Below are 72,089 nucleotides of genomic sequence, written 5' to 3' on the forward strand. Positions count from 1 at the left end.
GTTTTACAGAACACTTTACCTTAGCATCCCAAGACAACTCATTAGTTGCCTCTTCTCCCTACATTTTAAGCAGTTGATGTGTTAAAATAATTGGAAGGATTGAGGGACCTTACAAGCTTCGTGTCCATTTCTAAAAAGGTTATTATGGTATGTTTGGCCGGAAGAGATTTTTCAAATACTGTTATACTCAGAATTTATTTAACTTTTTGTACTTTTGTCTCAAATTTTTTAGACCATCCAAATATAATTTTAAAAAACAAATTCTCTCGATATTCTCAATTTTTTTAAAAATCCCACACCCAAACAAACCATTAAAAAACTTCTCAAGGTTTGTGCTCTTTCTGATGCCGTTTTACTTCAATTGCTTCGGTTATTGCTTACCACGGCCATTTTCTTGGCTTTGTTCAAAGGAGGGAAATGAGAGGAGGTCAGAAGGATTGGCAGTGACTGCCGGTGAGTGAGTTAGATGCTCCGGAAGGCTCTACAAGGGGGAGAGCAGAGAGAACACGTATTTTTATTTTTATTTTATTTTATTTTATTTTATTTTATTTCCAATTGATATCTATCAACTAAATTAGAATGCTTATAATAGGACTAAAACATGTAAATTCATTATTATTATTTTTTTTTTCTTTTTTTCGTGCACAAGAATTATTTTGTAACGTTGACAATGGCCATATTATGGAATATCCTATCGATAAAAATGGTTACGACAATTCCATTTCCTGAAAAGTTAATTACTACTAGGTTAGAAAATGATTTCTAGAGTTAAGAAAAGTAAAGAAATAGATCAAATTTCTTTTTTTAAAAAAGATAAATCATTGTAAAAATTTAATTACATACTGAGATTTTTTAAGAAAGAGAAATTTTCAAAAAGATGACTGACTTAGCTTTTTGCTCAATTCATCGAGACAGTCTTTCACAATACACCTCTTAGAAAAAATAGCTAATTAAGCACTTGATTTTGAATTATTGATCGGCTTGAAGAAGATAAATTTGGTCTGTCTTTAAGAAGAATGAGAATGACAATTCGAAGTTTGATAGCCGTTCAATTATATATTCTATGGTAAACCGCAACTCACATTCCTCACACTATTTATATATGAGAAATGTTAGAACTTTTTTTTTCCTGATATGGCACTTTGTTATTAATAAAGAAAAACTACAGCTTGATTTTTCTCTCATATTTTTATTAAAAAATACATGATAAGGTGTTATGTCAGCATAAAAGAACCCCAGAAGGACACTAGAGAGAACTATAGCATTCCTCATTTATATATAGGTTTATATGTTGGTTTATATCTTAAATGCATCGTTTGTCCCAAATTTCAATATATTCAATGGTAAATCGCAACTCACGCTCGTTAAACAAATTCAAATATTTTACTAAGTTCTTAAATAACTAGAAATGTTCGTATATTGAAAAAATATTATTTAGTAGACTGCAATTGAAATAATCAATCCATGATTCCAACATACCAGTAAATACTCTCTTCAAGGCTCGCTTGCTTGTAATAAGATTAACAGATGTTTCCATTGCTATTTTATAAGTAATTGTCCTACTCATTGAATTAAGTTATGTTTTTTCTTTTCATTATTGTAATTGTTTTTGGTTTCATTGAAAATATATATAAAACTGATAAATACTACTTTCTTTATGACTCTTATGAAAATTAAAGTCTACAATATTATGCACTAATTAGTAATTATCATTTGGGGGATTCTTGATTAGTGTTGAGCTAACTATAATGCAAATGCAAAGGTATATCTATTCGGTTAAAAAGATTAAAAAAAGTTATCGATCGATCTGGATCATGAATATATTGTATTTGTTACATATTTAAATTATATGAAATATATAATTGTAGTTACCTGAGATTATATGCAAATTCAAAGAACATATCTACAAAAAGGACCTTGTCCACCAAAATCATTAATTATATTTTTTAATATTTTTAATTAATTTTTGTTCAACTTTATTTTTTAATTTTTACTCCTCTTAACTAAAATTATGGGTCCGTCATTAACTGAATTCTTATAATAAATTAGTAACTTCACATTCTGGTCTCAATAATAATAATAATAATAAATAAGGTTTTTAAAATTTTGAATTATTTCTAACTCGCTTGGAGCTATTAGTGCTACCATGGAGTCATGTAACCTAGTTGTACTTAAACCGTCAAGGCCAACAAAAACCCTAAAATGATGTAAAAAAAAATCCCATAGTTAAAAAATATTAATTTGTTTCCAAACAAGATTATTGACGAACTAGTTTCTGAAAGCATTCATAATTAGAAAGGACAAACAAAACTCCCTTATAAAAGCAGCAATTTAAAAATGAGAAATACTTTCTTTGGTGAGGTTGTCAGCCTTTCCTTGCCAATTTAATTAGTGTCCTAACCAATTAATTACTTGCTCATAACATTAACTCTGACAAATCAGCTTCTGTTTTGCATACTAATCATCATATTAAATTTGCAATTCAATTAATTGGTTCCTTGTTCTTATTTTTATTTTTATATTTTTTTGGAGAAATGTTATTTCATATTGTAACGCCCCAAGAAATTAATTAATTGATAATTAATATCACGGTTCGTCTTCCAATCTTATTCGAAGAAGAATAAGACCATATGGATTTTTACTTCTCAAAAAAAGAATACTACACAGCTGAAACATAAGATATTCAACCTATCCACAAAGATCTTCATCTCGTGAGTTTTCTCTGCTACTTGCATCACTACATCAAAGATGCCTCCCTTAACCAAAGCATAAAGGAATGCATCAATCAAGTTGTGATCAAATCCGATTCCCTTCTGACACACACGCTGAAGGCGTGAGATATACTTTCCGACACACAGTATAACAAGTCAACAATCGTTCGTGGTGGAGACCGTTTACGTTCCTAGTGGGGGAACCACGATCGTTCTTGGTGGGAACTACGTACGATCGTTCATGAGGGAAGAGTGAACATTCATGACTCTCAGCAAATGTTCAGTTAATGTAGAAAGTCAAAAATGTGTAAACTTCCAATTAAGACCTACTATATCTTATTAATAATCTAGGGCACTACACAAATTTTATGGTATATCTCTTATTTATCTTTTGTTCAAATTAACTATTAGATCTGTAGGCATGTGGGTCCTACAGATCTAATGGTTGATTTGAAAAAATATAAATGAGAGATATACCAAAGATATACTATAGAATGTGAAATAACATTTCTTTTTTTTCCTTTTCCTTTTTGCAATAGGTCATATGCTTCTTTGTAGAGATCAATCAACTTGTTCCCATTAATGGACATCCAGCTTAAACACGTTTTTATAAAATGTATTATGTATTTTGAGAAGTGTTTTGAGTTTTGATTTATTAGTTAATATATTTACAAATAGGGGAATTCAAACTAAATATAGAAAATAAGAATGTATTACACGGCCAAACGTAGTCTTAAGTTCTGGACGTTTATTATAAATATTGAACAGCCAAGATAGTGTCACTTACATCATTCAAATTTACATATTAAAAAAATGTGCTAAAAAATTGAAAGAAAGAAGCGGCCAGCCACCCCATTAACTTTTTGGGGGCGGTTGGCCACCAATTAAGCAGCCAATGAAAGTGGTTGAACTACTCTAAATCGGCCACTAAAGATAGCCAACCATCTTCAAATTAGGCAATGAGGATTGCTAACCACCCCTAAATAGTTCTTGGAAGTGGCCGTCTACCTAAAAATAAATTGTGGTAGTCGATCATCTTAAAGGATCTAATGGCCTGGGGGTGGCCAACCACCCCTAAGCATTTAAGGGTGGTTTGTCCACCCCAAAAACTATTTTGGAATGGCCGGCCGCCTCCTCTGACTTTTTTTAGAGTGACTTACCACCCCAAATGCTTAGGGGGTGGTTGGCCACCCCAAAAACTATTTTGGAATGGCCGGCCGCCTCCTCTGGCTTTTTTTAGAGTGACTTACCACCCCAAAAGTTATTTGGGGTGGTTAGGCCACTTTATCAATTACTTTTAGGATGATTAATCACCTCCAAATAGTTCATAGGGTGGCCAACTACACTATCATAACTATGCATTATAAACAAACGACTAAGTTATAAGGTATTGTAGACTATTAATTATTTTACAACTTTTGACACGTACCATCATATAATTGGAAGATGCCAAAGTTATTTTTTTAAAGAATAATACGCCGTCAATTACATGACAGCATATATCAAAAGTTGTAAAATAGTTATACATGTAGCATTATTCCTCAAACCTTTGCAAAAAAAGAAAAACGAAAAGAAAGAAAAGAAAGCATTACTCCTCAAACAAATCCTAAAACCAATGATAATTATGATACCCAATTCCTACGTGGCTGGGAATTAAACTAATTAACCACATATATATTGACAATCTTTTGAAAGGAATATCTGGATAGCTTGGGATTTAATTTCTTTCCAAAATCTGATATATATGGTCAATTAGAATTAAAGTCTGCCACCAAAAGTGTTAAAGTTGTATAATATAGTAGCAGTAAATAGAAAGATAGTCATAAGCTTTCCATAGTAACAATGAAGAATCAAATTAATATACATAGAAACAATTGGACAAATATCCAATATTAGAAACATTGAGCCCTCTTTCTAGGTGTATGTTCAACTCATCATATACATAATGCATAGCACTTCACTCTCCATTCTCTTCTAATTTTCAAACCAATAAATAACAAAAATTCATCCCTCTTCTGGTGCAAGGTAGCCGATAATGGGGCGGCGAAAAATCGAGATGGAGATGGTGAAGGACAGCAGCTCCAGGCAGGTCACCTTCTCCAAGCGCCGGACCGGCCTTTTCAAGAAAGGAAACGAGCTTGCTACTTTGTGCGGTGCAGAAGTTGCCATGGTTGTCTTTTCCCCAGGAGGCAAGCCGTACTCATTCGGCCATCCAAGTGTTGAGTCAGTTTCAGACAGATTTCGAAATCAGGACCAAAAACCAATTAATGGCGACGTCGGTTCTTCAATGGATGCAAAGGTGGATAAGCTTAATAGGCAACTTATTGACTTGCTTAAGCAGGTCCAAGCTGAAAAGAAGAGGGGAGAGATGCTCGAGAAGGCAATGAAAGCAAAAGGGCAACCAAAATGTAAAGCGCCGATCAAAGAGCTCAGCTTGGAGGAGCTTGAAAAGTTGAAGGGATCACTGGAGGAGCTTCGTGAAAATGTAAAAGCACGAGTCAGTGAGATGGAGGCATCTTCTTCGTTGCTTCTCCTGGCAAAGAAACCTACCAAAGAGGCAGATAATTTAGCCAGTAGTTACTAAAAAAGTTTTGAGTGTTGTATTTGAACCATATTCTATATGATGGTTAATTTGTTGCTTGAACTCCAAATGTGATTAATTCATCCAAAGAAGAAGAAGAAGAAACTTCCAAATGTGTGCTAAAATATGAAAATGGATGTTATTAGTGCTAATATTTGTCTATATCTTTTTTTTGGATGAATAATATTTGTCCATATCTACGCAAAATTAAACTTGAAAGATGTGGTGGTGTTTGATAATCCTTTTAAAGATGTGAGGTTTTTTTTTTTTTTTTTAATTTATTTTTATTTATTTTTGTGTGTGTTTTAGTTAAAAATAAAAAATAAAAAATTGTTTTTACATCTCATAAACGTAAAACAAATTTTTAATTTTTTCTGTGAGAAAAGATTTTTGTTAATGTTTTAACTTGTTTGAATAGAAAGAAAAAAAAGAAGAGAGAGAGAGAGAGAGAGGATACTTAGCAAACAAACCCCACGATATTTTTGAAAATATTTTCCTTTTCCTTTTTTTAAATTTTTTTTTTTTGAGAATGATAACGACAAAAAATTTCTGTTGTTTATATATAGTTTTGGATAGAAATTTCTTACAAACTGATTTGTAGAAAATTGTCTACAACCTAAATATAAAAATGACATGTGTCTTTTAAACATGTGAGAATCACATTTTTTTTAATACTATTAAAAAAGCATGTAAGAAGCATATGCTATTTAAATAACATGTGCTTCTCACATGTCAAGGGACACGTGTTAATCTTATCTGTGGGTTGTAGAAAATTTCCTACAAACCGATTTGTAGGAAATTTCTATCCTATAGCTAGTTTTTATCCTAGGACGTGCATTATAGTTCCTTGCACGTTGTCTAGGCAATGTTATATGACCATAATTATTTGATATTTTTCATGTCGTATTGGAGTCAAATAATTAAGGAGCTAGTATATCTTCTTAGATTTTATAATTCAATAAAGAATTAAATTCCTTCCTTATTAGATTTGTTCTAGTTGTAAAAGTCAACACCTAATTAGTCAATTATGTAAACCGTAATATATTTTTTCTCTATTTAAAGGTGAACTATCAATAAGAAAAGAATGAGTTGATTATTATTTTAGAATACAGTTTAGTTCATTTTAGAAGTCAAGGCTCACTCAAAATAGCCATTGAAAATCACTCATCTTTCGAAATAGCCATTGCCTCTCATAGATTACCCTGGCCTCCTTTTCCATATCTACATGAATAATGATCTACATATTCCGTACATTCTCTCATTTTCCCTTTGTTTTATTGAGATAATGTAACGGTATTTATTCGTTTATTATTATTATTATTATTATTATTATTATATTCAAAACTTGATGAAACTTATCATATCAGTTTAATAAAATGACAATATAATAATTATCATTAAGAGCAGGGTTGGCAAAATGGATTACCGTGTCGATTTTGGGTCGACTTGGTTGGCCAGCCAACCCGAACCCAACATGATCATAAACGGGCCAACCCGTTGACTCGTTTAATATAAACTCTAACCTTATAACTTTGTGTCGGATTCGCGAGTTATGTCAAAAATTGTCACCCCTAATTATGAGTTGCTGATTCTCTTTGTGTCCCCCCGCCCCCCAAAAAAAAAATTTTGTTGATTTTTTGTTCATCGTCATTCTCATTTTTCTAGTTACAATTTTTCTTAAATGCGAGTTAAAAATTCATTTTCATACCAGGCCCAAGCCCAAATTTCCTATAATTATTATATTCTTTATTTGGCTGGTTCTATTTTTATTTTATTTTTTTTTTAAATTCTACCATGATTTCAAGGTTTTTGGGTGTATTATTTAGAAATTCAACAGGAAGAAAAATAAAGAAATTACATTTCTTTATGTTAAGAGGGACTTTTTGGCCAAAATTTCTATCTGATTAGCTTTTCTTTCGGCCATTGTCTACCTCATATCATTTTGGTCATTTTTTTTAGAGTTAAATATTTTATTGGTACCTGAGTTTTGAAAACTTTATTTTTTGATACCTGAGTTTCAATTTTCATCACAAATGGCACCTCAATTTTGGGAAAAGACCGAATTGGTATCTCAGTCAAGTTTTCCATAAAAAAACTAACGGCCCGCCACATCACTGCCACTTAGCACCACTAGGAACACGACACATGTCCCTTGCGACATGTCAGCACCCACATAATTGCCAAATCACAAAAAAAAAAAGAGTTAAGAAAAATTAAAAACTTACAAATTGTTTGGATGATTCAGTAATTATGTGGGTGCTGACATGTCGCAAGGCACATGTGTCGTGTTCCTAATGGTGTTAAGTGGCAATGACATGGCGGGCCGTTAGTTTTTGGACAAAAAACTTAACTGAGGTACCAATCCGGTCTTTTCCCAAAACTCAGGTACCATCTGTGATGCAAATTGAAACTCAGGTGACAAAAAATAAAGTTACCAAAACTCAAGTACCAATAAGACATTTAACCCTTCTTTTTATCATTAAACTATTAAAGTGTTGCAGCAATGCTCTCTCCAAAAGTCACTTTCTAGGACAACTCGTAAGGAGCAGCATGTAACTGTAAGGTTAAAGGTCTCAAATGGTGGAAATAACAACTCCTGCAGGTGAAAATGGAGGAAGAAATTAGGGAAGACAATGAAGAAAATGCACTGGATAATCACTACTACCACTACAGGCTCTTGGGAGAGGCCCAATCTCTCTGAAATTACAGCTATCTCAATATTTTCTTTCTTTTCTTTTCCCCCTCATAGCTCTCTTCCTAAATACCCGCTAAGATGGTATCGAATAAGAATCTATCCTCAGCCAAAACACAGCTGTCCTAACAGAAATTGGAATAACGAAACGGTTTCCAGCATAGGCGAATGCTGTACAGGGTATCAAACGCCTATAACCGAATACATAAAGGAAAACAAATGAAACGACAGCTAAAATAACCAAAACGCAGAGAAGTAAACCAGCTCATTGTTCTTCTAGAAGCTTCTACCCTCTTCTACTACTGAAAATAGAATCCAGCTCTACCATACACGTTATCTATGGGATTCCACCATGGGTGAGTGGCAGCTCCACCCCTACCACCGGTATGCCCATAACAGGCCCCCCCCCCCTTCACAGCACCTTGCTCGAAAGGTGGGGGTATTGCTCCTGGAGATCCCGAAGAAGCTCCCAAGAATCATCTTCCGCCAAAGCTCCTTTCCAACGGACAAGGACTTCGGTAACAACCCGACCATGGCGTATAACCATGCGGCAGGAAAGCAAGGATTCTGGTTCTGGTTTGAGCTCACCATGACCGTCCACCGGAGGCAGAGTTGGCAAAAAAGTGACATGTTGACCAACTTTGAGCTTGAGACAGGAAACGTGAAAGACCGGGTGGATCTGGGCAGAGGGAGGAAGGTCCAACCGATATGCCACCGCACCAATACGTTGGAGGATCTTATAAGGCCCAAAAAATCGAGGGGACAACTTGAGATTCTTCCTCATCGCCACAGACTTTTGCCGGTACGGCTGAAGCCGTAAGTAAACCCAATCCCCCAAATTAAATATCCGTTCCGTGTGTTTCTTATCCGCATACAATTTCATCCGATTTTGGGCTTGCTGGAGGTGCTCCTTAAGGAGGTTAACCATGGAATTGCGATCCTTAAGTTGGGAGTCAACAGCTAAGTTAGCTGAGGTGCCCGGTACATAAGACAGCAGCGAAGGGGGAGCATAACCATAGACAGCTTCGAAAGGAGTGATTTTCGTGGCAGAATGATAATTAGTGTTGTACCACCATTCTGCTAAGGTCAACCAACGACTCCATTCTTTGGGTTTGGAACCGGAATAGCAACGAAGGTATGTCTCCAGACACTTGTTTAAAGCTTCAGTCTGACCATCAGACTGCGGATGATATGCAGAACTGAAAGCAAGGGAGATGCCCTGTAACTGAAACAATTCACGCCAAAACGTACTAGTGAAAATGGGGTCACGGTCAGAGACAATGGCTGGGGCATGCCATGGAGCTTAAAGATATTGGAGAGAAACAATTGAGCAACCGTAGAGGCAGTATAAGGGTGGGCGAGAGGGAGAAAATGTCCGTATTTTGAAAAGCGGTCAACCACAACCAAAATGACAGTAGAACCATGCGAAGGAGGCAAACCTTCTATGAAATCCATAGAGATATCAGCCCAGGGCCTAGAAGGAATGGGCAGAGGCTGAAGAAGCCCTGCCGGGTGGATGGTTTTAGGCTTGTTAACTTGGCAAATGTCACACTCATGGACCAATTTCTTAATATCTTTGCGCATTCCCCTCCAGTAGAAATCCCGCTTAGCCCGATGAACTGTCTTATGAAAACCTGAGTGCCCAGAGGAGGGATTAGCATGGATGTAATCCAAAAGCTGAAATTGGAAGGAAGAACCCTTAACAATCCATAAGCGCCCCTTATATAAAAGAAGACCCTGCTGCAAAGAATAACTAGGAGGAGCCGAGAGGCCATTTTGGAGAACTTCCAATATAGAAGAAGTCTCTGGGTTGTGCTGATATGAAGTCTGTAACTCAGGAATCCATGCTGGAGTGGGAAAAGAAATTAAAGACAGGGAAAAATCGTCAGCCACAAGGGAAACGTCATGCTGTCTAGACAAAGCATCAGCAACCCGATTTTCTTTCCCCCGCTTATATTCAATGACGAAGTCGTAACCCAACAACTTGGAAAGCCAACGTTGTTGAGAAACTGTGCCAACCCGCTGCTCCAATAAAAATTTCAAGGCCTGTTGTTCAGTCTTTACCTTAAAAGGTCAGCCCAATAAATAGGGACGCCACCGTTGGACAGCCATAACCAACGAGAAGAGCTCCTTCTCATAAGTCGAGAGGTGCAAGGCTTGACCTTTCAAGGCTTGGCTGAAATACGCAATGGGGTGGCCGTCCTGCATCAAGACTGCGCCAATTCCAGTGGCACAAGCATCGCATTCGATTGTGAAAGTCCGCGAAAAATCTGGAAGGCACAAGACTGGGGGAGAAGTAACTGCAGCCTTAAGTGTAAGAAAAGCTTCAGTAGCCAGTGGTGACCATAGGAATGAGTTTTTCTTTAGGAGGGTAGTGAGCGGGGCTGCAATTATCCCATACCCGCGGATGAATTTGAGATAGTAGCCCGTAAGCCCCAAAAAACCCCGAAGAGACTTAATAGTAGTTGGTAGAGCCCACTGAGACATTGCCGCTAGTTTTGTAGGATCAGCGCGTACACCATCGGCAGAAATAATGTGGCCAAGATAGTCGATCTCCGGCACCCCAAACCTGCACTTAGAACCCTTAGCAAACAATTGATTAGTTTGAAGGATATGCAAAACAGTGTGTAAATGAGCTAAGTGATCTGCCAAATTTCTACTATACACCAGAATATCGTCGAAGAAGACTAAAACAAACTTCCGGAGACAAGGTCTGAAAATATCATTCATAAGGGCCTGGAACGTGGCAGGGGCATTCGTCAAGCAGAAAGGCATAACAAGAAACTCGTAGTGCCCCTCATGCCTGCGGAAAGCAGTCTTGGGAACATCCGCCGGCTTAACCAGTATTTGATGATACCCCGAACGTAAATCCAGCTTAGAAAAAATAGTAGCCCCGTGAAGTCCGTTCAGCAACTCATCAATCACTGGAATGGGGTATTTGTCCTTAATGGTAACCTGATTTAAGGCTCGGTAATCAACACACAGACGCCAACTACCATCAGGTTTTCGGACTAACAGAACTGGGGAAGAGAAAGGACTTTGGCTGGATTGAATCACGCCCGATTGTAACAAATCCTGCACGATTTTCTCAATTTCAGACTTCTGGAAATACGGGTAACGATAAGGCCGCACACTGACGGGTTGATCTGTAGACATTATAATCTGATGATCATGAGGTCTGGGGGGAGGAAGACCCCTAGGTTCCTAAAAAATGTGAATAAATTGCTGCAAGAGATCAGAAATAGGACCAGGAGGACAGTGGAAAGTGAGCCCCTCATCTGGAGAACAAATCTGCAGAAAGAACCCCTTAGAGGCTATAGCTGAACGAAGGACATGGGACGCGTCCTCCACTGTTAACTCAGAGGGGCTTAAACCCGTGAGGGTAATAGGGCAGGAGTTTAGAGAAAAATGCATGGACATGGCAGTAAAATCCCAAAGAATTGGACCCAACGTCCGTAACCATTCCACACCTAACACCACGTCACACCTTTCCAAGGATAGCAAAAAAAACTCTGAAGTAATAGAGGTGCCCTGCACTCTAATGGTCATCGAAGGGCACCTACCCGAACTAGAGAGGGTATCCCCATTAGCCACCCGAACCTTCAAATTCAAAGGAATGATCTCCCCCAAAGACAACTTAGGAATGGCATGTAAATCAATGAAATTATGAGTGCTCCCCGAGTCAATGAGGATGACTACCCGGTGATTGCGAATCCACCCGACTAATCCCATAGTTTTAGGGGCAACAGAGCCCGAAATGGCATGGAGAGAAATTTCAGGTTCCATAATTTCTTGAATAATCGGCTCAGATGGTGGCTCTACGGGTTCTACTATTTCTATTGCAGGAGTATCATCAGAACATCAGAAAAGTCATGAGCATGCAGCAAGTAAAGCTTAGGGGACTTACAAACATGAGCTTGGTGCCATCGTTCATCACAGTTGTAGCAAAGGCCTTTTTCACTGCGCTCTCGCATTTGTGCCGGAGAAATACGCTGGATGGTGACAACCGGATTAGGGCATGAAGAAGAGCTAGGAGACCCACTCAACTGGCCAGGAGAATTAGTATGGGGGCTCCAAGAAGACTGTCGGCTGAAAGAAGTTGTATTTTGTGGCTTAAATGACTTACGGCCACTGATCAAGTACTCCTCCTGCAGCTTGGCAAGGCCAAAAGCTGCCACCAAATTCTAGGGGGCCAGCATTCGTAAAGGTAACCGAATCTCATCCTTGAGACCACTGAGAAAACAGCTCAGTTTATATTTATCGGAGAGACCCCGAAGTCGGTTTGAAAGGGACTCAAACCAAGCCGTATAGTCCCCCACTGTTAAAGATTGGCGCAATTTGACTAAGGATTCCATTGGGTCATCGTAGGCAGGCCCAAACCGAACCAGCAAAGCCTGCATAAATGCAACCCATGTAGGGAACTGGCCATCCTCATCCGCATCCTGGAACCATACGAGGGCCTCGCCCTCCATATGAAAAGAGGCCATGCGAACACGTTGGTAGAGAGGAGTGTTATAGTAATCAAAAAACTGGTTCACCTTGTACGTCCAGGCCGTCGGATTCTCACCAGCAAAACGAGGGAAATCCAAGCGGACAGGTCAGGGATGCATGTGCCGGTCATCCCAAGGATTATCAACCACATCCTCCTCCTGATACTTTTGGTCGTCGTGGTCATCCCGACGCTCCTGGTCAAAACGGCGACGTTCCTCTCATTCTGGATAGGCATCACGGTGGTCGTGGTCAAAACGGCGGCGGTCCTCCTGATCATCACGCCGTTCTGGGCCTCGATGGAAATGGTCCTGTCGCTCGTGCACCAGATGAGGGGGATGGCCCTTGTCCTGACCGTCAAGAGCCCGTTCCGGAAAAGGACCAGGCTGAGCTTGTAGAACGTTATGAAGGAGGTTAGTGAAATTATCAAGTTTCTGTTCAAGCCGGATATTAAAGGTCTGCTGTTGGGCGTTGACAGTTTGTTGATGGGCATGAAAATCATTGAACTCTTTAACAGAGTCTTGAAGTTGGGCAAGACGGGTACCTTCGGCCATGAGGAACAGAGAGGGAAAAAAAAAAAAATTAAGGGTAGCGAAGATGAAAGGAAAAGGTCGGTAGCTCTGATACCACTTGTAAGGTTAAAGGTCTCAAATGGTGGAAATAACAACTCCCGCAAGTGAAAATGGAGGAAGAAATTAGGGAAGACAATGAAGAAAATGCACTGGATAATCACTACTGGTAGCTACGGGCTCTTGGGAGAGGCCCAATCTCTCTGAAATTACAGCTATCTCAATATTTTCTTTCTTTTCTTTTCCCCCCATAGCTCTCTTCCTAAATACCCGCTGAGATGGTATCGAATAAGAATCTATCCTCAGCCAAAACACAGCTGTCCTAACAGAAATTCGAATAACGAAACGGTTTTCCAGCATAGGCGAATGCTGTACAGGGTATCAAACGCCTATAACCGAATACATAAAGGAAAACAAATGAAACGACAACTAAAATAACCAAAACGCAGAGAAGTAAACCAGCTCATTGTTCTTCTAGAAGCTTCTACCCTTTTCTGCTACTGAAGATAGAATCCAACTCTACCATACACGTTATCTATGGGATTCCACCATGGGTGAGTGGCAACTCCACCCCTACCACCGGTATGCCCATAACAGTAACATAAGATTAAGGCTCAGGTTGTTTGGACGGAAAATGTGTTTTCTAGATTTTTTTTTTGGTGTTTGATATGATTGAAAATTTTGATCAAATCAAAAATATTTTTGGTTAACCAGGAAAACCTTCTTTAATTTTTGTAAAATCGTAAATAATTTTTCAAGTTTTAGCTTTTCCTTCTCGACCAACAGTAACCGACTTCCTTCTCATATGCACTCTCTTGCTCAATCACCACCAAAACTGTTGTTAGAGCCGTTGCCAGAGTTGTTGCTGGAACTTCTGATAGAGTTGTCATTGGAACTGCCGCAAAGTTATTGCAAGAATTGTTGCTGGAGCTGCCATAGGCGTCGTTGCTGCCGCCTATTAGATCACCACTTATCCTAAAAGTTTAAGCTGATAGGAGGAGATGAATTTAATCATTTAGGGCCTGTTTGGTTCGTAGTAGAGGTGGGCACGAGGCGGAGCGGATTTCACCCATTTTGGCCCCCACACTTGCGGGTTTTGCAAACCATGGTCGCAGGGTTTTAAAGTGTAGCCGTAGGGTTTTAAAGTGTAGCCACAAGGTTGCGGGTTGTGCAGGGGCGAGTATTCCTGATTCAGGCCAAAGGTTTCAAATGAAAGGAAAGAAAGATCGAGAGAAACGAAAATACGTACGAGGGTTTTGGCGGGGCGGGCGTTTTGGCGAAGACGGGCTTCGAGCTACATCCTCCAACCGCTCATGCCGTACCCGATCACCCCCGGAACGATGCTGCATATGGTGGCGAAGGAAAGGGAGAAGGGCTTGGATGACCTTTCCGTTTCTCTGTAACTCTTTATGGCTCTCTTTAGAGGGAGTGCGGGGGTGAGGGAGAAAAGGAAACGGAGAGGCTCTTCCTCATAAATCAAAATCAGAGGAAAGGAACAAGATGAAGGGGGTGAGGGAGTGAAGGAGAAAAGGAAGAAGACTAAGGGGGTTAGGCGGCACAGGAATTTTTTAGGTTAACAACTTAAGCGGCTCAGAAAATGACGAAGGGGGCTAGTGATTTTTTTAGGTATTTAAGGGTTGCGGGGCAGGGCGGGGATCTGATGGTTTAAAAATTCTAAACCTGAGACCCACCACGCCTTGCACGGTTTGACAAAAACCAAAACTGTGCCTGTGATTTTCAGTGCAAAATCCGGTCTTATCGGGTCAGATCGGGGCGGGTTCTGCACGCTCGTAGTTCGTGGAATAGACTATTGGAATGGAATGATTATTCCTATGGAATAATCATTTTTTTATTTGGTAGGCATTTATTCCTATGAATAGCTATTTCATAGGAATAACTATTTTCTTATGAAGAAGAATACGCAATGTTTTCCAAAAAAATTACTCATATTAGTTTCTATTTTTCTTTCAAACTGATATAAAAATTAAAAAAAAAAAAAAAAAAAAAAAGAAAAGAAAAGAAAAGAAAAGAAAAGAAAAGTGAAGAGAAGAAAACGTGAACCACCCTTCACCCCATAGCACCTTGGGGTGGTTGCGGCCACTCCGAAGGGCCGTGTGGTCACCCTCGGCTAAGGCAATGGGTGGCTGACCGCCCCCTAAAATTCCTAGGTTAGTTTTTCTCTTTTTTTTTTTCTTTTTTTTTTCTTATTAATAATTTAATTTGAGTTTTAAAAAAATTAATTTTTTCTATTTAATTTGAGTTTTTTTTAAAGGATTATGTGGGTTTTTTATTTGTTATTATTATTATTATTATTTATTTTTTGTAATCTGGGTTCAGTTATAATTTGAACATCTGTGTTCATACCAAACTAAGGAATAAGAATAATTATTCCATTCTACCTTCTACCATTTCAAGAAGTAATGTTAGGAGTCACTCCTTTGTCACTTCAAGAGCGCAAAATAGTGATCGATTTCTATAATTACTCTCATTCTCAGTAGTATAATTTATTTGAAATAGGAGGTAAATGACAGAGTCAAGATTCGAATTAGCTCTGAAATTATGTTAAATCATTATTTATCCCAAAAGCTTAAGCTGATAAGAAAAAATGAATTTAATTATTTAATCAATACTCTTAAATACTACCTTTATCGTTACCTTTACCGTTACAAATTTTTCGTACAAGTCAAATACCAGCAAATATTTTTAGCAAAATCAGTTTTCAACGAAAAAACAGTTTACGTAAAAACAAACCCAACCTAAATTAAAGGAAACAAAACCGTCACTCTCACGCCTCGAAGTGAATTTCAAAAGAAAAATTGTTCCAAGCCACCTTTTTCTTTGGTGCCCTAGTCTGTCAAGAATAAATATGGCTGGATTTACAATTTTTTTTTTCGTTAAAAAAGTTCAAAAAAGTCTTGAAAATATTATTCTTTTACGCTTTTCTGAATTTATGATAATTTTCTTCTGTTCAGTTTTAAATTAATGAGCTGCTTTAGCCTCCACCATCAAAGGAATATTTATTTATTAGGTGGGAGCATCAAATAAAGGGCAAAATAAACATATATATAAAAAGCGTAAACTATAAAGATTATTCTCAGATCTTCAGCCAGCCACTCCTAAAGAAATTTATTTATTAGACCTAGGCTTGGTAATTTTGACACGATCTGCGAATTCGATACGAACACGACACGAATATAGGGTTTGGGTTTAGGCTATAACCCGTTTATGACCTGTTAATGACTCGTTTATGACCCACTAACCTGTTTATGATACGTTTGTGACCCGTTTATGACCTATTAACCCGTTTATAACATATTTATGACGCGATAATTACACTCTTTTTTTTTACCAAATTAGTTAAATGGGTTGACACGGCAACTCAAATTGCCAAGCCTAATTAGACCGACCTAACGTAAAGATTCAAAGTAGTATTTATTCAAGACACCCCGGAGTACCGTCGACTTCCGAACACCATTACTAATTTGTTATTTGAGAATTATTAGAAAAATTTGGGACAATTTTTGAGAACCAGTCATGCATGGTTCATGAAACCAAATTGAAGAGTCATTGAAAAGTGAAAACCCCACGGATAAGTCTAAGGGTGGAACCAAGATATGAAAACCAAATGCCGGTTTGGCAGCCGGCCCTTTACTTTTTCTTGAATTTTTTTTTTAATTAAAAAAAATAATTTTTTAAAAGCTTTATATATTTATAATTTGTTTTTATTAAGAATGATACGTATTGTCATTTTATTGGTATTGACGTGGCACATAATAGAATCCGTCAAATGTTTTATTGGAATTTGATTCTAGGGACTAAATTACTTTTTTTGGCATACTCAGTGACCTCTGAATACACTTTAAAACGATGAAGATCGATTTGTAATTTAAGCCTAACACAATAACTAATTTTACATTTTTGCCTTCAATAAACAATAATTTTCTTTCATATGTGCTCAAGAATCTCGTTTACCTTTAGACACGGAAGTTCTAATCCATGCACCTAATCAATCCACCTTTTCATGTACACATTTTAATTTGTTACAAATTTGAATCGAATATGTGGAAGTTGGTTTCAAAAGTTATTCACTTTTTTCTTTCCTTTCGGCAAGATACCAGATCCATGCAATACTACCACCAAACCGGCCAAGAGTTTCATGCAATTGTCAATTAATTGTGTCATTTGTCACAAATTCCCCCCTGCTCATCATTCACTTTATTTATTTACTTGATCCGGCCACCACCTGCCCAAAAATAAAATTAGAAAAGAAAAAAAGGATGCACAGTTGGCCATAGGGCAAGCCACAATTTGGGATTGAAATGAACATAAATTCTTTGAATTTTTTTATTGATCAAACAAAATCTTTAGGTAGTTGATATGATCCAGGTGAGTAATGCTATGTCACCTTTTATGTTTTTTGTGTCTCTAAAATTGATGTGATTTTGAAAATCGTCATTGGATCAAATTGTGATTTTAAAAGTTATATCAGTTTTAGAGGGATACAAAAAGGACATGGGTGGCATTTAGAATTACCATCCAAGCACACGCTCACTTTTTCATTTTTTTTCTTTATTTATTTATTTTTTTTCCTTCATTCTTGATGAGTGCCAAATATTATGTATTTGGACCCCTTGATTTACATTAGTTAGACCTTTAGCTTTGTTATTTTCTGATGCTTTGGTTAGTTTTTGTGTTTTTATGTTTTGTAGGTCAATAAGTGAGGAATGACAAAATTCATGAGGAATTGCTTGGAAAATTCAGAAGTTCTGAAGAACTCGATCGATTGAACTTAAAATCGATCGATCGAATTTTGCCCGAAGTCGATCGATCGAATATTAATCGATCGATCGAAATTTCCCAGAACTTACTTTTGCATAAGCGCGCCAGAACACCCAATCAGAGCTCCTCCACGACAAAAAGCAGTTCCCTCTTTGATTTTCGCAGCAGAACACGCTGGTTTTGTGACCTTGGTTGTCTCTAGCAAGAGAGGAACCCTAGAGGGGGTTAGAGGAGTCATTTTACATAGGTTTCTAGCCCTAAATTCCTTCTATAAAAGCCATAGTCATACCTCCTTGATGAGGAGTTCAGAGAACAGTAGATAGATTTTGATTTCGTGCATTTTGTAGTGTATTCCAGTAGCTTTTGTTCTTAGACACTTTCTTTTTGTAAAGCTTTCCTTTTATTTCCATAGTTGTTCTTCATTTTCTTGTGGTGTTCTTAGTTATGGAAGGCTAGTAACTTCAACTAAGGTTGAGGATGAAACATTTTCATTGATGACACTCACACTCTTGTTATAATACTTGCACATTTGATGATATATCATATTTGTTATTTAAGTTCCATTCATTTAAATACTTTTTCTTTTGCAATGAATGTGGTTGTTGGTAGATATATAACATTTAATGTGTTTCAACCGATTGATACATTATTTTATCGGTTTGAATGATGATATCCATTGTGATTTGTTCATTGAATGGATACATTGGATGATTTGATTTCAAATGGGTACTCTTTGTGATTTATCTTTGAGTTGGATTCATTTAATGGTTCTAGAGTATGTGGTTGAGAAACTTGAATGACACCCTAAGCTTAATGTGCTTTGGGTGTTCAAGTGGAAACCAAGAGTGTGAGTTGTTGGATTTGGTTTGGTAGATTCCTTAGCCTTAGTTCCTTTTAATTTGCATATTTCATTCCATCTCTTTTATTTAGTCTTTTGCTCTTGAATCAATCCTCAAACCTTTGGAACTCGGTTAAAATGAGGTTGATTAAACAATACACCAACATTTGACCATTTCCCTGTGGATTCGACCTCGCACTTGCACACACTATATTGCAAACGATTCGTGCGCTTGCGAGTACTTATTAAAACACACATCAATTCTGTTGCTAGAAGATATTCCGTAAAGTATGATATTGTTCCCTACTCTTGGTATTAGGGTCCGTTTGGGTTTGTAATTTCAAAAAATGCAATTTAAAAATAGTGATTTTTAAAATGTGTAATTTGAAAAAATAATTTTTAAAAACGCAGTTAAACGTTTGGCAAAATTATAGTTTGGCCTTTAAAATCACAAGTTAGCCTTTAAAATTTCTGCGTTTTCAAAAAAGCACTTCATTGGCGATTTGGAAATGCAGTTTTCTGCATTTTCAAATTTCAATTTTTTAAAAACGCAATTCCCAAACAATTTATTTTCTGAGATTAAATTTAAAATCGCACTTTTTATTTACGAAATCGCAATTTCAAAAGTACCCTTAATGCAACTTCTTAATATTTTGTTTCAATAGATTAGGGCAACAATGCATGTATGCGCTAAAAAAAAAAAAAAAAAAAAAAAAAAAAGGATGGCCAAGGCCTTTTGCTCTTCTTGGCATCTGTAAAAAAAAATTAAAAAAAAAATTTGGGATTTTATGTGTAATTCTAATACTCATAACAAATATTATGCGTGTCAATTCTTGCGCTAATCTTCTCCGTCAAGATATTCGAGAGCCACCAACTCAAGCATATATATATATATATGACAACTCAATGTAGAATAGTTTAAAAAATGTAATAGAAAGATGAGTTCTTATGACAACTCAAAGTAGAATAGTTTACAAATGGAATAGAAAGATGAGTTCTAAATCGATATTTGGACAAGTTCTTAACTATATATTTAAGATTTTACTTAAAGATCTAAACCGTTTTGGATGGTCAAGATTTCAAAATCGATCATAAAAGATTTTGTGATCTAGATTGGGATTTTAATAACTAGGCTATGACGCCATGCACGTAATCATTATGATATTGAATTTAGCCAGCTGATATATATATATATATATATGAGTAATGATTCACTACTATCTAAATATACAACTTTCCACCACCTTGTCTATGTGGCAAGGTGGTCCCCCACTTTAATTTATTTTTAAAAAATAAAAAAACTCAAAAAGTAGTGGGGGACCACCTTGCCACATAGACAAGGTGGTGAAAAGTTGTATATTTAGGTGGCATTAAATCATTATTCTATATATATATATATATATATATATATAGAGAGAGAGAGAGAGAGAGAGAGAGAGAGAGGCGACTTCAAAAGTCTCATTAGAAGGTGGTTGAGTTTAATATTTACCCAAAAAAAAAAAAAAAAAAAACTAAGTAACTCTAACAAAGTTAAATTTATGCTCAAAGTACTCAAACTTTAATAATAATAATAATAATAAAATATGACTAAAAGACTCAATGAAGAGATGAAATAGCCAGAGGGTTGTAATGAACAAATGACTTGTCAATTTCTCAGAGGTCAGACATAGCATATGATGTATTCAATTACGTGACAATTGCAACCAAGCAAGCTAACTCGTCTCCTTCTATATATCTTGACTCAAAAACGTACATAAACAAACAATAAGCAAATTGACTTGTTGGTTTAAATTTTAATTATTTGAAGAAGTCACCTATATATATATATATATATCTTTTCTTTTTCCTGAGCATCATCCACATCAATTTCAATTACATCTAATTCATCCCAATAATCCCATCATTTTACAATGCAGTAGTTATCCACAATCTATGCTGTGCAATATTTATCTTGTACATGTTGATAAGCCTCCCATTATTTGGAAGTGGCGACGTCCTCAAATTAATAGGTCAAAAATTGAAAACGAATAAACACTAGTCTTAAAAATATTAGTTATAAAATTAATAGGTCAAAAATATTATAGGCCATTTGTGTTCGAACGTCGAGTTTGAATCATGTCAAAACAAGAGTTTAAAACTATATATGTCAGGTTAATCCGACTAATTTAATTAAATGAGTTAGATCCCTTAAACTCCAACTCACTAATTTTGTGTTGGGTTCGTAAGTCATGTAAAAAAGTGTTAACCCTACTCCTGTCGCTTGTTGATTTCAAGTCATTTTGAGATATGAATATTAAATTTTTTAGTGTCGACATAAAATACTTTTAGGACGATTCTATTAGCGGTGACAAAATACTCATTAGCGTGCCTACTCTCCTCCTGTGTGCCGGTTTCGAGTCATATCAAGATATAAGAGTATAACACCTCATTAAGTCAAATTAAATCCGATCCATTTAATTTAACTTTAAACCAATCAAACTTCCCTATTTTTCTTTTTCCTTTTCCTTTTTCTTTTTAGACGCTCTGGCACAACTCATAGATATACTATTTCACGTTTACACTGACACCATACCTTTATTGACTTCCAGCAAACGAAACGCGGAGCCGTACACCGAATCGTATTCGTCAAGAAAACCGAAACCTTCCCACAATATAAACAAAACCCAGAAGAGTAAGAGGAAGAGGAAGAAGAAGAAGAAGGGCAGGGGAGAGAGGTGAGAGGATTTTTGTGAGATGGGGTTCAAGAAGAATCGGTGGATGTTCTTCAAGAGGCTGAGGAGGGAGACGTGGAGGTGGAACTTCCTCGGGTCTGCGTTCAAGTGGAGGAGGATGAATCTGTTACAGATGTCTTTTTTAGACGACGTGATTTTCAGGATTTTGTCCGTGTTTGAGGCTATTGTGCTCGTTGCCACGCTGTGTTTCTTCTATCTCTGTTGCGGCTGCCATTTTTGAGTCCTCTGTTTCTCTGCCTACATATGTATCTTTGCTCTTTTTTTACATCTCTAGCTATTTTGATTTCAACTGGTGGCGGGGGAAAGAAGAGAGGGGGGATTTGTGTGCTGGATTTGTAGCTGTTTGGTGGTTTTGTGGGGGTCTCTCTCTCTCTCTCTCTCTCTCTCTCTCTCTGGTTTTGAATGTTCTTGGGGGGTTTCAGTGATGGGGCTAGCTAGTTTGGTATTGACACCTGGTAGTACCCAAGAATTATGCTGATGTATACATGTTTATGTACAAATTAAATGCTGGGTAAAAAAAAAAAAAACCAGTTGAAATTGTGACTCATGCATAATGCGTTGTTCATGATTTTTTTTTTTTTTTTTTTTTTTTTTTTTTTTTTTTTCTCATTTTGTTAGTTATTAGTAAGAAAAATAATTTTTTTTGGTAATATAATTTGAGAAATTTTAGACCTCTTTATTTTAGAATAGTTTTGTAACGACTCACTTCTAATGACGTAATATATTTCGCTTTTGATTCTCTCGAATCAAATTTTTTAAGAGGTCACGAATTTCAGTACTACTCTCGCAGAAGCATGCTTAACTACAGAATTCTGATAGATTTATAGTCATCATGACTTTAAAATGCGTTGTTATTTCAAGAAGAATACGTTTATACAAATAAATACATTCTCATTTCCAAACGATGTGAGACATCACAAGATTTGCTGAACTTTAAACTTCGCACACAGCTGCAATATAGTTGAGTAATTAACTTTTTATATATTTTATTAATCAAGTCTCTACATGATAGTACGTGGTAGAGATGAAATGAAATACAAGGTAGCTGATAAATAAAACTACTAAATTACTAAAATTTTAATAAAATAATATATGTCTTATTTTGTATTAAATAGAATTTTTTTACAGCAAGACTTCTTCTGCAGCAACCCTTCCACCTGCCGCTGCCAGGCTATTTCCTTCTAGCTCTAGGCATGAATTCCAAGTTTCCATTAAGGTTTCTTTTTAATGAAAAAAATAAAAAAAAAAATTATTTAATTGCAATTGTACACTCAAATTTTAAAAAATATTAATTTTTTTTCAATTTCAACTTTCTTATCCAAATTCAACATTAAATAAAATAGTTGAAGAGTAAAAATCCCTTATTCTTTTAAGATGTTTATAAAATTACAAAAATCCTTTGATTTAATAAGTAAAAGCTACTTTAAAAGAATCAAGTCTGAACCGTCGTGGGTCAAACATGACCCACCACCAGGTCTTTGTGACCCACCGGGGGTCACAAACAGGGTTACATTTTTTCAATTTGTTTTTTAGAAGGAAGGGATATTTTAGAAATTTCATTTTTATTTTAAGATTTAACGTTGAATTTGGACTGGCCGATTGAAATTGAAAAAATTTGAATGATTAAATATATTAGATTGACATTTTTTAAAATTTAAAATATAATCATAAATATTAGGCTCGACAATTTTGACACGATCCGCGAATTCGACACGAACACGACACGAATATATAGGGTTTGAGTTTAGGCTATAACCCGTTTATGACCTGTCAACTCATTTATGACACGTTTATGACCTGTTAATGACCCGTTTATGACCCACCAACCTGTTTATGACACGTTTATGACCCTTTTATAACATATTTATGACGTGATAATTACATATTTTTTACCAAATTAGTTAAATGGGTTGACACGCTAACCTGATGGGTTGACACGTCAACCAAATGGATTGACACGGCAACCCGAATTGCCAAACCTAATAAATATTGATGAAAAATCAGATGTAATAACTAGTAAGTGAACTTTTTCATAATTTTAATTTAAGTAGAAAAGGCATTGCAGTTTGCTACCATGTTATGCTCAAATTGGAGCTTTCTAGATTTGAATTAGTGTGATGGTCTCCTGCTTAGCTTGTCGTATCGTGCACAGATCAACTGCCCATTGTTATTATGTTTCTGTCAAATTTGTTTTGGATGTTGACCGAAGGCCTTTTATTAAACTATCATTAATTATCCCCTTTACCATGCCATTTGTCATTAAATAACTACGGGCACATCTTATGGAGTTGTTCATCGGTCAGAAATGTTTGGAGTATGTGTGGCAGAAGACTAGCTACAAAAATACAGTGTAAAGAATGAGAAATTTATTCATATTGTAGCAGAGCTGCTAGATAAGTTGGATGACGAAGAGTTTTCTATTTTGCCTGGAGTGGCTATTTTTGGGGATCTTTAACCATCCTAATTATATTGTTAGGAAAGCATTAGAATCCATCGAGGATTTTAAAACTTGCAATGATAGGCCACAGGCTAAATATGAGGTTTTTTCATCTATTTAAAAGTGGAAAGCGCCCGTAATGAGTCCTATAAAGATTAACTAGGATGCAGCGGTAGATAATAAGGCTGGAGGTAAGATGGGCACTAGGGTGATTGTGAGAGATCATGAGGGTGAGGTGTTGGCATCTTTGTTAACCCCTCGTCAATATATCATTGATCTGCTACGACTGAAGCTACGACGGCTTTGAGGGTGGCAATTTTTGCCAGGTAGTCAGTAATATCAACAGGTGAAACTAGAAGATGATATAATCTAAATTGTGAAGGCTCTGAATAAAGATTGAAAGAATTGGTGCAAGTATGGTCTATTGATTGAAGGTCCTCTTTGTATTCTTGACATTGTAACTACTAAATGAAGTAATATTTAAATTCTACATCTATGAAATGTTTGAGTGATTTTTTTTTTTAAAAAAAAAAAAACCTGATTCATGTCTTGGGATAATTTTTTAAAGGGATAAAAAATAATTATTTAAAAGTACATATACCTCCCTAAATTATTACTTCATTGTTAATGTCTCTCCTAAACTATTAAAAGTTCTCAATGTCCCTCAAGGCTAGCAAAAAGCTTATAATAATCCTAAAGTTTTTTCAATAACTTTTTAATTTATTTTTTAAAGAAAAATTAAAAACTATAAAAAGAAAAACTAAAAACCAAAAAATGAAAAGAAAACAAAAACAAACAAACAATGAAACAAAGAATGGGTTGTTTGAAAACCATCCTTAGGTGTTGGGGTTCGGGTTTGAAATAAATATAAAGAGCATCATTGAATATTTTTTTTTTAAAAAATAAATTAAGTAGTTTAAAGAGTATCATTTCTTTTTTTTTTAAATTAAGCAATTAAGAATTACCTTGTAGGTAGGAACTGGGGGTAGCATCGGTTGCAACTGGGTACGTAGAACCTACAGTTTATTGCGGACGTTGACCACAAACTTGATGAATGATAAATTAAATAGAGATCTACGTTTTGTGATTTGCATAGTTCTACTGATAGATCTCGATGATGTATATCCAACTATTCTAATAAATTATCTTCAAAAAATTTCAAAAATATTAATAAAAACTAGTCCTGCGATCGAGAATAATTGGTTATCACATGAAGTGTGATTAGAAAGAGATACGATCGATTATTGTGGATCATGTGTGTATCCCATATGATTAATCTTTGTTAATGATTTGATAAGAAGTAGATAAAAATAGTTGTTTAGAATAATTATATACTATAGGGTGTATGACTAAAAATATTTATTAACGTATGGAATTAATACCAGTAGAATCATAATTAAATAAGTGTAATGGTGCGTTTGATTCTGCAATTTCGTAGGCTAAACACGTGTTTTTAAACAAAATCGCTGAAAATGTCCGATTTCAAGTTTTCACACAACAAGTGGTACATTTTTAAAAGTTCATAATTTTAAATGTTGAATCGTATTTTTTAAATTATGAAGAATTTTACTTATAACTTTTGAATTTTCATTCATTTTGAAAGAATGTACCTAAACTTTAAAACATTTCAATTTATGGTATTTATTTTTTAAAAAGTTTCAATCTCAGTCATCTGTTAAAATTTTTCGTTAAATTTTATCAAAATTATCAAAATACACCTTCGTTTTTTTTTTTTTTTTTTTTTTTTTTTTTTTTTTTAAAAAAAAAAAATTATAAAAAGTTTCAAAGATTTAGGCATGGATATTTTTGCAAATTTAATTAAATTCTAACCAACACCTAAATCCTAGCAATTTTTTTTTTCTAAAAAAAATGAGGGGTATTTTGAGAATTTTAACAAGATTTAACGAAAAATTCTAACAAAGGACTGAGATTGAAACTTTCTAAAAAATAAATACTCTAAATTGAGACGTTTTAAAGTTTATGTATCTTCTTTCAAAATGAATGAAAATTCAAAGATCATAAGTAAAATTCTTCCTTAAAATTATTATCGAATTGCGTTGCTAACAAAATCTCAGTTATGTGCTTTTTGTCCTAAATCTTAAATAGATGTTCATTTTTCATTACATTTTTTTTTGTTGACATGTCCACACAAAGAAGGGGGAGGGGGAAGAAGGATTTGAACTAGTGACCTCCGCTTCATAAGGCGTGGTCTCTGATCGACCAATTAAGTTACACATTTTTTTTTTTTTTTTGAATAAGATTAAACTACCCATTGGGGGTTCATTTCTCATTACTGATTGGTAATGTAATAAGACATTAATTACCAATCCATCCACACCTTCGAGGACTGTCTATCATTTTTAGCTTTTCATTGTTGGGTAATGCTTTTTGAGAAGGTTTGATTATTTAAGCATTCTTTAATCATATTACATTCGTAAGATTATATGTTAATTGTAAAGATTTTATAATCATATATAGTTTATATAAATTATGTATTAAATGATAAATTTTGAATCTTTTAATTAAGAATAAAATAAACATTTTTAAAGGAGAAAGTATGGTAGCCATGTGTGGTTTCACACGTGATCGGCTATTGCAAGGCCCCTAGAAAATTTATGTAGTTCCTTTCTCCACGTCAAACAACGCATTAAAAATTAATAATAGGTACCAGATTTCTGATTTTTTATTGTATTTTAATATCATCACTGTGTTACACATGGAAGAAAAAAAAAAATTAAAAAAAAGGAAAAACAATTCTTTATAATATGCATCCACCTTATATATATATATATATATATATATATATATATATATATATATATATATATATATATATATATATATGCCTAACAAGGTTTTTTTTTTTTTTTTTTCCTAAGAAAAAAAAGGTTACAAGAGATGGTATTTTCCGCTCTTGATCTGAGAAGAAGAGAAAGTGGAAGACCTAAACAAATGGGTGGTTTTAATTTTCCAACATCAAATTTAAAACAGAAATAATAGTGCAACAAATACAAACAAAAAGTAAAAAATTGGTCAAAAATATGATCTAGCTCTATTAGTAAGAGTAGCATAAAGCGGTGAAAACATCCAAATATAATGCATAAGTAGGGCATGACAAAAGTCAGGATTCCAAAAGTCTTACCTAGCTCCACCAATAAGAGCCATATACATGATGTCTAAAGCATTAATTAGTTGCAAAAAATTGTGAAAACTACTACTATAAGTGATGTGGTCGAGAGATCAGATCACACAAAGATTGCATTGACTGAAAATTTTCTTTGGTCCATAATAAACATGATTTTTTTATTTTATTTTATTTTATTTTATTTTTTATTTTTTTAAGTGTAGGACATAATTTTATTGGTGTTATGTGAAAAATAAGTGAACTGTTAAAAACTTATCGAAAATTTTATTTCTCAGATGATCAAAACTCAAATATTAATTGTTGAGACTAAACATTTGGGTCCTTATTTATTACAAGGTCAAAGATAACAAAAAAAAAAAAAAAATCTAACAAAAATGAAAAATCTTTTATCGTATTTACAGAAAATAGTCTCTGTTGTACATTTTATTATTATTATTATTAGAAAAAGTACAAATATCCCCTTAAATTATTATTCAATTGGTAATGTCTCCATAAATTATCAATTGTGTCAATGTTCCACCTCAAACTACCAAAACATTTAATGATTTTATGAAGGGTATTTTTGTCATTAGGAGGGACATTGACATTTTTCGGTAGTTTAGGGGGAGAGATTGACACAATTGATAGTTTGAGGGGACATTGACAATGAGGTGGTAATTTGAGGAGGTTATGTGTATTTTTTTTTTTTTTTTTAAAAAAAATTATCATTATTTTATTGAACAATAATAAAAGAAAGTACAAAGATGGAAGGGGGAGGAGAATCTTTGCTACTTTTGAATATGAAATATGATCTTTTACCACCTTAATATACAACTCTTGACCACATTGCCTATGTGGCAAGGTGGTCCTCTAGCTAGCTTTAAGGTTTTTTTTCCTAAAAATAAAAATAAAAATAAAAGTAAAAGATGTCACGTTGGCAAATGTGATATATTATAAAAGAATAGAAACAGGATCCATCAAAAGAGTTGATGGAAGCGACTAGCGAGTCAACCGAGCCATTGGCATTTAGCAATAAGGGCAAATGATATTTGTGTATATATATTTTTTTTATACATTTTATATGCATACTCATATTTAGTGGGAACTATGTATGTGAGATACATGCAAATGATATTTGTACATATTTTTGTTTACACATTTTGTACACACTCATATTTGGTGTAAAATCCACGTATGTAAGATCCATCCACTACAAAAATACTCACAATTGGACGCGTGTCTATAGTACCGGTTACTGTAGACACGCGTCCAATTTGACACGTGTCTTGTGAGACACGTGTCTAATTGTACCGTAGTCACAAATTGACACGTGTATTATTACACGTGTCAAACTGTTATTTTTTGCCAAATATATATTAAAAAAAAAAATTGTGTTGTGTTAATTTTTTTTTTTTTTTTTTTTTTAAAAAAAACTCCTTATCTTATTAATCATACAAATCTGTGAAAATACGGTGTACATAACTTATACACATAAAATTAGGTTTGAAAGCTATATGCTATATGTAAATTCTATAGTTGGAATTTATACTTTTTAGGTTCCTTATTTATATGTATATAGTATACTAATAAGTACGTAAACCCTAACCTAATTTACATATTGTACTATATGCATAATTAAACAAATTTGGTGCTACATATCTAATTAAACCAAATAGTTCAAATTAGGGTTTAGTTTTGTACACCATCTACGTTTAGAAACAAAAAAAAAAATAAATAAATAAAACATAACAAAGTTAAAAAACCTATAATTAATACTATATATATAGATATGCATGCATGTAAACGGTTTAGAAACTATATACAGTAACCTTGCTATTTATGGCTATATATAGTAAATGCAATTATTTTAAGAGTTCTGCGCTACATAATGAATTAAATACTTATAGTTTAGTCCCTTATATAGTACATACATTTAGGGTTTATGGCTATATATAGTACATACACTTAGGGTTAGGGTTTATAGCTATATATAGTATATACACTTAGGGCTAGGGTTTATACCTATATATAGTATATATACTTAGAATTATAGTTTATCGATATATATAGTATATACACTTAGGGTTAGGGTTTTAGGGTTTATAGGTATATATAATATATACACTTAGGGCTATGGGTTATAATTTAATTGATTTTACATTTCATGAATAATAATGTCAATATATTTTCACGTGCCATTATTGTACACTTTTAAATATATATATATATTAAATCATGAGCAGTTCAAAATTAGATTGTTCCGATATATATAGTATATACACTTAAACTGCGGATTTATAGCTATATATAGTATACATACTTAGGGTTAGGGTTTATCGCTATATATATATAGTATATACACTTAGGGTTAGGGTTTATAGCTATATATAGTATACATACTTAGGGTTAGGGTTTATCGCTATATATATATAGTATATACACTTAGGGTTAGGGTTTATAGCTATATATAGTATATATACTTAGGGTTAAGGTTTATCGCTATATATAGTATATACACTTAGGGTTTTATGGTGTATAGGTATATATAATATATACACTTAAAGCTATGGGTTATAATTTAATTGATTTTACATTTTATGAATAATAATGTCAATATATTTTTCATGTGTTATTATTGTACACTTTTAAATATATATATTAAATCACGAGCAGTTCAAAATTAGATTATTCCGATATATATAGTACATATACTTATGATTATGATTTATAGCTATGTATATAGTACATGTATTTAGGGTTAGGGTTTATCGCTATATATAGTATATACACTTAGGGTTAGGGTTTTAGGGTTTATAGGTATATATAATATATACACTTAAAGCTATGAGTTATAATTTAATTGATTTTGCATTTTATGAATAATAATGTCAATATATTTTTCATGTGTTATTATTGTACACTTTTAAATATATATATTAAATCATGAGCAGTTCAAAATTAGATTGTTCCGATATATATAGTACATATACTTAGGATTATGATTTATAACTATATATATATAGTACATGTACTTAGGGTTATGGTTTATAACTATATATATATATATATATATATATATATATATATATATATATATATATATATATATATATATATATATATATATATATATATATATAGTATATACTTTTGGACAGAGGATTAGGGTTAGGGTTTATGACTATATACAGTACGTACCCTTAGGATTATAGTTTATAGCTATATATAGTCTATGCACTTAGGGTTAGAGTTTAATTTTATGGTTAGGTTTTAGTTTTTATTTTTTATTTAGGGTTTAATATAGTACATATACTTAGTGTTAGAGTTTAATGTTAGGGTTAGGGTTTAGTTTTAAATTATAGTTTACGGTTTAGTTTTAGCGCATAAGGTTTAGCTATATGTACGGTACATACATTTAGGGCTGCATGGGTTTGTATTTTATTTTATTTTATTTTTTATGTGGTTAAATTATATAAATACATATATATAATTTTTTTTTAAAATAAATACAATTGGGGACGTGTATTTAAATACACGTTCCGGATTGGACACGTGTACTCAGTACACGTGCCCAATCCTTTGGCCAGGACAGCTGCGCGGGAGTTCTCCCGCGCGCCACCTGGCCAAACGCCGGCTTCTATATGTGTGTATATATATATATATATATATATATCGGAAATGGGTAGCTTCAAGAGGAAGCTACCCATTTCTAATCACTACTATTCTCTCTCCCTCTCTCTCTCTCTCTCTCTCTCTCTCTCTCTCTCTCTCTCTCTCCCCCTCTCCGTCACAGCCGCACCGGACAGCTCCCGGCCACCGCGCATCCGCCCTTCCCGCCGGTGAGACGCCCTCTCTCCACCTCTCCTCTGCTTGGTTCTCGGTCTCTCTCTCTCTAATATCTCGCTCCATCTCTCCCTCTCTCTCTACCTTTCTCTCTCTATCTCTCTCTTCCTCTTTATCTCTTTCTCTCTCTGTCTACCTCTCTCTCTCTCTATCTCTCTCTTCCTCTCTATCTCTTTCTCTCTCTCTCTCTCTCTCTCTCTACCTCTCTCTCTCTCTTTCTCTCTCTGTGTATCTCTCCCTATCTCTCTCTGCCTCTCTCTCAGTATACTCTCTCTCTCCCTCTCTCGCTCTCTCCCTATCTCTCTCTTCTCTCTCTCTGTATCTCTCTCTCTCTCTCTCTCTCTCTCTCTCTCTCTCTCTCTCCCTATCTCTCTCTGCCTCTATCTCTCTCTGTCTCCCTCTCTCTCTATATCTCTACGTCTCTGTCTCTCTCTCTCTCTCTGTGTAATAATGTTAAGTTTGTTTTTTGTAATTTTGTGTTTTTTATTTTTGCTGATAGTATTAATTTGTTCCTCCCAAAAAATGCAGGTACAAAAAATACAACAATCAGTAGTATATTACGTCATAGAGTACAGGATTGTGAGTAATTTTCAAAATTTGTTTCCTACATTTTTTTGCTATAATAAATTTCATATATTTCACTGTATTTGTTTATATATTTTTCTTAATTGTTTATCATTGTAGTATTACTATATATTGTTATGTCATTTTTTTGATTTTTCTGTGGTTGGTTATTATGCATGGAAAATATGCATGCGTACAGTTGTATGTTTTTTGGTGATATATTTTACCATTTACAAATTTGTGTTGTTATTATCATTTTCGGCAATTATTATATTTTGGTTTTTGGGAATTCTATAAAACCGAAATCTGGCAAAATGACTCAACAAAATGATCCTTATATAGAAAATCACTTTTTAAAAATAAAATTATGGAATTGTTTAAACTAAAATTGAAACAAGTATATCGTACTATTCCTTTTTGGTATTTTCCTAAAAAAATAATTTGAGAAACATAAAATGACCCAAAATATTTAATTTATGACCAAAAACCCTTAAAAAAAAAAAAAAACCAAGCTCCTTAACCCTAAACCACTAAAAAAAAACAAACACCCTAACCATAAACCCTAAATCCTAAACCCTTTACGAAAAGCAAAACCCTAACCCTAAAGCCCAAACCCTATAACAAAACAAAAACTCTAACCCTAACCCTAAACCATTTTTTTTAAAAAAATACCCTAACACCCTAACCCTAAACACTAAATTCATAACCGTAAACCCTAAGCCCTAACCCTAAACACGGAACAATAAACCCTTTTTTTTAAAAAAAGAAACACCCTAAACCCATATTTGTTTTTGTTTTTTTAAAAAAGAACCTTCAACTCTTAAAACAAAACAAAAACCCTAACCCAAAAAAAAACTAAAACCCTCTAAACCCTTAAGAAAAAACTAAAACCCTAACCCTAAACCCTAAACCCTTAAAAAAACAAAAAATTCCTATACTTCCAAAAAAAAAACTAAAACCTTAAACCCTAATCCTAAACCCTTTTTCCAAAAAAAAAAATCCTACACTTTCCAAAAAAAAAAACCCTAACCCTAAACCTTAAACCCTAAACCCTAAACCCTAAAAAAAAAATATCCTACACTTTCTAAAAAAAATACCCTAACCCTAAACCCTAAAAAAAATATCCTACACTTTCTAAAAAAATACCCAAACCCTAAACCCTAAAAAAAAAAATCCTACACTTTCTAAAAAAAAAAACCCTAACCTTAAACCCTAAATCCTAAATCCTAAATCCTAAACCCTAAATCCTAAACCCTAAACCCTTACAAACCCTAAACCCTAAAAAAAAAAAAATCCTACACTTTCTAAAAAAAAAACCCTAACACTAAAAACAAAAACCCCAACCTTAAACCCTAAACCCTAAAAAACTAAAACCCTAACCCTAAACCTTAAACCCTAAACCCTAAACCCTAAAAAAAAAATATCCTACACTTTCTAAAAAAAAACCTAACCCTAAAAAAAAAATCCTATACTTTCTAAAAAAAAAACCCTAACCCTAAACCTTAAACCCTAAATCCTAAACCCTAAACCCTAAACCCTAAACCCTAAATCCTAAACCCTTACAAACCCTAAACCCTAAAAAAAAAATATCCTACACTTTCTAAATAAAAAAACCCTAACACTAAAAACAAAAACCCCAACCTTAAACCCTAAACCCTAAAAAACTAAAACCCTAACCCTAAACCCTAAACCCTAAAAAAAAAATATCCTACACTTTCTAAAAAAAAACCCTAACCCTAAACCTTAAACCCTAAACCCTAAACCCTAAAAAAAAAAATCCTACACTTTCTAAAAAAAAAACCCTAACCCTAAACCTTAAACCTTAAACCCTAAATCCTAAACCCTAAACCCTAAACCCTTACAAACCCTAAACCCTAAAAAAAAAAAATCCTACACTTTCTAAAAAAAAACCCTAACCCTAAACCTTAAACCCTAAACCCTAAACCCTAAAAAAAAAATCCTACACTTTCTAAAAAAAAAAGCCTAACCCTAAACCTTAAACCCTAAACCCTAAACCCTAAACCCTTGCAAACCCTAAACCCTAAAAAAAAAATATACTACACTTTCTAAAAAAAAAAACCCTAACACTAAAAACAAAAACCCCAACCTTAAACCCTAAACCCTAAAAAACTAAAACCCTAAACCCTAAACCCTAAACCCTAATCCTAAATCCTTAAAAATAAATAAATAAATAAATAAATCCTACACTTTCTAAAAAAAATACCCTAAAACCTAACAAACCCTAACACTAAACCCTTTAAAAAAAAAAAAATCTTACAATTTCTAAAAAAAAACTAAAACCCTAAACCCTTTAAAAGGAAAAAAATTGGTACATGCCATGTTGCGTGACATGCACAATTTTTTTACAAGTTTATACTGTAAGACGTATGATTTGTCTTGGTCTCTTAACCCTATACAGAGAAATATGAACAAGTCTTGGATGTCAGCACCTAGGGGTAGGACACGGTATAACGACGGGTGTAGGGCGTTTGTGGCATTTGCAGTTAGTAACTGTACGGCCGTCGATGGCAAAATTTACTGCCCATGCAAGTATTGTCGAAATAATCAGCGTCACACTCCAGATTACGTTCTTGCCCACCTGACTGGAGGTAGGGGGATGAATCCGGGATACAATTTGTGGTATATGCACGGTGAGACTACGACTGGGTCCGCTATTCCTGGTCAGTGTTCGAGTTATCACAGTGGCACAGATACCGCTGCCTGTAGCACTGAACATGGTGAAGTCACAGAACAGGAGGGTGTGGCCGTGGAACAGGATGATGACATGCACGCCATGTTGCGTGACGCCTTCGGCGTGCACGATGTTGCTGAAGCCGTCAGTACGGATCCGCAACAAGTTGACGAAGATACCTCTTGCGGGGATGCATTGAAGTACCAAGAGTTGTTAAAGACCGCCGAGAAGCCCTTTCACCCAGGTACCAAGCATAGTAAATTGAGTGCTACTGTACACATGTACAATTTGAAGTGCGTTGGAGGTATTAGTAACAAGATTTTTTTAGACATTCTCGAATTTATCAATCAGTTGTTGCCTCTTTGTGATGAGACATTGCCAGATAACACGTATGAGGCGAAAAAGTTTCTAAGTGTCATGGGTCTGGGGTATGAGAAGATTCCGGCGTGCCGGAATGACTGTATGTTATTCTGGAAAGACAATAAAGAATTAGATTCATGTACCGTATGTGGAGAATCTAAGTGGAGGGCTGATACACATATAGATGAGGATGGTGAGGTCATATCAGCGAGGAAAAAATGCCCGGTGAAGATCTTGAGGTGGTTTCCACTCATCCCACGGTTACAGAGGTTATTCATGTCTGAGCATACTGCGCCCCATATGAGATGGCATGCAGAAGGCCGCACTAGGGATGGCGTATTGAGGCACCCGGCCGACGATGAGGCATGGAGATCGTTTGACATTTTACATCCAGATTTTATGGCAGAGAGTAGGAACCTCCGACTTGGTTTGACAGCCGATGGATTTAATCCATTTGGGAACATGAGCACATCACACAGCACATGGCTCGTAATGCTTGTGCCGTACAATTTGCCACCTTGGATGTGCATGAAACAGACGTCGTTCATCCTGTCACTGGTTATCCCTGGACCGAGCTCACCAGGTATGGATATTGATGTTTACCTTCAGCCATTGATTGATGAGTTGTTGGAACTGTAGAATGTAGGGGTACGAACATTCGATGCTTCAAAGAAAGAAAATTTTATTATGCGATCCCAGTTGATGTGGACAGTAAACGACTTGCCAGCGTATGCTGATTTATCTGGTTGGCCTAACAGGGGTGCGAAAGCATGCCCTTGCTGTATGCAAACGACACGTTCTAAACGCTTAAAGAACGGATGTAAATTTTGCTATATGGGGCATAGGAGATGGATGCCGCCTGAACATCTGTGGCGGCTGAACAGGAGAACATTTGACGGTACTGAAGAATTTGACAGCGCGCCGATTGTGCCATGCGGAGATGAGGTCCTCCAACAGTTGGACGGAGTTACGTTTGGGGATGAGATCGCGAGTAAGAAGAATAAACGGAAGAAGCGGAAGAAGGGTGCAGGGAGTTCCGATGTTATATGGAAGAAGAAAAGTATCTTTTTCAGATTGCCGTATTGGAAAGACAATTTGCTTCGGCACAATCTTGATGTTATGCACATAGAGAAAAATGTCATGGACAATATACTTGGCACTATTTTGGATATAAAAGGGAAAACGAAGGACAACTTGGCAACTCGGCTAGACTTGCAGGAAATGGGGTTGAGACCTAAGTTGCATCCGTTCAAGGCCGCAAATGGTAAAACGTATATTCCCGCTGCCTGTCACACCATGTCTAGAGAGGATAAAGAAAATTTTCTGAAGGTTCTTCGAAATGTGAGGGTCCCGGACGGATACGCCTCGAACATTTCACGATGTGTTCGGCTCAAGAACCGTACAATTTCCGGGTTGAAGAGCCATGATAGCCACATACTGATGCAACAGCTTCTCCCAATTGCACTGCGTAAGTCATTGCCAGATAAAGTTGTTAGACCTCTTGTGGAGATTTCTGCATTTTTTAGAGGCATATGCTCAACCAAGCTATCACAAGAAGATATGGACCGACTGCAGGGTGATATCTGTATCACTTTGTGCAAGCTAGAACAGATATTCCCTCCAAGGTTTTTTACCAGCATGGTCCACTTGTTCGTGCATCTTGTGCGCGAGTGTAGACTCGGCGGACCCGTGCAATATAGATGGATGTACCCTGCAGAGAGGTAAAATTCGGCGTAATATGTATATATATATTTCGATTTAATTGTAACCCTAATTGACGCCAATTAAATTGTCGTGTATGTGTGTACACCAGGAGTCTTGGGAATTTCAAGTCTAATGTGCGCAATAAAGCGGCTCCTGAGGGGTGCATTGCGGAGGGGTACATAGCGACTGAGCTGGTAACGTTCTGTTCAAGGTATCTGAATAACGCACCAACATTCCACAACAGACCTCAGAGAAATCCTGATGGATCCAAGGGGGCGGGCACGCGTGTTACCCTGAACCGGTTGATAATGCACAAGATTCATCGTTATATTGTGTTCAACTCTGAAGAGTTTCACAATTTGCGGACGTACGTAGTGTTTATATATTTAACAGATTTCGAATAAAAGTATTAATAACAATTACTACATAATTGTATACGCTGAATGTAGGATGCACAAAGACGCGCTTAGGCGATCATGCACTAGAGGTCGCATTACGGAGGCTCTTATTGAAGCACAACATCATGAGCAGTTCTGCGAATGGTACCGTGCATATGTAAGGAAATAGTTGTAATTTTGAAATTGGATAAATTTATGCGGGTTCAATATAATTACCCAATGTGATGTTTAATATTTGTAATTATAACATAGGTCGATGGCCTGGACGATCAACGTAGGGAGGAATTGGGTCACAACTTGGTTATGCGTTATAGAGGGCTGAAGGAGACAGTGGTCAAGTACAACATGTACGTGGTAAATGGGAAATTGTTTCGCATGCTTGCCCATGATGTGGGAAGGAGGACTCAGAACAACGGCGTATGTGTTCCTAACGTTGAAGGCGAAACGTACTACGACCAGTTAACCGATATAGTTGAGGTCGAGTACTATGACAGGACTACGTACGTCTTATTTAAGTGCAATTGGGCAGACCCCACGATGGACAGAGGATTCACAATAGACGAGTATGGCCTAGTGTTTGTCAACTTCAATCACCTCGTCCACAGGGGAGAACTGATTCAGGACGAGCCATACGTGCTTACATCTCAGGTAGATCAAGTATTCTACGTCGAAGATGGAAGGAACCCAAATTGGGTTTGTGCGGTTAGTACCAAACCGCGCAATGTGTACGACGTTGGCCAGGGGGATGTGAGTAATGAGGATGGTACAACCTACCATGAGTGCGTACCGCTCGTACTAGCCACTGATGACCTACCCGATACGAATGATGAATTCGAGTATGACAGGCCCGACATTGATCCGATTGAAGCTCCCGTGATACAATGATTGATGTATTTGTTGTGAGTATAATTAGCTTGAACTCAACACACTTGACTGATATATATATTGTTTGTACAATTCGCTTGAACTTAATACAAATTTTTATTGTTTGAATAAATTTCGTTGTATAATTTGCATATTCATTAAAAATATATATAAAAAAAAAAACATATTCTAATTAATTTGTCTACATTTGTTCGCAGGTATTGATGGACCAGAGACCCCCTCCTCATGCATATCGGGCACCTCGCCCACCCGTGCCCCCCATGACCACGCCCACTGATTCGACGGCATTATATACTGCGGCGTGGCCACACCACCCAGACGGGGCTTATAGACCATTGTTGCCGGGTACGATGGCCGTGCCCACGTCAGATCACGGGCAGACCAGCACAGCTGGACCTTGCAGCTCTCCATTGTCGGAGCTGCCGACATTATCTCAGATAGGGTTCACCCAACCGGGGTAACGCCTATCGATGGTGGGTGCGAGAGGGGATGGGGCCACAGGGTTATGCGCTGTACTTTCCGTATACGTATAGTGTACCGTCGACGTGTAACCCTAATAGTGAGACGCAGAATGGTAGATTTCCACTGTCACAGACCGGGGAGATGCATATGCCGGCTGTGGGGTTGGGACAGATACCGGCACAGGCAGCGATGCAGGGCCAGATTTTGGGGGCAAGACAGATGCCAGCATCGGGGGCGAGTCAGGGCCTGGGGCATGTAGAGAGCCAGATGCCTTTATCTAGTGAGAGCCAGGTGCCACTTTCCGGTGAGAGTCAGATGCCAGATGTGGGGGGGAGCCAGAGTACCCATGAGGAGGTCGTTGCGATGTTGGGTACCGATCAGTTGGCCCCCGGTAGCCCCGGTAGTTCCCATGTATGATTAGACATAATTGAATCTAATTCATTATTTATCGCTTCTAACCAAAAAGGTGCATCTATAGATTTGATTGCTTCATCATAACAAGTTGGGTCATCATCAACAATATAAGCAATAAAATCATTACCGAAATTCTTTTCCTTTCTAGCTCGCTTGCTTCTTCTCAATTCTTGTACATCATCAACAATTTCATTAGAAACAATAGAAGGTTCATACAATAATTTTTCCTTGTTTTTCAAAGGAAATACATGTTCAAAGAAAATAGCATTTTCAGATTCAATTATAATATTGCAATCTAAAATATCACTTTTAATAACTATAAATCTATAACATGAGCTATTGCAAGCATAACCAATAAAAACACAATCACAAGTTCTAGAACCAAGTTTTCTCTTTTTAGACTCAGGTAACATAACTTTTGCCAAACACCCCCACACTTTGAGGTATTCCAAATTAGGCTTACGACTTTCCCAAAGTTCGTAAGGAGTTTTACCAATTTTCTTATGAGGTATTTTATTTTGGATGTAACAAGCGGAAAGAATCGCTTCCCCCCACATATTAGCGGGTAACCCAAAGCTTACAAGCATAGCATTCATCATTTCTTTCAAAGTTCTATTCTTTCTTTCGGCTACTCCATTAGATTCCGGAGAATAAGGAGGTGTAACTTCATGTATTATGCCATTTTGTTCACAAAATTCTTTAAAAGAATTAGACTCATATTCACCACCTCTATCGGTTCTTAGTCTTTTAATTCTTTTATTCTTTTGATTCTCAACTTCAATTTTGTATTTTATGAACATTTCCAATGCTTTATCTTTGGTTCTTAATAAATAAAGTTTAGTAAATCTAGAGTAGTCATCAACAAATATCACATAATATTTTTTACCACCTCTAGTCATTGTGTGCTTTAGATCACCTAAATCACTATGTATTAATTCAAGAAGTTCAGTTTCTCTTGTAATAGATTTACAAGGTTTCTTAATAATTTTGGTCTCAGCACATACTTCACATTTATCCATATTGGTTTCACTTAGTGATTTTATAATTCCAGTTTCTTTCATTTTCTTGATGTAGCCAAGATTTACATGTCCAAGTCTACCATGCCAAATATTAATGGAATCAACCAAGTAAGCACAAGAAGATGAATTTTCATTAATCGTATTAGCTACATTTAATACAAAAAGACCTTGATCTTCATATCCTTTACCAACAAAGACATCATGCTTAGTTAAGGTAACAATACCACCATCAAATAAAACTTTAAGTCCGGCCTTACCAAGCAAGTGTACCGAAATGAGATTGTGTCGAAAATGAGGAACATGTAGAACATCAGAGAGTGACAAGGTTTTACCCGAAGTTAGCTTCAAAAGAGCTTTCCCTTTGCCTACCACTGGAACTGACCTATTATCTCCCACGATCACCCGCTCAGTGTTTTCCTCCATTGGTGTGTAGGATGATAAGTCTTCTTTATTTCCACAAATATGCCTAGTAGCTGCAGAATCTATCACCCACCCTTTTACTTCCGTCGTCATGTGAGCTTCGGATACAACTGCTGCAATAATCTCTTCTACTTCCGTCAAATTTGCCTTATTGTTTGACGTTGATCCTTTGTAGTGGTTGGTAGCCCTTTGTTTACATACAGCTGCATAATGACCTGCTTTACCACAAACAAAACAATTGACCTTTTTCTTTTGTAGTGGTGAATGAATTGTGTTGAATTTCTTTTTATTATTATTCCAATTTTTTCTTTTGGGCTTATGGTCAAATTTCTTGTAGTGTTGTGGAGGCCTATTAGGTCTCTCTTCCACTATATTAGCTTTAGAAATAATTTCCTTAGCTTTGTTTACCTTCTCCAATGACCTATTCCTTTCTTCTATTTTAATATGAACTATGGTTTGTTGAAGACTCATGAAAGTCTTCTTTTGTTTGAAATGGAGTTTATACTCCTTCCAAGAGTCCGGTAATTTTTCAACAAGACATTGGGTCACAAAACTTTCGGGTAGACCATCACCCTCTTTGGCCAATTCGGCCACTATGTTATGAAAATCATGAATTTGAGAAGTAATACTCTTCTCATCAGTCATTTGAAAGTGTAAGAAATTGCTAGCAGCGAATTTCTTGGTGCCCTCATCCTCAATCAAATATCTACCAATTAATTCATCCCATAAATCTTTAGCAATAGTAAAGTTGCAATAGACATCAAACAATTCATTAGATAAAGCATTCAAAATGGTATTCACACATAATTTATTTGCCATCTCCCAATTTCTTAATTCTTCAGATTCCTCCTCTGGTCTAGGCTCGGTTAGAGCACTAGAAATTTTTGTAAAATCGAAAACTGAAAGAACCTTTTGTTGCCAACGTTTAAAATTATTTCCATCAAAAGGTTCAATTTTTGTAGCATCCGGAAGAACTTTAGCAGCAGTAAGAATTTGTGCATCCATATCAACCTTTAAGATTGTTATAAAATTATTTGGATGATGCAAAAATTCTTGTTGACACTAAATAATATTAACTCAAAAATTAACAATAAAATAAAGTAAGTACAAGAAATTAAAATAAAACAAAGAAAGATCTCACAATGCTATAGAATCACGCAAAGAGCGTTGTCCTTAAAGGTTGATTTCGTGCCCCTCGGAGTATTTAACTCGGTGCGACTAGGTCTCTTGACACGCAACCTCCCAGGATTAGACTATAGCGTCTACCTTCGTCAAAGACGCACTTCCAAGTACGAAGGCAAGATGAACAACCCTTTGATGAAAGATGATACAAGACACACAATTGTCTAAAATATAGTTTTAATAAAAAAAAAACTTGGACAGTAGTGTATGAGATTCTGTGCCAAAGAAGTTAGTTATAGCAAATGCTCATTGGATCTCAATTTATAAAATACAGAGAACCAGTTTTTTTTTCTTCTTAATGACCAAGGCAGCAACTTTAAAGGCCAACGGTCAAAAACGTAAGATATTCTAATCAAATGATCAAAACAGCAAGTTAATAATCAAGACAGCAAGTTAATAATTTTCTTTAAGGCTGCGAACGGTAAAAAACGTAAAATGATTTTTTTCATAAAACCACTTAATGTCAAACGGTAAAAAATCTTACGAAAATTATTTTCAAACGGTGAAGAAAGAAAGAAAAAAAATTAAGGAAAATATTTGTAACAATACAACAATTTTGTAGCAGCTGTGATTTGTAATGGTCTGAGTCTAACTTTGCCTGGTGGAAGACACTTTGTCCCTATGCCTCTGACTTATTTATTAGGGAATCTTTGTAACGCTGAACATTAGATCTCTTTGGCCTCTTTTATTGTATATTAGAAGGGATCTTTGAATTAAAAAAAAAAAAAAAAAAAAAAAAAAAAAAAAAATCTGGGTAGCATCGGTTGCAACTGGGTACGTAGAAACTACAGTTATTGCGGGCGTTGACCACAAACTTGATAAATGATAAAATAGAGATCTACGTTTTGTGATTTACATAGTTCTACTCATATATCTCGATGATATCTAATTATTCTAATAATTTTTTTCAAAAAAATTAATAAAAACTAGTCCTGTACGTGAGAATAATTCGTTATCACATGAAGTTTGATTAGAAAGAGATATGATTATTGTGGATCATGTGTGTATCTCATATGATTAATCTTTGTTAATGATTTGATAAGAAGTAGAGATAAAAATAGTTGTTTAGAATAATTATATACCATAGGGTGTATGATTAAAAATATTTATTAATTAACGTATGGAATACCAGTAGAAACATAATTAATTAAATAGGTGTAAGGGTGCGTTTGATTTTGAAATTTTGCAAGCTAAACACTGTTTTTAAACAAAATTGCTGAAAATGTCAAATTTCAAGTTTTCGTACAACAAGAGATACATTTTTAAAAGTGCATAATTTTAAATGTTGAATCATGTCACTACAAAAAAAATTAATTTTCGCCACTTGCAGTTCGCCGCGTGTACGGTCACTGTACACGTGGCGAACTGTTGGCCGCGTGCAAGTAGCCACGTACATACACGCGGCGGACCCAGTTGACACTAACTGTACAATTGGCTGCGTGTATTTTAATACACGTGTCCAAGTGGCCACGTGTATTAAAATACACGCGGCTGACAGTTAGCCGCGTGTATTAAAAGTACACGCGGCTAACAGTTGGCCGCGTGTACTTAAATATTCGTGGCCACTTGGCCACGTGTGCTACAGTACACGCGGCCAACAATTGGCCGCGTGTACTGTAGCACACGCGGCTAAATACTTCAATTTTTTCAAAAAAAGAAAAAAAAAAAAAAAAAGAAAAAAAGAGAAGAAGGCTTCTCTAATTTTTTTTTTTTTTTTCACCGGTATTTTCAATTTGCCGGAACAACCTTTTTTTTTCTTCCCCTTGCCGGCCGGCAACAACAAAACACCAACAAAACTTCTTCTGGCCAAAAAACCACCAACAAAATCCAAAAAAAATTATCTAGTTTATTTTTTTTCCCCTTCCGGAAACATCTTCGAGGCCGGCCGGCCGGCAACAACAAAACTTCAACAAAATCCAAGAAAACGGCAAAAAATCACCAACAAAATTTATCAAGTTTCTTTTTTTTCCCCTTCCGGAAACTTCTTCGAGGCCAGCAACAAAAACACCAAAAAATCATCAACAAAATCACCAACAAAATACCAACAAAACAACCAAAAATCACCAACAAAATCGCCCAGTCGCCGGAAATTAGATTCAAAAAGCCAAAACTTAAAAAATCAAGTTTCTTTTTCCGGCCAGTCCTCCGATCCCTACATCACCGAAACATCAAATGATAAGAAAGAGAGATCCACACAAGAGAGAGAGAGAGAGAGAGAGAGAGAGAGAGAGAGAGAACTCACGGTCAGTTTCTCCGTCCAGTTGAGACCGGAACGCGCGGTGGTCGGATTCGTTGCCCAGTGGTGCTGTGAGAGAGAGAGAGAGAGAGAAACTGAATCGGTGAATCGGAGGACTATTACTGCAATACAAACCGGACTGGAGAGAGAGAGAGAGAGAGAGAGAGAGAGAGAGAGAGAGAGAGAGAGAGAGAGATAAACTGTACCGAAAATTAATTTAAGTTTTAATATTAATAATTTTATTTTTTATTTTTCGAAATGTGTGGCCAGGTGCCGCGCGGGAATTGTCCCGCGCGGAGCACCTGGACCACTGGCGATGTGGCTCAAAGCCACGTCGCCATTTATTAAAAAAATAATAATAATACTGAAAGTGCCGTCCATCGTCGAAGGGAGAAAAAAAAAAAAAAAAAAAAAAAAAAAAAAAAAAAAAAGAAAAAAAGATAGGAAAAGTCAAAGAAGACGGCGGTTGCAGAAGAAAAAAATAAAAGTGGAAAAATTGCAATTGGCAACGTTTTTTTTGATACACGCGGCCAATTGGCCGCGTGTCAAGAATACATGCGGCCAATTGGCCGCGTGTGAAAAATACACGCTGCCAATTGGCCGCGTGTGAAAAATTGGCCGCGTGTAAAAAATAAACGCGGCGTAATAAATACACGCTGCCATCTGGCCGCGTGTAATTTATACACGCGGCCAATTGTTTCTACGCCCCATCTTGCCACGTGGCCAGAGACACACGCTGCCAAATGGCCGCGTGTCTACAATAACGGTTACTGTAGACACGCGGCGATTTACACTGTTTTTTGTAGTGTGTTTTAATTAAAATGAGGGAGAATTTCACTTATAACTCATAAACTTTCACTACAAAAAAAAAGGGGAATTATTGACGGTTTTTTTATAGACGGTTTTAAAAACCGTCTATAAAAAAAAAATTCTGGACGTTTTTTGGTAAAACCGTCGGGAAAAAAAATTCACAGACGGTTTACTAAAACCGTCATTAAAAATACGGACGGTTTTATTAAAACCGTCCGAAATTATAGAATTCCCGACGGTTATTTTAAAACCGTCTATAAATAGTATAGACGGTTTCAAAAAACCGTCTGGAATTTTCTAATTCCGGACGGTTTCAAAAAACCGTCTAAAACCGTTTATAGACGGTTTTTAAATAACCGTCCGGAATTACTAATTCCGGACGGTTTTCTCAAACCGTCCCTAACCCTAGATCTAAATGGGGAAAAAACGCAGGTATAGACGGTACTGCACATACGTTCTCCTAGCCTCCAGCTGAAATTAAAGTTCATCCACTCGATCTCTCCCTCTCAGAGTCTCTCACACCCTCTGCCGCCAGCCCTCTCTCCCTTCTCCGGCCCTCTCTCCCTTCTCCGGTGCTCTCCCTCTGCCGGCGCTCTCTCCGATTTAAAGGTTGGTTTTTTTTCCCTTCAACTTCGTGTTAAAAATCATCCACTCTCTCCCTCTTTGATTTCTGTTGAATGGATTGGGTCCTCTTTGGTTCAAACCGATTGGGTTATGGTTCTAGGTTGTGAATGGCCGATTGGCCCTTTGATGCTCAAGTTTGGTAATTTTTGGGGGTTGGCCGTATGATATATGTGTTGAAATGGATTTATTTTTGTCTTCCTTATTTGCTGGTAATTGGGCCTGATACGACTGGTGTTAAGGATTTACTTTAGGGCGTCCTTTTTCTCAGTGATTGTATAAATCAGATGTGCTGCCACTATGATTTTGTTATATTTCTACATTCAATATTGGTTCTCCAATCTGGCTTTATTGAATTAAAGGTATTGTTCTCCTCTTTGTCTTACCACTTTGAGCACAATCTACACATTGTTTCATTGTACTTGGTGAAAATATAGATGCTCAGTACCTGCAGCAAATGGCTATGAAGACTATTTGGCTTCCCATTTTGAGCTTTCTCTTTGTATGTTTAATATTTTATCTCCAAATCTTAAGCTATAACCATGCGGTACCAGTGGCATTGATTTATTCATTACCCACGAAAACTTGATATCTGAGAAACTTCTTGAAATTTTTAATGACTGGCCTGTATGGTATGGATATAATATTTGTGAAGGACATAATATTGTCTGGCTTGAACTAGCTTCCCATATAATGAGACGACACCCCTAAATATACTTTGGCTAGAATTGGAACAGTTTTAAGGGAAAACAAGTATGTGTGTGTAGTTTAAAGACATTGTAAACAATTAAAGCCAGATGAAAAAAAAACATTTGACTTGATAATGATAGAACTGAGAGGAAGCAGTTAAATCCCTAAGATATGCAGTCGCATTAAAACATAGAGAGTGATTACAATCATGAACACCATTGAAATTTCAAATGCAAAATTCTTTTAGAAAAAGTAACTAACATCTCTTACATAAAAGAAAACCTTAAATCTGATTTACATTACAACTACAGAAACTCATGGAAGGGCCATTGGTTATCTTATTCCCCTCAGAAGCACCATATATATAAATATATATAAATATATATATATATATATATATATATATATATATATATATATATATATATATATATATATATATATATATATATTTATATATATATATATACCTTTTAAGCAGAAAAACTTGGACTTAGAAGAAGCAGCCATTCGTACAACTTTGAGCTAATTAAATGGCGCAATTATATTCTTGGTTGATGGGATTGTTAATTAATTAATAAACTTAACAACAACAACCTAAATAGGAAGCATATATAAAAATTTCATATCTGAAAATTTTTAAGAAAGAGAAAAACTATTTAAAGTAAAACAGCCTTAATTATTATTGGAGATCGTGTGAAACTAAAAAATTTAGAGCAAAAAATATTATTTGATAAGAGAAAATAGATGGGTAATTAGAAAAACAGAAAAAATAAAAGATTTTTTTGTAGTGTTATATCATAATTACCTTTCTTACTGCAACTTTATTTGTAAAACTTTTCATTTTGATATCTACCGTCAAACAACTGAAAAATGTTGCATCGAATTTTTCAAAACATTTGTGCTTGATTTTTTTGTGAAAAAATTGTAGCCTTTTAAGTCACTTAAGTCTCTTAGGGATTTAAGGGACTTTGGGAAAGGCCACTCTATTATTTCTTTTGCAGGATCTACCTTTACACCCACAACTGAAATTATATGCCCCAAACAATCAATTTCTGCACATTCAAATTATTTGGCTAGCTCCTAAGCTTATATATATATATATATATATATATATATTAAGGAGAATTGAATTAGCTAACTTTAATGGAATAAAAATCCTTGCATACTTAGTACTATTCGGTTTTAATTGGAGGGATCGGAACAGTTGTACTAATTTATTTAGTTCCTCTCCCTGTAAAAATTTACATAAATAAAGGTTAAAATATTGTGATAAATAATGAATATCCATGTAGTTTTCTTTTTGTTAGTTTCTTCAATATTTCCAATAGGAGGTGCTCATGAGGATAAAAATATAAAAATAAAACTGAATCATGTTAGAGATCGAGTATATGGATTGAACTTCTCTTACACCAACAATTCTCCATTATGTAAACTAAACATTAGATCGACAAAAAAAGTTTCAACTAATATATTAGAAAGCTGGATTTTTATTTATTTACTTTTTTTCTTTAGCGAATGACAAAAGCAAACAAATAGTACTCTTGCATTATTTTAACTTGAAATTAGTACTCTTGTATGAGTCTTGTGTTTATCTCTTTCCCAATCTATCGTAGGGGTTAATTAGTACTCTTGCATTATCTTAACTTGAAATATTTGGACTATTTTGTGATGTAGTTAGAATTAAATATGGACAAGAGTTGGATGAAGTTGCCGGGAAGTTCGCGAGAGTATATTCGCGGGGTTATGGCGTTTGTGAAATTTGCACGCGAACATTCGAATAGAAAATGGGTCATTGTGTGTCCCTGTAAGAAGTGTCTGTTGGGCAAATCATGGTCCAGTGAAGTTGTATATGCCCATTTAACGTCAGGTGCTGGGATTATTGAGGGTTACACTGAGTGGATAATGCATGGGGAATCACTTGTCCCTCCCGTTGTTAACGAGACGACATATGAAGCTCCTAGGGCGGTTCAAGTGGATAGCATTCCACTACATGGGGGGTCCAGTGGGATGCAAGACATGCTTAATGACGTTTTCGCGATGCACGATGTTCGTGAAGAAGCTGGTGGGTCTCTAGTGGAAGCCAAAGCCGAAGCCGAATCTGTGGATGCTGAAATTGAAGACTCTAACATGGCAGCGAGTAAGTTTGAAGAATTGCTAAAGGATGCCGATACACCACTCCATGAAAACACCAAACATAGCAAATTGGGAGCTATTGTGCGTTTATATAGCATTAAGTGCATGGGCGGTTGGAGCAATACATCATTCTCCATGTTGCTTGAATTCATCAATGAGTTGATGCATCCGGATGCAAGTTTGCCGAAAGACACATACGAGGCAAAAAAGTATTTGAGGGATTTAGGCCTTGAGTATAAGAAGATATCTGCTTGTCGCAACAGTTGTATGTTGTTTTGGAAGGAAAATGAAAAGTTGGACAAATGTACAGTTTGCAATGAGTCTAGGTGGAATGATGACTTAACTAATGATGATGGAACGACCAAAAGTTCGAAAAAAAAAAGCAGTCAAAGTGTTGCGTTGGTTTCCTTTGATACCAAGGTTGCAGCGGTTGTTTATGTCACATCATACATCGCCACATATGAAGTGGCACGCTCAAGGCTGTACGAAAGACGGTGTGTTGAGGCATCCGGCCGATGGAGAAGCATGGAAGGCATTCGATAATCATTACCCAGATTTCGCATCAGACCCGCGAAATGTGAGGTTAGGTTTAGCGTTAGATGGCTTTAATCCGTTCGGGATAATGTCCTCTAGTCACAGTACTTGGCCGGTAATGTTAGTACCCTACAATTTGCCTCCCTGGATGTGCATGAAACAACCGTATTTTATGTTAAGCTTGATTATCCCTGGTCCGAGTGCACCCAGACAGAATATAGATGTGTACCTAACGCCACTTGTAAGTGAGTTGAAGGAACTATGGGAAGTAGGGGTACAAACTTTTGATGTAACCTCAAAAAAATATTTCAGCATGCGTGCGGCCTTGATGTGGACGATAAATGACTTTCCGGCATACGGTGATTTGTCAGGCTGGAGTACACATGGACGGAAAGCATGTCCTTGTTGTAGGCATGAAACGCAATCAACGTGGCTAACGTATGGTAGAAAATTTTGCTTTATGGGGCATAGGCGATGGTTACCTCCAGATCATCCATGGAGAAGAAACAAGAGACGATTCAACGGTGCGCAGGAACTAGGTGGTCCTCCCGAATTCCCGGATGGTGATGAGATCATGAGACAATTAGATGGTGTTGTTAATCGGGCAAAGACCTGACAGAAGCTGCCCCCTGGGGAAGTTGATTGGAAGAGGCGAAGTGTCTTATACGATTTGCCTTATTGGAAAGATCAATTACTACGACATAACATTGATGTGATGCACACCGAAAAAAATGTCGTTGATAACATACTTGGCACGCTATTGGACATGAGTGGTAAAACTAAAGACAACCTCGAAGCACGTCAAGACTTGCGTAAGATGAAATTGAGACAAGAACTTCATCCATTTACTGCAGAAAACGGCAAAACACTTTTCCCCGCAGCTTGTTTCACAATGACAAAAAAAGAGAAGACTGACTTCCTGCAAGTGTTACATGATGTAAGAGTGCCAGATGGATATTCTTCAAATGTGTCACGGTGTGTCAAGCTCAAAGAATGTACTATTGGGGGTTTGAAAAGTCATGACAATCACATAATCATGCAACAAATCATGCCAATTGCACTTCGATGAACCTTATCGGATGATGTTGTGAGGCCTTTAATCGAGCTATGTGGGTTCTTTAGGGACATTTGTTCAAAAACACTACGGGTGGAAGATCTAGATCGTCTAAAGAATCAGATACCCATAATTATGTGCAAATTGGAACGAATATTCCCTCCGGGTTTTTTTACATTCATGGTGCACGTAATTATACATTTAGTACGTGAATGGAAACTGGGTAGACCGGTACACTACAGGTGGATGTATCCCGTTGAGAGGTAATGATAAAATTATGTTCACTAATTATATATTCAATCGAATAACCTATTAATATATATCAAATCTATGTGCTGGTCTCACGATTTAGTTTAAATGTAGGTGCCTTGGGAGATATAAACGTACCGTTCGTAATAAGGCTGCACCAGAAGGGTCTATTGCAGAGGGTTACTTTGCGGACGAATTGTTGACGTTTTGCTCGCGCTATTTAGTAAACGCGCCAACGGTTCACAATAAGGCTCCGAGACACCAAGATGAATCGAGAGGGGCGAGGAATTGGATAAAACTTGATAAGATCACATTTGAGCAAGCACACCGATATATTTTATTCAACTCTGACGATTTCCTCCGATTTCGCACGTGAGTTACATTATTAAATAAGTATTGTACGCATCTAAATACATTCTCGAGTAACCGAATACATGTTTTGTTTAAGTATAGGATGCACATGGAGTCGCTAATGGAATCAAACAATAGGGAATTTACATCACATCAACAATTGGAGAAGCAACAAAGGGACCAATTCTGTAGCTGGTACAAGTCATACGTAAGTAAAATGTTGGTTTGAACTTTTATTTACCTATGAAAGACACATTGAATTATTTTTTAAAATAAGGTGTCCAAATCACAGGTTGATAAGTTGGACAAGGCAGATAGAATAGAATTGGGAGAGAAACTTGTAACTCATGCCAAAGACCCAATGTTCGATGCTATAGAATATAAGCGGTATGTGGTTAATGACGTTTTATACCGTACCTTGGATGTCGATGAAGAAAAAAAAAGTCAAAACAGTGGAGTGTGTGTCACCACTGAAGATGGTCCCACCTACTATGGTAAGCTAACTCGAATAATTGAGGTTACTTACTACGACTTGACGCGGTATGTGCTTTTCAAATGCGATTGGGCCGACATTCAACTGAATAAGGGATACAAAAAGGACGAATATGGATTCGATCTTGTAAATTTCAAGAACCTAATACACACGGGTGCGCGAATCACTGATGATCCGTTCGTACTACCAAATCAAGTATCGCAGGTGTATTATGTCAAGGATCCCAAAAATCCAAATTGGGTTGTTGCTGTAAGGACAAAACCAAGAAATGTGTACGATGTTGGCAGTGGTGAAAGTGAGGATTATGCCGACGTTGACAGTTATCATGAGAACGAGCCTTTCAACATCAACGTGACGGGAGACGTCGGTTTTGATGACATTGATTGTGCACGTACTAATGTACCGGCCATCGTAGCAACATAATAATTGTATGTATAAACATGGTTAAATTATTAAAGAGTATCTGATCATGGTTATATGGTGTTTACAATGATTTACTTATAGTTGTCCCACTTTTAATTTTTAAAAAAACTCGTTTCTGTAAATGCCTCTAGTATATTTAATTTACAGTTAAATCTGATCAACAGTTGTATGTGTTTGCAGGTACACATGGCCCCTAAAAAAAAGACGTTGCAACTGGCAAATGATTTTTGGACGCCTGTAGACCGCACATCAGTTGAGCGACCGGTTGTAGGGTCAGACGATACGACACAGGACCCTAACGAGACACAAGTGAGCGTAGATTCTCAACATGTACTATATGAGTTACCGGTTGTAGGGTCAGACGATACAACATAGAACTCTAACGAGACACAAATGGGCGTAGATCCTCAGCATGTAGTACGTGAGCCACCGATTGTAGGGTCAGACGATACGACACAAGATCCTATGGAGACACAAGATGGTGTAGATTCTCAGCAATTTGGATCATCAGCACAATCAGTGCCTGAGACTTCACATCATAGCGGTTCTTCACGGGTGCCGCGTATGTTACGGGGTGGAAAAGTTCACACAATAGGTATGAATTATTTTATGTTTGATGATCGTCAGTTACTTTGCTAATCTGATACTAATTTAGCAACGCAGAAGTGTAACGTAATCCATTTTATGATATGCAGATGAGCAGGGTAGAAGGAATGTTAGGACTGTTGGTAGTCCTAAGGACATATGGCACATACCTGATGGGGAAAGGATAGTGATCCAATTCAATGCCGCACACCAACCAATGGGCCCGGGTAGCGAGAAATTTAGAAGAATCTGTGGGAAGATCGTAAGAAATGGTCGTTTTATCAATTTGCATGGTAACTGGAGGAAGTTACCACCAGAAGGGAAGGAACAGATGTGGCTCGCCCTAACGGTAACCTATGAATACCAAAACATGCAATATTTCTGTCATCATCAATCATATTTATTACAATTCATAATTAGAAAATGTATTTATGGTTTTGTAGTCTTATATTTCCAATTAAGCTATACCCTCTTATTTTGTGTTTAGAAAAAATTCTATATGGAGCCTGTTCACGACATCGTGAACATAAAAAGACTGACGTTGATGGACCTCGCAAACAAAAGAAGGCAGTTCAGGCACGAGGTCAAGAAAAGTGTGAATTTGCAAGAAACAGATACCGTAGAATCTGTGGTTCGTAGGGCGGTGACAGCGCAAATTTTTAATTCAGAAGACTTTGAAATGCAAGTTGATAGGTGGTTGTCTTCGGCTGATAAGGTATTTTTATATATTGCCTTATTTATTTTGTTAAGAATCCCCATATTAACATTACAATTTTTATAGGCGAATTCATTGAAGGCCAAGATGAGCCGTAGCTGCAACGCATTTCTTCATACTCTGGGATCGAAGAGCGTTGCACAGGTTGCACGAGAAATGGTACGTACAAATTTAAAACACTCACGGTTTGTAAGCATTATAGTAAGATAATAAGCTTATAATTGAGTATATTAATGATATTGCAGGAGGAAGACACAGGTGAAACCCCGAACCGAGACGATATGTTCATTGTCTCGCATACCAAGAAAGATGGGACCCCTGTGAATGTAACGGCTGGGGAAGCTATGGTAAGTACGTAATAAATACGTAAACATTATTCTCCGGTTCAAGGTTTTCTTTTTTTATATATATATATTTTTAACCTTTTGTCCACTTGAGAAAGATTCAATTTTTTATTTGCATGTTTTGTGCAGGCGAAGATAAAGGCAATTATCGAAAATCAGTCGCCTTCAGGACGAGAAAGTTCACAGGGGTCGGTATATTGGTCGCACAACGATGCGTGCGCACAAGTGCTAGGACGGGAACATTCCGGACGTGTACGAGGGGTGGGGCTAGGGCCGACTCCCGGTAAATCCTCCTCTTATTCCTTCGAACAAGGATCAATATCTAGTGCGCCTACTTCAAGAGAAATAGAGATGGCTGCTGAGGTAGAACGCTTGAGGAATTTGTGCGAAGAGCAAAACACCAAATATGCAGCGCAACAGCAAGAGTTGGAAAGTGTCAAACGTATGGTAGCCATGATTATGACGGGAAAAGTACCATCAACAGAAAACAACCAAGAAGGTGATGTCTAGTTGTCTAGGTATTTGGACTTGATTTTTGTTGTCCTTGTAATTGAATTTAACTTATGATATGTAAGCTAATACGTATAGACTGTTATCGTGTGAATTTGAATTTGCACAAATTGTTGTTGGTGCCATTTAATTTGGATTTGGATATGGATGATGTTGGATGTTGGATTTGGATATGGATGATGTTGGATGTTGGATTTGGATATGGATGATGTTGGATGTTGGATTTGGATATGGATGATGTTGTTGGATGTTGGATTTGGATGATGTTGGATGTTGGATTTAGATTTGAAAATGAATTTGGATTTAGATGATGTTGCAGGATTTTGTATTAAGGAATTTTTTTCCAGATAATTTAGAGACGGTTTCGGCCCAAACCGTCTGGAAAATTGCAGACGGTTTTGACCTAAACCGTCTGCAATAAGTTCCAGACGGTTTAGGTCAAAACCGTTTGTAATTTATTGCAGACGGTTTTGACCAAACCGTCTATAAACAGTGCTCGACGGTTTGAGAAAAACCGTCTGGAATTGCAGACGGTTTTCCCCAAACCGTCCCTAAACTTAATCAGCGACGCATTCTCCTAGACGGTTTTAAACCGTCTGGAATCAATTCCAGACGGTTTTTCTGCATTTCTGGACGATTTAAAACCGTCCAGAATTTATGTTTTTTTTGTAGTGTTTCACCTATTTTGAAAGAAGGTACCTAAGCTTTAAAACGTCTCAATTTATGGTATCTATTTTTAATAAATTTTCAATCTTAGTCATCCTTTAGAATTTTTCGTTAAATCCTATCAAAATTTTCAAAATACCCATACGTTTTTTTTTTAAAAAAAAAATTTATAAAATTTTTCAAAGATTCAGGCTTGGGTATTTTTGTAAATTCCGTTAAATTCTAACCAACATCTAAATCCTAACAAATTTTTTTTCTTTTTTTTCCTAAAAAAATAAAAGATGTGTATTTTAGAAATTTTAAAAATTTAACGGAAAATTCTAACGGATGACTGAGATTGAAACTTTCTGAAAAATAAATATCATAAATTGAAACATTTTAAAGTTTAGATACTTTCTTTCAAAATGGATGAAAATTCAAAAATTATAAGTGAAATTCTCCTCTAAAATTATTATCGAATCGCGTTGTCAACAAAATCTCAGCTATGTGCCTTTTGTCCTAAATCTTAAATAGATGTTCATTTCTAATTACTGATTGGTAATTAATGTGATAAGGCATTACCAATCCATCCACATCTTCAACGACCGTCTATAATTTTTAGAGTAATGCTACATGTCATACTCATGTCCCTCTTGTGTCCCTCTAAAAATGAGGTGGCTTTTAAAATCACCATTGAGCTTGTGATTGATCAAAATTGAATTTTGATCACATGGTGATTTTAAAAGCCACATCACTTTTAGAGGGACACAAGAGGGACATGAGTATGACGTTAGAATTACTATAATTTTTATGAACTTTTCATTGTAGGGTAATGCTTTTTGAGAAGGTTTGGTTATTTAAACATTTTTTAATTAAACATACTATTGGTATCTGAGTTTTAGACTTTTTTTAAATTTAATATTTGAGTTTTCATTTGTTTCATAGGTGATACTCGAATTAGGGATAAAAACTCGTTTGGTAACTCTATTACATTTTTTGTCCAAATATTAAAGGCTCGCCACGTGTCAATTGTTGAGGTTGACACGTAGCAATATATATATAAAAAAAAATATAAATCTTTAAAAATTAATTAAAAATAATAAAATAATATATATATATATATATATATATATATATATATATATATATATATATATATATATATATATATATATATATATATATTAAATGATAAAATTTGAATCTTTTAATTAAGAATAAAATAAACATTTTTAAAGGACAAAGTACGGTAGCCATGTATGGCTTAATTCACACGTGATCGGCTATTGCAAGGCCCCTAGAAAATTCATATGGTTCCTTTCTCCACGTCAACGGCCAAACAACGTATTAAAAATTAATAATAAGTACCGGATTTCTGAATTTTTTTTATTGTATTTTAATATCATCAGTGTGGTGTGCAGATGAAAAAATGAAAAAAAAAAGAAAAAGAAAAGAAAACAGTGCCAGATTATTTATCACATGCGTCCACCTTTTATATATATATATATATATATATATATATATATATATATATATATATATATATATATATATATGCCTAATAAGTTTTTTTTTTTTTTTTTTTTTTTTTTTTTTTAAGGAACAAAAAAAGAAAGGATTATAAGAGATGCATCAGGATCCTCTCCAGTTGATTTTTAACTGGAGAGGAATCGATTCTTTATACTCAAGGGTATATTTGTAATTTTATATGGGCCAGTTCATTTCTAATTCCTCTCAATTGGAGATAGTCTTTTTCACTCTTGATTTGAGAAGAAGAGAAGGTGAAAGACCTAAACAAAAGGGTGGGTTCCCAAAAATACAAACTTAAAACGAAAATAATAGTGTAGCAAATACAAATAAGCAGTATAAAATTGGTCAAAAAATGACTTGATCTTATCAATAAAGGCTACATATAGCGATGAAAACTCCAAAACAGAAGGCATATATAATCAGAGTTGACAAGTTGATAATACTGAATTTTGATATGAAAAAATTCTCATTTCTGATTTATTTATGCTTAACAAGACATGGAGTGCAAGGTTTGTTTAAAAGTTTAAAAAAAATTTGACAAAAGTTGAAACTTTTGGAAAGTGTGGAGCAATTAATTTTGTGAGGGCCTTAGAAGATAAAATACACTCATTTTAGTATTAAAAATAAATATTTTTTTTATTATTATTTTAAAAGAATAAAAAAAAAAATTTAAGGTCGTCCGGATTCCCAAAGTCTTACCTAGGCTCCCCCAATAGGAGCCATATGATGTCTAAAGAAGCATTATTTGCAAAAGATTGTGAAAACTGCACATCCTTGGAGTCGGTGCCTAGAAAAGTGAATAATATATAGGATTAATTACTTCTATAGTCATTTAGTTTTTACAACTTTATTTTTTAATTCTTGAATTTCAATTTGCATCGCAGATGATACTTCAATTTTAGGAAAAGACCGAATTAGTACATCAGTTAAGTTTTTCGTCTAAAAACTAACGGCTCACCAGAAGTTGACACGTGGTACTATATAAAAAAAAAAAATTAAAAATCCTTCAAAATTAATTAGAAAATATAAAATTGAAAAAAATATATTAAAAATTGAAAAAATAAAAACACAAGGGGGTGGCTGAGCCACCCACCTTGGCCACCATGGCCACCCTCATTTTGGCTAAAGGGGTGGCTGTCAGCCATCCCCTTAGCCGGTTTGGCACCCCTTGACAAAAATAAATAAATAATAAATAAAATCGGTTTTGGCCCTTCAGGATTGCCGGAACACCCCCAAGGGCCACAGGGGTGGTTCGGCCACCGCCAGGCTGCCCGGTCTGGGGGTGGTCGAACTACTCCCGTGGCCTTTGGGGATGGTTCGGCCACCCCCAAAGGCCAAACCTTCCAAATTTTGTTTTTTCCGTTTTGCCCTTAGGGTGGCCGAACCACTTCTATAGGCCATAGTGGTGGTTCTACCACCCCCAAGGGCAAAACCGATCTTGCCATTTTTTTTTTCTTGTTCAGTGTGGTGGTTCGGCCACCCCCTGACCGGCCAGCTACCCTTTTTTTTTTTTTTTTTTTTTTTTTAATTTTTTAATTAATTTTGAAAAAGTTTTAATTTTTAATTTTTTTATATAGTGCCACATGTCAACTTCAGATGTTGACACATAGCAGACCGTTAGTTTTTGGACAGAAAACTTAACTGAGGTACCAATTCAGTCTTTTCCTAAAATTGAAGTATCATCTGTGGTGCAATTTGAAACTCAGTGACTAAAAAATAAAGTTGTGAAAACTCAGGGACTAAAAAAGTGTTTAACCCTAATATATATTGGGAAAACTACATTTTACTTTCGCAATGTTTTACTCAAATTGTAATCTTGCCTCCAAAGTGAAAAAACTTGCAATGCATTCCAACCAAGTTTTAAAAATTTGCAATGTAGCCAATTCTTCCGAAAATATTCCTAAAAAAAAATCAATTTATCCCTATAAAGATCAATTTTTTTTATTTTTTTTTTTAGAAAAAAAGGAAAAATTTGGGGGTGGCTTCCGCTACCCCTTTTTTTTAGTCATTTTTTTTAAAAAAATAATAATAATAATAATAATTTTTTAAGCAATATTTTCGGAAGAATTGGTTACATTGCAAAATTAGGAAACTTAGTTGTGGTGCATTGCAAGTTTTTTCAGTTTGGAGGCAAGATTGCAATTTGAGTGAAACTCTAGAGGGGTAAATTTAGATTTGCAATTTCAAAAAGTGTGATTTAAAAATGAGAAATGTTAGAACTCTTTCTAACATCTTTATGAAGGCCTTCTATACTAACATGTCACCCCGTTTTTTTTTAATAAAAAGAGAAAAAATAAATTAAGCTGTAATTTTTTTTTTTATTGAAAATAAAGTGTTATACCAATATAAAAGAACCTCGTAAAAATACTATTCTAGCATTTCTTTTTAAAAATAGGGAGAAAAATCTTTGCTACTTTTAAATATATATCATAAAAAAGTAGAAACAAGATCCGTCCAAAAAGAAAAAAGACAAAAAAGAGATGATTGACACGACTAGCGAGCGAAGTGACCATTGGCATTTAGCAATAATGTGGCGCTTTAATTTGCTTTGCTGCTCACTCTTACTGCAATCCAGCTGTTGAAGTGCGGCATGTCTGCAATGGTGAAAGGAAGGAAGGTGCACCACGCTTGGAACAGAAAGGGAGAGAAGGACATGGATTCCAAAAGAGTAGAAGCTCATGATAAGCCTCATGCAATTTGCGTTCCATTGCCAGTTCAAAGCCACATAAAAGCCATGCTAAAATTCTCAAAGCTTCTCCATCAAAAAGGTTTTCACATAACCTTTGTAAATACCGAGTTCAACCACAAACGTTTCATCAAATCCAATATCGGTGCCGGAGACTCCTTAGATGGGTTTTCGGACTTCCAATTCCAAACCATTCCCGATGGCCTACCCCCTTCGGATCCCAATGCCACCCAATGCTTCCTTTCTCTTTGTGATTCCATTGCAAAAAACATGTTGTCTCCATTTTCCGACCTCCTCACGAACCTCAACAATCCCCCCGTAACTTGCATTGTCTCGGATCCTTACATGACCTTTACAATAACGGCGGCAGAAAAGCTTGGAGTCCCTATAGTAATGCTCTTCACTGTCTCAGCATGCACCGTTATGCTTTGCAACGAGCTTTCTACGGCGAGGGACAAAGGGCTCATACCACTCAAAGGTATAGCACAAACCGTAAACTCAAATGAAATATAGCTTTTGGTTGTTATAAATTGACATAGTTTTTGTTGAAAGTTATTTCATGAAAATTTTTATTTATTTTTTTTTTTTTCTATTTACTTTTTTATTTACACTTTATCTCGCAGTGAAAAGTTCAGAGTTTTTTGTGTTCATTATTTATAATAGTACTTTATCTTACTCTTATTCTAGATTGGATTTTGCAAAAACAGAGAGTTTGAACAGACTTGGAAGCTTAATTCCAAGCTGAATATCATTTGCTATATATAGAGAATTACAAGGTGTGCTAATGATGGTAAGTTACAATGTAGTGAACGTTCTGTACAGCTAGACAAGAACATTAAAGGAAAGAAAACTAATAGTTAACAAGGGAAGAAAACTAGAATTGGAAAGACAATATTTAGTAGGCTACATAAGGAATGATGTAGCCGTTGGAGAGATTCTGTTGACATCCCGTGATGTGGGGGATCCACAGGGGCGCATGAGTGTGATTAGGACCAATTAGTCTTCATTGCGCAATCCTTGGGATAGTGTTCTGCACGGTAGGTTCTTGTATGGTATGATTTGTAGTGTTATGCAAGGAAGGGCCAAGTAAGGCATGTTCTGCAGAATCATGCAAGTCATGAGCTGCTGAATCATGCAGGGCAGATTTGTCTTCTGTCTTAACAGCCCCTCGCAAGCTGATGGGCGGGGCGACGATCATCAGCTTGTCACGTAACAAGAGGAACCGGGCGGATGTCAGCCCTTTGGTGAAGATGTCGGCAAGCTGGTCATGGGTGGAGAGGTAGCTGATGGCGATATCCTTATGAAGAACCTTCTCCCGAATAAAGTGATAGTCCACTTCGACATGTTTGGTGCGGGCATGATAGATGGGATTAGAGGCTAGTGCAATAGCTCCCATGTTATCACACCAAATGTGTGGAGGAGTCTGAAGAGGAACCTGGAGCTCTCTGAAAAGCATCCGTAGCCAGTAAAGTTCAGCAGTGGTGACGGCCAAGGAACGGTACTCAGCTTCGGTACTGGAGCGGGAAACTACTGGCTGTTTCTTTGCATGCCAGGAAATGAGGCTAGAGCCGAGAAAAATGCCATAGCCACCAGTAGACCTACGGTCAGCAGGGTCCCCTGCCCAATCTGAGTCGCAGAAGGCATGTAGGCGCATGGGCCCTTTGGTGAAAAGGAGTCCAAAATCAGGGGTACCCTTCAAGTAGCGAAGCACCCGCTTGGCAGCGCTCATGTGGGCAGTCGTGGGACAATGGAGGAATTGACAGAGATGATTGATAGTGAAGGCAATGTCTGGCCTAGTGAGGGTGCAATACTGGAGGGCACCAATAATGTGGCGATATAATGAAGGGTCAGGAAGAGGATCTCCATCGGAAGCAGTGAGTCTTTTGCCGGATGTACATGGAGCTGAGTATGGCTTTGCTCCCACCATGTTGACACGATGTAGCAAGTCTACTATGTACTTGGATTGACTGAGGTGTAGTTGGTGACTATCCCTGTGCACATGAACTCCAAGGAAATAGGAAAGGGTGCCGAGATCCTTGAGCTTGAACTCTGCTTGCAAACTAGAAATTAAATCGTTAATAACAGGCAAGTTATTGCCTGTGACAATGATGTCGTCAACGTAAACTAAAAGAAATAGATGAATGGAATTTTTATGAAGTAAAAATAGAGATGTGTCAACCTTTGAACCTACAAACCCCCTCTCAAGAAGTGCCTCGGACAGCCGGTGAAACCAGGCCCGAGGGGCTTGTTTGAGGCCATAAAGCGACTTACCGAGCTTACATACATGATTCTGAAATTGAGGGTGAACAAACCCTTGTGGTTGTTCCATGAAGACTTCTTCTGTAAGAATTCCATGCAGAAATGCATTGGAGACGTCAAGCTGCTTAAGTGGCCAGTTGAAGTTAAGAGCAAGTGCTAGGATTAATCGGACAGTGGCAGGTTTGATGACGGGGCTAAAGGTCTCATGATAATCGATTCCATCACGCTGTTGAAATCCCTTAGCAACGAGGCGGGCTTTGTACCTGTCGATGGTCCCATCAGGTTTTTGCTTGAGTTTATAGACCCATTTGCTTTTGATGATGTTGCGGTTAGGGGGTCTCGGACAAAGAGTCCAGGTTTGATTATCTAAGAGGGCTTGGTATTCATCATTCATGGCTGCAAGCCAATGGGGGTTGGATGCTGCTTGAATGTAGGTTGTTGGCTCACGAGGAAGAGAAGTGGCAATGAAGGACCTGAGAGGATGTTTAGTGGAAGAATAAAGTTGGAAACCAGGAAAAGTTTTGGGTTTCAGATTACCAGTCTGGGAGCGAGTCACCCTGCGGTCAGAGGCTGCTGGCTGCATGTCTTGGGTGATCTCAGGAATAATGAGTGCTGAAGTAGGAACTGCAGCTGGAGAAATCAAAGGAAGGTCCTGCTGTGTGGGGCTTGCTGCAGTTGGTGAAGGAGGCTCGGGCTCCTGCGGTGGGAAACTAACGTCTGGTGAAGAGGAAGGTTTGATTTCTATTTGGGAGGAGGAACTGCTGTCTGCAGGTTCCAATGGAGGTGTGATATTCTCAGCATGGAGAGAAGGTGTCCCTGCATTGTTAGTAGAAGAAAAGGGTGTGGTTGGTGTGTGAGGTGTGATCATAGGATTAATAGAGAAAAAGTGAGATGGCAGTAGCATATTACCTGAAGAAGGAGAGGGAGCCTGCGAAGGGGGCAGTGTGGTGGTGGCCTTAGCTTGGGCAGGAAAGAGATTCTCATCAAAGACAACGTGTCTTGAGAGATAGACTCTTGAGGTGATGGGATCCATGCACCTATAACCTTTGTGATTAGAGCTATAACCGAGGAAAATGCATTGTTTGCTCCGGAATTCTAACTTGTGTTTATTATAAGGTCGTAGGAGCGGGTAACATGCACAACCAAAGACCCTTAAGTCGGAGTAAACAGGTTCAGATTTGTAAAGCTTAGTAAAGGGGGTACAATTTTGCAAAGTGTATGAAGGCATCCGGTTGATAAGGTGAACTGCTGTGAGGCAAGCCTCTACCCAAAATTTGGGAGGTAAATGGGATTGTGCAAGGAGGGCTAGACCTGTCTCAATGACATGTCTATGCTTCCTTTCGGCAACCCCATTCTGTTGGGATGTATGAGGGCATGTAACCCTATGTAAAATTCCATGTGAAGAGAGAAACTTTTTAAAAGGATGGGAGGTGTATTCCCCACCCCCATCAGTTTGTAGTTGTTTAATTTTGCAAGATAAAAGGTTTTCCATGAGACATTTAAATTTAATGAAACAATCAAGCATATCAGATTTTTGTTTGAGAGGAAATAGCCAAGAGTAACGTGAAAAATCGTCAACAAAAATTGCATAATACTTGCATCCACTTATTGAAAACACAGGGGAGGTCCATATGTCACTGTGAACAAGTTCTAAGGGACACTGGGTAGTAGTTTGTGAGTGAGGAAATGGTAATTGCCTACTCTTAGCAAGTTGGCATTCAATACAAATAGTTTCTGCCTTAGAGGGTGTTACAGGGAGTTGGTTGGATTTTATTATTTGCTGAAATTTGCGGAAATGTGGATGTCCTAGGCGTCTATGCCAAGTAGAGGAAGAGGTCTTTGCTCCCAAGAAAGCAGTGAGCCTATGGAGCTTATTCTTGGAAAAATTTTTCAGGTTCACTGGGTAAAGACCACCTTCACTGGGCCCTTGCAGGAGAATCTCCCCGGTTAGGTTGTCCTTCACAAGAAAATATGAATCTGTTAGTTTAAAAAAGCAACTGTTGTCTTTGCAAAATTTTTGTATAGAGAGTAAGTTTGCAGAAGCTTGAGGACAACAAAGCACATTTTTGAGATGTAAAGTAGCATTAGGTGTGTGAAAAGAAGTGGAACCAGTGTGAGTGATTGAAAGTCCACCACCATTACCGACTGTTACAGCTTCATTTCCATTGTATGGTTGATTGATGGAGAGGTTTTCCAGGTTAGCAGTGATATGGTTGTTAGCTCCGCTGTCGGCGAGCCAATCTTCCTCCTCAGAAACAGCATTGGAGTGTGCAACCATGGCAGCCAATTCGCTTGGAGGGTGACGGCCTTGGAATGCATAGTCCATCCGGTGGAAGCAATCCAGAGCCTGATGGTTACTTTTTCCACAAATCTGGCAGGGTGGACGATTAGAATTCTGATGAATGAATTGATTGGGAGTAGACTTACCTTGAGGTGAAGCAGAGTCAGAAGAAAATTTCTTCTGTGGTGAGAAATGAGATGGGAACCGGTTCTGGTTCTGTTTAGAGTTGGAGAACCGGGGCTGGTTCTGCTTATGAGCATTGTTGAATCGTGGCCTGCGAGTGTTATGATTTGCCTTTTGTGCATGTAAGGCAAAGTTGTTGACTTCAGACTCAGCAATCTGGTTGTTGAGCAGCTGTTCATGGCTGACTAGGAGAGTTTGGAAATCCTCCAGTGGAATGGATTCATCCTTTGTCATTAAGGCAAAGGATGTAATGAAAGCATTGTACCGTGGGCTTAGGCCTCCAATCAAGTAAGAGATGAGGTCCTCATCGGGTACTGGCTTGCCAACCATAGCCAGATGATCTGCCAAAGTTTTGGCAGCATGCACATACTCAGAACAGGTCTTATCCCCTTGGCGTAAACCTTGTAATCGGCGCCTTAGCTCTTGAATGCGTGTCTTGGAGGGAGCAGCATAACGATTGGCTAAGGCAGTCCACACTTGCCGTGAAGTGTCTAGACCATAGACAGTAGAAAGAACTTTCTCTGAAAGGGTTGCAATGAACCAACTGAGAAGGTATTGATCCTTCTTTTCCCAAAGGGTGAAAGCGGGATTCAGTTGGGCAGGGGAGTCATTGGTCGGACCAGGAATGAACTTTGGTGGGCATGGCTCGGAGCCATCAACAATGCCCATCAAGTCATTGGTGCGAAGAATAGGTCGAAATTGAAAGACCCAAGCCATATAATTTTGTTCGTCCAACTGGACTTTAGGAGCTATATGGGAGTGAATGTTTGGAATTGGGAGAGATATGGTGTTTTCGGCCAAAGGAGATGTAGGAGGAGGTGTGGCAGTAACAGCACCTGCAGCAGTATTGGATGAATCGGCCATTTGATCGAGTATTTGGGTGTGAACCAATATGGGCTCTGATACCATGCAAAAACAGAGAGTTTGAACAGACTTGGAAGCTTAATTCCAAGCTGAATATCATTTGCTATATATAGAGAATTACAAGGTGTGCTAATGATGGTAAGTTACAATGTAGTGAACGTTCTGTACAGCTAGACAAGAACACTAAAGGAAAGAAAACTAATAGTTAACAAGGGAAGAAAACTAGAATTGGAAAGACAATATTTAGTAGGCTACATAAGGAATGATGTAGCCGTTGGAGAGATTCTGTTGACATCCCGTGATGTGGGGGATCCACAGGGGCGCATGAGTGTGATTAGGACCAATTAGTCTTCATTGCGCAATCCTTGGGATAGTGTTCTGCACGGTAGGTTCTTGTATGGTATGATTTGTAGTGTTATGCAAGGAAGGGCCAAGTAAGGCATGTTCTGCAGAATCATGCAAGTCATGAGCTGCTGAATCATGCAGGGCAGATTTGTCTTCTGTCTTAACAGATTTTAGGTACACATGCTACTAATTGTGTCGGTGCGAATCATTAGTTGTTCACAACTGCTATTTTAACAATCATATTTTTAAAGTAATGTTTTTCAACACTTAGAAACTGTCATTTTAAACTGATTTTTCAACCGTCAGAAATTATTATTTAACAGTAATAAAATGCTTATGTAATTATATAAAATATAATTTTTTTTAGCATATATATTTGAAGGTAATCTCTTTTCTTGTCTTCTTATTTTTTTTGTTACAAAATATAGTCATTATCTGTTCTTCCACCGTGAGAGGGGCTGCTTGAGATTGTTTGAGCAACTCACGTAATCGTTGACCTCTTGCCAATTGATTCTGAGTAGCTTTATCGAGATCAGAAGCGAATTGTGCAAAGGCTTCTAATTCTGCGAATTGCGCCAATTCCAATTTTAATTTGCCGGCTACTTGTTTCATGGCTTTAATTTGAGCTGCGGATCCTACTCTGGAGACGGAAATACCCACGTTAATAGCAAGTCTGATTCCAGCATTGAATAGATCGGCAGATAAGAATATTTGTCCATCTGTAATCGAAATTACATTAGTAGGAATATAAGCCGAAACATCTCCCGATTGGGTCTCAACTATTGGTAAAGCAGTCATACTTCCTTCACCTAAATGAGAACTTGATTTAGCGGCTCTTTCCAAAAGTCGTGAATGCAAATAAAAAACATCTCCTGGATAAGCTTCACGACCCAGTGGTCTTCGTAATAGAAGAGACATTTGGCGATAAGCCTGTGCTTGTTTGGACAGATCATCATAAATGATTAAAGTGTGTTGTTCGCGGTACATAAAATATTCAGCCAGAGCGGCTCCTGTATAAGGAGCGAGGTATTGTAATGTAGCCGGAGAATCCGCCGTTTCAGCTACCAAAATCGTGTATTCCATTGCTCCCCTTTCTTGTAAAGTAGTTACTACCTAAGCCACAGCAGATGCTTTTTGACCAATAGCAACATAAACACATATTACATTTTGCCCTTGTTGATTGAGAATCGTATCTGTGGCTACTGCTGTTTTACCGGTCTGTCTGTCCCCAATAATTAATTCTCGCTGACCACGTCCTATAGGGATCATCGAATCAATAGCAATAAGTCCTGTTTGAAGAGGCTCATATACGGAACGTCTAGAAATAATACCAGGAGCGGGAGATTCAATTAACCGAGATTCAGAAGCTGAAATTTCCCCTCGACCATCAATAGGTTTAGCTAGGGCATTTATAACACGACCTAAAAAAGCCTCACTTACGAGTATCTGAGCAATTCTTCCTGTTGCTTTTAAGCATATCTTGGGTTGGTAGGGCAATGGGATCCCCAATAGCTAGAGACAAGAGATTCATATGAGAAAACATAAGTAAACGAGCCTCCGCTTGAGCCTCCAAAGATAAAGGTACATGAACCGCCATTTGATCCCCATCAAAATTTGCATTGAATCCCTTACAAACTAATGGATGTAAACAAATAGCGCACCCTTCCACTAAAATGGGTTGGAATGCCTGTATGCCTAATCTATGCAGGGTAGGCGCTCGATTCAGCAATATAGGGTGCCCCTGCATAACTTCCTGAAGTATTTCCCATATAATCGACTCTTTTTCTCGAATTTTACTCTTAGCAACTCCTATGGTCGAAGCAAGATGTTGTCTAATTAGACCCCGAATTACAAATGGCTGGAAAAGTTCTATTGCTATTTCGCGAGGCAATCCACATCGATGTAATGAAAGCGAGGGCCCTACGACAATGACGGAACCACCCGAATAATCGACCCGTTCTTATTTAGAGTAGTTCAGAATTTGCAATCTGCACACTATATTCGGACAATATAATATTGTATCTCGAGGACAAAATTGTTTTATTTTTTATTGCAAAACTTAATGTATAAGTGAAAGACAATATTTATTTAAGAGATCGACAAATTTATATTCGCTTTACTGTCCGAGAGTTGTTTTATATAATTTTCATTCTACTTTCATTAATTTATTAATTTATGTAGTTCTAACAGTTTTTACGCTAAAAACATCATTTTGGATTTCGCAGATGAGAGCTTTCTGACAAATGGATATTTGGAAACGACTGTAGACTGGATTCCAGGCCTGAAAGGCATCCGTTTAAGGGATTTTCCAAGCTTCATTCGAACCACAGATCCAAACAACGTTATAATTAAGATCGTAATGGAAGTAATGGAGAAAGCTGCTAAAGCTTCAGGAGTTGTAATCCATACATTCGATGCATTGGAGAGAGAAGTTTTGGGTGCTCTGTCACCCATGTTTCCTCGTGTCTATGCCATTGGACCGCTCCAACTGTTACTCAATCACTTACCCGTTGAACCTTTGAAGTCAGTTGGGTATAGTTTATGGAAAGAAGAAGATGACTGCCTGCAGTGGCTCGATTCTAAAACACCCAACTCAGTGATATATGTGAATTTCGGTAGCATAGCCGTCATGACCCAACAACAGTTGCTTGAGTTTGCTTGGGGGCTTGCAAATACCAACTTTCCATTTCTGTTAATTATTAGGCCTGATCTCGTTGTTGGGCAGTCGGCAGTTTTTCCACCGGAGTTTTTGTTAGAAACTAAAGAAAGAGGCGTAATAGCAACTTGGTGCCGTCAAGAGGAGGTGTTGAAACACCCTGCCGTCGGGGCATTCTTGACACACTGCGGCTGGAATTCCATCATTGAAAGCCTGTCGGCTGGGGTGCCGTTGATTTGTTGTCCATTCTTTGGGGATCAGCAGACAAACTGCCGGTACGCTTGCAATGAATGGAGTGTTGGGATAGAGATCGATAACAATGCCCGGGGAATGGAGGTGGAGAAGATTGTGAGAGAGTTGATGGAGGGAGAGAATGGTAAGAAAATCAAGAATAAGGTCTTGGAGTGGAAGAAATTGGCAGAGGAGGCCACGGATCCGAATGGTTCGTCATCCAGAAATTTGGAAAATGTAGTCAACTTGCTTTTATCAAAAGGTTAATTGAGGATACATTTTTCCTCCCCCTCTAGGTTGGGGGAATTTGTATCCAATTAACATAATCTATAAAAATGATGTGTTGTTTTGCATGCAAGTGTTAAGTACAAGTTTATTTCATTGCAAGCGAGGCCGGCCGGAAGAGACCATGGCCTCCTAATTGCAAATGTCATGGGGCAGTTCGAGAAATCAAGTGAAATTTCTCTTGTTTTTATTTAGGGTAAGTGTGTAGGTTCACTGAAAAGGAGGTTTGCATGCGTTTGTTTGTGATGCAAAGTATTGTAGTAATTGTGTGGTTAGAGCTATGGTATCTATGCCAGAAGGTTAGAGTATGTTTGTGTGAACGGAAAACCTCTTTCTCATGAAAAAGTATGTGGTCTTTGGGTAAAGGTACGTGTGTGTGTGGTATCCTTACACATATTTTCTGTCACTATTTGAATTTAACAGGAAGAACAGAACATGACCTTAACGTGGAGTACTAGAGATTCCCATTATTATTGAAACGGACATGCTAAAAATACAACTAATTGTGCATTAGTTGTGCATGTATCACAACGATGAGAGGGGTGAAATGCCCCCCTCACCTCCTAAAAAATCTCATAATCTTTGTTATAATTTTTTTTTATACCCCCGAAAATCTGAAATGCCCCCCTTAGCATTTTATCAACGGGCAAACTTGCCCACCATTTGACGTGACTTTTTTTTTTCTTTCTCATAAATGTTTCTCATTCCTATAAATAGGTAAAAAAAAAGTTCAGAGTTTTGAGAGGTTGAAGAAGGGACGAAGCCCAAGGTAGAAGACAAGCTGAGTTGGCAACGTTTTTTTGTTTTTTATCTCCTAAACGCACCGTGTAGAAGTCGTCAGAAATTTTATAAAAAGTCAAGAGTCACTGCGTGTGTAAGGCATTGGCTGAAGTAAGAGAAGGAACGACTGACAGCTGGACTTTGAGAAGCACAATGACCGGTGTAGAGTCCCATCATTATCCCGTTATACCCCACTTGGATCAGAACCTAATCCAAAGGACATCTCTATTATTATTTAGAGCTGCCAAGAACAGTAGAAAATTTTGGATATGTTATTAGAGCTTGTTTGGCAAATAGCACAGTGACCGATGTAGAGTCCCGTCATTATCCCGTTATACCCCACTTTGATCATAACCTAATCCAAAGGACAGCTCTATTATTATTTAGAGCTGCCTAGAACAGTAGAAAATTTTGGATATGTTGTTATTAGAGCTTGTTTGGCAAATAGCACAGTGACCGGTGTAGAGTCCCATCATTATCCCGTTATACCCCACTTGGATCAGAACCTAATCCAAAGGACAACTCTATTATTATTTAGAGCTGCCTAGAACAGTAGAAAAATTTGGATATGTATTAGAGCTTGTTTGGCAAATAGCAAAGTGACTGGTGTAGAGTCCCATCATTATCCCGTTATACCCCACTTGGATCAGAACCTAATCTAAAGGACAACTCTATTATTATTTAGAGCTGCCTAGAATAGTAGAAAAATTTGGATATGTTATTAGAGGTTGTTTGGCAAATAGCACAGTGACCAGTGTAGAGTCCCATCATTATCCCGTTATACCCCACTTGGATCAGAACCTAATCGAAAGGATAGCTCTATTATTATTTAGAGCTGCCTAGAACAGTAGAAAAATTTGGATATGTTATTAGAGCTTGTTTGGCAAATAGCACAGTGACCAGTGTAGAGTCCCATCATTATCCTGTTATACCCCACTTGGATCATAACCTAATCCAAAGGACAGCTCTATTATTATTTAGAGCTGCCTAGAACAGTAGAAAAATTTGGATATATTGTTATTAGAGCTTGTTTGGCAAATAGCACAGTGACCGGTGTAGAGTCCCATCATTATCCCGTTATACCCCACTTGGATTAGAACCTAATCCAAATGACAGCTCTATTATTATTTAGAGCTGCCTAGAACAATAGAAAATTTTGGATATGTATTAGAGCTTGTTTGGCAAATAGCACAGTGATTGGTGTAGAGTCCCATCATTGTCCCGTTATACCCCACTTGGATCAAAACCTAATCCAAAGGACAACTCTATTATTATTTAGAGCTGCTTAGAGTAGTAGAAAATTTTGGATATGTTATTAGAGCTTGTTTGGCAAATAGCACAATGACTGGTGTAGAGTCCCATCATTATCCCGTTATACCCCACTTGGATCAGTACCTAATCCAAATGACAGCTCTATTATTATTTAGAGCTGCCTAGAACAGTAGAAAATTTTGGATATGTTATTAGAGCTTGTTTGGCAAATAGTTGGAATTATGGAATATTTGTTTGAATAGTAGTAAAAAATGATTGATGTGATATACAGTATAAAAAAGTTTAGAATTGTTTTATAGAAAAGTGAAAAGATTTTGTTTTGTAGTGAATTTTTTTATTTGAATAATAAAAAAAAAATTATTGATGTGATATAAAAAGTGAAAAAAAAAAAGAGAGAATGTTTTTGATTTAATCTTTTTAGAAGAAGGAAAAAAATATATATAAGGAGAGTGAGAGTGGTTTGCAAAACACAGGAATTTTTTTTTCGATTCAAAGCATTTAACCATTTAAATTAATTTATAAACAAAATTCAGTGTTTCAGTTTCAGGTATGTAATAAACTTTTATATTGATTAAGATTTAAGCTTTTATGTTTGAATTGTTCTTTTCAATTTATTATTCTTTTATATTTAGATTGTTTTTTTATAACTGTTTTTATATTTAAGTGTTTATGAATATATATATATATATATATATAGTTTTTGTTTTATATTTTAATTATATAAAATATATAATTGTAGTTGCATAAGATTATGGAGAATAATTATTCAATTGAGCTACAATCAAATTTTAAACGAGCTCGTATTGAGGTAGATTTAGCAAATCTGCCAACCGATCCTTGCTTACAGAAAAAAAAATATTTTGATTACCATCCTAGTGATAGAGACAACATTCGAAGAACATATCTACAAAAAAAGACCTTTTATTAACATTTTTAATTATTATTTGTTCAACGTTAGTTTGTTTTTTATTCATTAAAAAAAAAAAAAAAAAAGAACTTGACCCCCCAACCTAAAATCCTGGCTCCGCCACTGCAATACCAATAGATATTAAACACCTATGATTGTCATCTGTCATCCAAATAATTCACCCAGTAATGATTCTTATATTATTCTTATACAACTTTTGCATAACTTTAATTATTATTATTTTTTTACGATCAATCATTAAATTTATTTTTCTACAAGAAATTCATGTGATGGTGGATCTCATCCATATAAAAGAAGTTGTATAGTTATTGAATAAAAATTTGGTGAGCCTCACCCAATGTTACTCTTGCCCACTATGCCTGTTTGGACGAGATTGCACCAAGTTATTTTAGTGTTACTATAAATACTCGTCGACGACAATAGTGCACTTTTTGTCTATTATTATAGGGAAAATGTTAAAGAGGAGACTCTCATCCCCCTTGTCACCCTATTTTCCTTAAAAAAATTAATTTTTATTATAAAAGAGTGATAAGGGGAGGATGTGTAGAAGCTCTCATTATTATAGACTAATAGTAGTCAAGTGACCTGCATCAAAGAAAAAGTGATAAAATAATATTTAAATAATTAAATTTATTATTTTAAGATACGTACTTTTTTATGGTTGCACTTTTTGTCTATTATTAAAATAGTCAAGTGAGCTCATAAAAATATAAAAAAATAGTCAATTGAACTGCATCAAAGAAAAAGTGATAAAATAATATTTAAATAATTAAATTTATTATTTTAAGATACGTACTTTTTTATGGTTGCATTTTTTGTCTATTATTAAAATAGTCAAGTGAGCTCATAAAAATATAAAAAATAGTCAATTGAACTGCATCAAAGAAAAAGTGATATAATAATATTTAAATAATTAAATTTATTATTTTAAGATACGTACCTTTTTATGGTTGCAACACTAACAAAGGTCTACGTTGGCGATGGCGGGGACTACTTTTAGTACTGCAATATATAACAGTTATAGGCCAGTGCCAGTGTCCTAAATAATTATTTTAGGACACTTTTCGAAGAAGGAAAGAATTGGTGCAAGGGATGGTCTCTTTATTGAAGATGTTCGAGTCATACTTAATAGTTTGCATTTCTGGAGAGTGATCCATGTTAGGATAGTGGCAATGGAGTAGTTCTTAGGCTACTCAAAGAAGTGCTTTCTCTTATTGACAATGGCAGAGTCAAGAATCTATCTTACTAGGAGCAGAATTAAAATAATAAAATATAATGATAAATAATTTTTTTTGTTCTTTTTTATATACTATATTTTTATTATAATATATAAAAGTATTGTAATTACAATTCAAAATATAAATTATAATATAATATATGTCTCACAAAAAACGTATCTATCAAACTTCATAAATATATGTCAAATTGATATATCAATTAACATGTAGGCACTAATAGATTTTGTACAGCATTTCTAAAATAACCTTAGCAACATCCTCGTTGTAAATGGAAATGAGTTTTATCAACTCAAAAAAATTGCCAGAATTTAATGAATCGGGACCTTCATCATGACCTCTAAGAGCACATCCTTGAGATATTAAATACCGAATAGAATCAATTGAAGTCTTCAATAGCAATCGATTGTTCAATTTTATTTTATTTTATTTTTTTTTCTGAAGTTTGCTTATCCAATATCCATCACCTTATCAATATGTTGAGATTGATTCTTCAAAGTGTCACAATACTTAACAGCATTATTATGAGGCAAATATGGCATATTTCCCATATGGACCAAAAAAACACAATTCATATCTTCATTAACCTTCTTCCAATTACGAAATCCTTCAATAGTAATGCATTAGCTCCAAACCATTCCGTTGGCTTTTTACAAAATAGATAACAAGGTAAACAATAAGCAGCATCTTATGTAGAAGAGTATTCTAACCAAGAAAACATTTTACACCAAGATGATTGAAATCTCCGATGATTTTTTTCTTTTCCTGAAAACGGATATCTAAAACTATCAGGAGTAATGAATCTATATGGACCGTCTTTAAGATAAGCTTGTCTAATTTCATCATGTTGATTAATAGGATATTCCCATATTTGAGGACATAACCCTGGATCATGTTGTAGATAGAAATGTCAACTAACTCAACTTCTGGAGATTCAATTCTTGGCATCTTAAAAGCAACTTGCTCAGGAGCTTAAATTTGATGATTAGATGTTGAGGAATATATTTTAGAATTTGAATCAGCATCTTTTTTTCTTAAAAAATGCATCAACTGTTTTTGACTTACTCATGTTGTAATCTAAGAGTTTTCGGAAACCTAAAAAATTTATTTATCTATTAGTGTTAAGACTTTTCATACTAAACAACTAATGGCCTAATGGCACATACTCTAATGATATTCTAATAAAATTATTAGCATATTCTGATAGCTATTAATCTAACAAATCAACAAACAATGTCTTAATAAAAAGAACCAACAATAACAA

The 72,089-nt window shown here is 36.2% G+C and overlaps 6 protein-coding genes across 6 annotated transcripts; 5 read left to right on the forward strand and 1 right to left on the reverse strand.

The window, feature by feature from the left end:
• Window positions 1–4,641: 4,641 nt before the first annotated feature.
• Window positions 4,642–5,314, forward strand: LOC133867697 (agamous-like MADS-box protein AGL29). The gene has a single exon (XM_062304462.1). The coding sequence runs from the start codon at window positions 4,747–4,749 to the stop codon at window positions 5,293–5,295; it is 549 nt and encodes a 182-aa protein (XP_062160446.1). The 5' UTR covers window positions 4,642–4,746; the 3' UTR covers window positions 5,296–5,314.
• Window positions 5,315–21,202: 15,888 nt separating this feature from the next.
• LOC133869356 (uncharacterized) lies at window positions 21,203–21,937 on the forward strand. The gene has a single exon (XM_062306333.1). It carries the CDS (start codon window positions 21,392–21,394, stop codon window positions 21,608–21,610), a length of 219 nt encoding a protein of 72 aa, XP_062162317.1. The 5' UTR covers window positions 21,203–21,391; the 3' UTR covers window positions 21,611–21,937.
• Window positions 21,938–50,884: 28,947 nt separating this feature from the next.
• Window positions 50,885–51,739, forward strand: LOC133869203 (uncharacterized). Its single transcript, XM_062306162.1, has 4 exons — window positions 50,885–51,086; window positions 51,187–51,425; window positions 51,564–51,659; window positions 51,716–51,739. The coding sequence occupies exons 1-4, from the start codon at window positions 50,885–50,887 to the stop codon at window positions 51,737–51,739; spliced, it is 561 nt and encodes a 186-aa protein (XP_062162146.1).
• LOC133867791 (uncharacterized) lies at window positions 51,740–52,673 on the forward strand. The gene is made up of 4 exons (XM_062304548.1): window positions 51,740–51,791; window positions 51,858–51,950; window positions 52,037–52,138; window positions 52,265–52,673. Exons 1-4 carry the CDS (start codon window positions 51,756–51,758, stop codon window positions 52,643–52,645), a joined length of 612 nt encoding a protein of 203 aa, XP_062160532.1. The 5' UTR covers window positions 51,740–51,755; the 3' UTR covers window positions 52,646–52,673.
• A 4,724-nt stretch (window positions 52,674–57,397) lies between these two features.
• Window positions 57,398–66,918, forward strand: LOC133869696 (7-deoxyloganetin glucosyltransferase-like). Its single transcript, XM_062306761.1, has 2 exons — window positions 57,398–57,984; window positions 65,664–66,918. The coding sequence occupies exons 1-2, from the start codon at window positions 57,411–57,413 to the stop codon at window positions 66,590–66,592; spliced, it is 1,503 nt and encodes a 500-aa protein (XP_062162745.1). The 5' UTR covers window positions 57,398–57,410; the 3' UTR covers window positions 66,593–66,918.
• On the reverse strand, window positions 63,223–65,035 carry LOC133868141 (ATP synthase subunit alpha, chloroplastic). The gene is given in 3 exon segments (XM_062304960.1): window positions 63,223–63,263; window positions 63,858–64,950; window positions 65,024–65,035. Coding segments are annotated over 3 exon segments (1,146 nt in total).
• Window positions 66,919–72,089: the final 5,171 nt, after the last annotated feature.

Source organism: Alnus glutinosa, chromosome 5, assembly GCF_958979055.1.
Source record: "Alnus glutinosa chromosome 5, dhAlnGlut1.1, whole genome shotgun sequence".
Taxonomy (NCBI): Eukaryota; Viridiplantae; Streptophyta; class Magnoliopsida; order Fagales; family Betulaceae; genus Alnus; species Alnus glutinosa.

What these genes read in the sequence shown, in the direction of transcription:
- LOC133869696 (XM_062306761.1), top strand. Translation starts at nt 57,411, where the DNA reads ATGTCTGCAATGGTGAAAGGAAGGAAGGTGCACCACGCTTGGAACAGA. An exon ending in AGGGCTCATACCACTCAAAG is followed by an intron (nt 57,985 to 65,663) that starts GTATAGCACAAA and finishes TGGATTTCGCAG; the next exon opens with ATGAGAGCTTTCTGACAAAT.
- LOC133869356 (XM_062306333.1), top strand. Translation starts at nt 21,392, where the DNA reads ATGGGGTTCAAGAAGAATCGGTGGATGTTCTTCAAGAGGCTGAGGAGG.
- LOC133867697 (XM_062304462.1), top strand. Translation starts at nt 4,747, where the DNA reads ATGGGGCGGCGAAAAATCGAGATGGAGATGGTGAAGGACAGCAGCTCC.
- LOC133867791 (XM_062304548.1), top strand. Translation starts at nt 51,756, where the DNA reads ATGCAAGTTGATAGGTGGTTGTCTTCGGCTGATAAG. An exon ending in GGTTGTCTTCGGCTGATAAG is followed by an intron (nt 51,792 to 51,857) that starts GTATTTTTATAT and finishes CAATTTTTATAG; the next exon opens with GCGAATTCATTGAAGGCCAA. An exon ending in CACAGGTTGCACGAGAAATG is followed by an intron (nt 51,951 to 52,036) that starts GTACGTACAAAT and finishes ATGATATTGCAG; the next exon opens with GAGGAAGACACAGGTGAAAC.
- LOC133869203 (XM_062306162.1), top strand. Translation starts at nt 50,885, where the DNA reads ATGGGCGTAGATCCTCAGCATGTAGTACGTGAGCCACCGATTGTAGGG. An exon ending in TGGAAAAGTTCACACAATAG is followed by an intron (nt 51,087 to 51,186) that starts GTATGAATTATT and finishes TATGATATGCAG; the next exon opens with ATGAGCAGGGTAGAAGGAAT. An exon ending in AGATGTGGCTCGCCCTAACG is followed by an intron (nt 51,426 to 51,563) that starts GTAACCTATGAA and finishes TTTTGTGTTTAG; the next exon opens with AAAAAATTCTATATGGAGCC.